Source organism: Impatiens glandulifera, chromosome 1 (genome assembly GCF_907164915.1).
Source record: "Impatiens glandulifera chromosome 1, dImpGla2.1, whole genome shotgun sequence".
NCBI lineage: Eukaryota > Viridiplantae > Streptophyta > Magnoliopsida > Ericales > Balsaminaceae > Impatiens > Impatiens glandulifera.
This window is the reverse complement of record NC_061862.1, coordinates 51,066,422-51,138,510: the sequence shown is the minus strand read 5'-3', so window position 1 is coordinate 51,138,510 and position 72,089 is coordinate 51,066,422. Positions and strand designations below refer to the sequence as shown.

Sequence of the window (72,089 nt, the reverse complement as noted above, 5' to 3'; positions counted from 1 at the left end):
AAAACTTATGGGAGTTGGAGCAAAAAACGGACTCCCTATGGGTCAAATGGGTGCATACAAGATTTATGAAAGAAGAGCAGAGTATCTAGACACGAAACATCAATGAAAGAATGACATGGTCATTGAAGAAAATCCTAAAAACAAGAAAAAATGTCTTTCAAATGGTGAAAACCACAATTGGAAATAGAAGAGGGGTATTATTCTGGCATGATCCTTGGCTGGATAATATTCCCATTATATTCAAAGAAGAAATGCAAGGAAACAGAGTTAGAAGAGAATACATCAAGTACTCATTTAGAGACGTCTATGAAGGTAAATGTGATTCACTTTTGAGGCGTATTCTAGAAGGTGATAGAATCCTAAACCTAATGAGGCAAAAGCAACTCAATGAAAGTAATGATGAAATATGCTAGAAAATAGAAAAAAATGAGAAGTTTATTACAGGAAAGGCATGGGAAATGGTTAGAACAAGAGGACAGGAGGTAGATTGACATAATGTGGTATGGTCTCCAAAGATTATTCCTCGTCACCAATTTATTCTCTGGCTGGTATACAGGAAAATGTTGACAACAAAAGACAGAATTCGAAAATACATAAACATTCCTGATATCAACTGTGTTCTATGTTCGGGAGTTGAGGAAAGCATAAACCATTTATTTGGGGAATGCTCTTTTGTAATACAAATCTGGAGGATGTATGCTGCAAACATGAACATCATCAACTTTCCAGGAATATGGGAAGAAATCCAAGAGTGGATGAAGAATAAATCAAAAGGAATATCATTCTATGTAAGTATGTTAAAATGTTATTTTGGAGCAATAATCTACAATATCTGGAAAGAAAGAAATTCAAGAACTCATAGTGGAAAAAGTAGAACCGCTGAAGATATTTGGAGAGATATAACTTCAGATGAAAATACACTCATTCAATCCTGGAGAGGAATCAAAGGAATGAAGAGAATAGAATGCTCTGCCAAATATGAGATATTTCGTTTGAGAATGTCGCAAGTAGAATAAAAGTAAAAACGTTGTAGGCTCTAATTGATTATTGTTATTGTCTATAATTCAATTATTGTTTTATTGTCAAATCTAGAAATTGTCTAAATCTGATCTTAAACTTTTGTATTTTTTTCCCTCTTTTGAGTTTTTTTTAATGAAATGACACTAAGCTGTCCCCCCCCCAAAAAAAAAATCAATCAATAAAAACAACAACCATAAAACTGAATTCTATAAAGAAAATATAAAAGCAACCAACAAAAATAATATGTGCATATTTACTAAAATCGTTATCTAAAATAGATATGAGAAGAGCACAATAAGTAAACCTAACAAAATTATCACCTTCCGACGTAATCAAGTTACTTATTTATTGTTTGTTTGTTTTTGTGAGGTAGAAAAATATGTGGTCAAACTTTATTTAAATGTATGCTTAGTGCTACACAGATCATGTCGACTTACGTAAGTCGCGTTGACTAAACGATCGAGAAGACGTGCGTCTGCAATTCGACTTAAATTTCCGGGAAACATAATGGCATAGAATTTGACATTTCTTTCACTAAAGGTTTCTTCTTTCCTACACATGCATAGAAGGAAGTCCACGATTTTCATGACTATAACTCTATACGGAGAAACGCGTGAACTAATTACCTATAATACACTTTGTGCACTTTTATAAATTGTAATAAAAAGAAGGCTATGATGGCCTTATAGTTAGGGACGGACCCAGAAATTTGAGTTGGGTAGGCTTGAAAAACATTTGAGGTGGGTTTAAAAAATGACGAAAAATTTATAGATAAAACAAGCAAATAAACGTAAGTTTTTCCTATTTTTTAATAATCCAATAAACAAATATTGAATTAAATTATAAATTAATAAGAATGTTAGATGTTCATATCTCATTTTTTTCGTTAAAAAATATTTTTTTTGATAGAATATATACCCATGAGAATATCATGATTTTTCTGTCACTGGGCTAGAAGAGACAATTCATCAATGTTAGATAAAATCAGACCGGTTCAAATAAACCTAACTTAAATAAACTTTCCATACAGGAACAAGGAACCAAACCGGAACCGGCTAAAGAAAACTAACCGGTCAAGCTAGTAAACCGACCAAGAGTATTCGGAACGTGACCGCACAAAGAAAGGATCGGCCAATGCTTAAAACCGGAATCATCAAACAGCCGATCATCCACAAGGCAGAGAAATAACCGGAAGAAGTCCGGTCACATCACTCATACCAAAAGCCATTCGGTGAAGACAAATGGCCGACCAGAAGAAGAAGACAATTCGGGTATCTGTTGAGAACGATACCAAAGGAACAGACTGAACACTTCCATATTCATGCAAGTCTGAGGAAAGACTGTAGGCTGCAGAAGACAGTACTACCGGATCTTTCCACTTCGGGATAAACCAGAAAGAAGATCTTCCAAGTACAGACAACTGTCCAACAAACAATGCCTACATCAAGTAAAAGACAAACCCGGCAGACTTGTCTTACATACCGGAAGAACAGACCGCCAGGTCTGAAACAGAACATCAGGTCTGAGGTTGACCATCAGGTCTGAGGAAACGACCGCAGGTCTGAATCTCTGAAACACTGAATCACTGCACCTTGCTCAGCAAATCAGATTCAAGGTAGTGAAATATGACCGTTGGCATATTTCACCTATAAAAGGGGGCAGTTGAAGAAGAGTAAATGTGGGACATACATTTGAGAAAACAAGCGACACAGTGGACAAGTGAGAAACTCTAAGAGCATTTATTCTACAAGTGATAAGACCGTGTTGTTCTAAGAAAGCCTAAGTGTTAGAATTAAAGTGTGTTTTACAATTTCGGTGTAAATTGTAAAAGTGTTATCGAGCAGGAAATAAGTCTCGATCGAATTGTACTTGTATTCCTTAGTGAATATCCTTCTCGCGGTTTCGAGAGGAAGGGGTGACGTAGGAGCTTTATCTCCGAACATCCATAAAATCTGTCTTGTTATTTACTTTCTGCCGGCTCCATTGTCTAACCGACTAACTTAACTACACCGCTCTAAACCTACTCTATACTAACCATACCGAATTTCCAGATTACCGAAATCGACCCACCATTCTCAAATCTCCATCATCCAAAACCGGCCTTGTCCATCAAACAAGTGTGCTGCTTCAACCTGAAAGCAAACCTCTTCCGCGCTTGAACCTAGTTCAAGGGTTTGTGACAGGTTGTGTAGTATTGAAACCCCGGTGTTAATCTCTAACCGGATTAACCACCACCTTACGAGTAAGAACCGCTAACCGGTCCAACCCGCGGTCCTCTAGCGGCTACCTAGATCCTAACAATTGGTATCAGAGCAGATAGTTTCAATACTCAAGCAAGCATGTATCAGGATAGGCCGCCAATGCTAGAAGGTGATGACTTTGCCAACTGGAAGGCACGCATGCACCTGCACCTAGTCACTTTGGATGATGAAATGGAGTCCATTCTGACCGAAGGACCGATAATCATTGATAAGGATAGAAAGGAATGGACGGCTGAAGATAGGAGGAGAAACAACCTGGATAATCATGCTAGAAACCGGATCTCCAACAGTGTAGACAGAAACACATACTGCAAGATCAGAGACTGCCAAACCGCAAAGGAGACATGGAACACGGTTATCCAGATCTTTGAGGGAAATGAAAGAACAAAGGAGAACAAGATAATGGTGGCCACACAGAAGTTTGAGAGCATCAAGATGAAACCAGGAGAAACTATGAAGGAATACAGTGACCGGTTCACTGGTGTGTTAGATGAGTTAGCAACTCTGGGCAAGAAGTATGACAACAAAGAGGTCATTATGAAGGTTTTGAGATCTCTTCCAAGTGCTTGGGACATAAAAACAATGGTAATGAGGGAATCAAAGAGCCTACGTAAGATGAAACTATACGATGTATTCGAAGATCTTAAGGCATATGAGTTCGAAATGAGATCTAGAACTGAAGAGGAAGTCTCGGCTTCAACATCAACTAGAGCACTAATCACATCCACAGAACCGGCTGCACCTGCTCTTGCACCTACACCTACACCGGCACCGGCTCTTGCACCCGTACCGATCAGAACCGCCGAACAGTTCACCGAGGATGCCATGGCAATGCTTGCACAGAAGTTTGGGAGATTCATGAAAAGGAGTCAACCGACGAACAACTACTATGGTGACAAATCCAATGTAAGATGCTATAACTGTAACTGTTTGGGACATTTTAAGTGGGAATGCAGGAAACCAAGAAGAGATACCCAGAAACCTGACTATCAAAATGACCGAAACAATTACCAACAAACCGGTGAAGGAAGTGAGGTACCAAAAGCACTGATAGCCGACGATGGAGGAAGTCTATGGGCTCACAGTGATAGTGACGATGAACTCACATGTCTCATGGCAAATGAGGAACAGGTATTTGACTCTCCTTGTGAAGAATTTACTAAAGATGAATTATACAATGCATTGAATGACATGGTAGAAGAATATAAGAACCTACTAACCATGCTACCTAAGCACCTCAACATCAGAACCGATCCCATAGTACCCATTCCGACAGAACCAGAGGTACTCATCATAACTGAACCAGAAGTCATACAACCCGATGATACCCACACCTTAGAAACCGAATTAGACCCTAAGACCGAACAATCTAGTGAACCGACTAGAGAACTAACCGAGGAAGAAAATGCCCGTCTTCAATATAAGATGGCCGCCTATAAGAGATCTAATGACATAGTAAAGAACTTGAATAGACACTACAGGCATCCTCGTTGTAAGCGTGGCCTAGGATACACAAAAGATAGCTCCAAAGATCGAAAACCCATAGAGAAAGCAAGGCTTACAAGAGGAAACCTTCCCTTTATAAAATTTCTTAAAAGCTCTTGGACCGCTGAAGAAGAGGAGACCGCTTATTATAGGGAAGAAAAGCTAAAATACGACTATGTTGGTCCAACCGAATCATGGCTTGACCCTATGAAAAGAAAAGCTGAAATCCTCAGACATAAGAAAGCCTTTCCTGAACCGCGTAGGTCAAACCATAGATCACCGAATCAAAGACCATCACCCTTTAAGACCTTTGTAGGAAAACCTAGTTACACGAGACCGAGTGCCAAAAGGACAGTTAAAACCCTAGCAAAGAAGACTGTCCGGTTTATCAAGGTTTGGATACCTAAGGGACTAATCGCATGTGGACCCAAGTAAATGTGGGTACCAAATAGTTGTAAATATGTACATTTTGCTGAATCCAAAGAAACAACTAGGAAACTCTGAATGGTTCTTGGATAGCGGTTGCTCCAGGCACATGACCGGAAATAGCAGCTTGTTAACCGATATCAGACCAACAACCGGTGCTTTAATCACTTTTGGTGACAACTCAAAAGGTAAAACTGTGGGCAAGGGTAAGATTGTCCATGGTAACCTAACCATTGATAATGTACTTTTAGTTGAAAACCTACGTTTTAATCTGCTTAGCATTAGTCAGATGTGTGATGCTGGATATACTGTAGAATTTCTTAAACATGCATGCTTAGTTAAGAACTCTCAAGGTATCGTACTACTGACCGGAAATAGGATAGGTAATATTTACAAGGTAGATTGGAAAACTAGAGTTGAATATCCTATATGCATGATAGCTAAGACTGATCAAACCTGGTTGTGGCATAAGAGACTGAACCATCTAAACATGAAAACTTTAAACTACATTCGTGGTAAAAAGCTAGTTGAAGGTATTCCTGATATAGTATTTAACCAGGATAATGTTTGCTCAGCATGCCAAATGGGTAAACAGACTAGGTCATCTTTTAAGAGTAAAGGAAACATCCAATCTAGCCGATGTTTAGATCTTCTTCACATGGATCTATTTGGACCAATTCAGGTTGTTAGCCTAGGAGGTATGCTTTACACCATGGTAGTTATTGATGATTACTCTAGATTTACATGGGTAATATTTCTACCATCTAAACGTGAAACCGTATCAAACCTGATCACACTTCTCAAGCGTCTGCAAAATGAAAAATCAACTCGCATTAATAGCATTCGAAGTGATCGAGGTACCGAATTTACCAATAGTACATTAACTGCATATCTTGATGAATCCGGCATTAGACACGAGTTGTCTAGTGCTAGGACTCCTCAACAAAATGGCCTGGCCGAGAGAAGAAACCGGACTCTCAAGGAAGCCGCACGATCCATGATAGCCGATTCTGGCATTGCTCAGAAATTTTGGGCTGAGGCTATCAACACTGCATGTTATACACAAAACCGGTCTTTAATAAACAAATTTCACAACAAAACACCATATGAGGTTTATTTTAACAGAGTTCCCAAACTCAAGTACCTCAGGATTTTCGGTTGTAAGTGATATATACACATAAATGGTAAGACCCAACTCACTGTATTTGATGCAAAAACCGATACCGACATCATGCTAGGATACTCAGCAGTAAGTAAATCATATAAAGTATATAATAATAGAACTGCAACCATGGAGGAAACAATTCATGTTGTTTTCGATGAATCGGTTGAAAGCAATACTGCTTCATGCTTTGATTTACACAACAGATTGGAAAATAACAATATTCATTCTGATAGTGAAGATGAGACTCCAGTCTTCAGGCGGTTTGTCCATCACCAAATGGGTAACATTGAAACTCAGCCGGATCAAGCTGTTCCACAACAGGAAGGTGACACTTCGGTCCAATCCGAGGAAGTCGGTCGGTCTGACAATCCTGTTCAGCCTACCGACATGTCTAGCCTTGATCAAATAAACGGTAATTTGGTAGTTACTCCTGAACTGAACCTCAGAAGAAACAGTAAACATCCTCCTGAGCAAATTATAGGTGACCCTTCAGAACCTGTTCGAACTAGGGGTCAACTTCTGGAAGGATACTTTAATTCCGCCTTCATATCCCAGATTGAACCGAAAAGAATAGATGAAGCATTGTCAGATCCGGATTGGATCTTGGGAATGCAAGAAGAGCTAAACCAGTTCGAGAGTAGTAAAGTCTGGTACCTAGTCCCTAGACCGAAAGATCAATCGGTCATAGGAACAAGATGGGTATTTAGAAACAAACTCAATGAGGACGGTTTGGTCACAAGGAACAAAGCCAGATTAGTGGCACAAGGCTACAAACAGGAAAAGGCATTGATTTTGAAGAATCATTTGCCCCTGTAGCCAGGATTAAAGCCATTAGAATTTTTCTTGCATTTGCTGCTTTCAAAAACTTTAAGGTTTTTCAAATGGATGTTAAAAGTGCATTTCTGAACGGTGACCTACGTGAAGAAGTGTATGTTGAACAACCACCCGGTTTCAAAAACACTACATTTCCAAACCATGTATACCGGCTAAATAAAGCTTTATACGGTCTAAAGCAAGCACCTAGAGCCTGGTATGATACACTAACCGCATTTCTATTACAACATGATTTCACAATCGGTTCCGTGGATAAAACACTGTTTAAATTTGAAAAGAAGGAACATATCCTACTTGTTCAAATCTATGTAGATGATATCATTTTTGGCTCAACCGATCCTAAGCTATGTGATAAGTTTTCAAAAATGATGACTGATAAGTTTGAAATGAGTATGATGGGAGAATTAAGTTTCTTCCTAGGTCTTCAGGTTAAACAGCTCAAAGAAGGAACTTTCATTAGCCAACCTAAATACACCAAGGAGCTACTAAAGAAGTTCGGGATGGACACTTGCTCCTCGGCGGCCACTCCAATGAGCTCATCGATTAAATTAGACAGGGATGATGAGGGTCAATCGGTAGACCAGGTTGCATATCGGGGCATGATCGGCTCTCTACTATACCTGACAGCGAGTAGACCGGACATCCTATTTGTAGTTGGTTTGTGTGGAAGATTCCAAGCAAATCCAAAACAATCCCACTACACAGCCGCAAAGAGGATACTGAAGTATCTAAAGGGCACACCTGACGTCGGTCTGTGGTACCCAAAGGACTCATCCTTTAATCTAACAAGTTACTCAGACGCAGATTATGCAGGGTGTAAGATTGACAGAAAGAGCACCAGCGGAACATGTCAGTTCCTAGGTGACCGACTAGTGTCATGGCATAGCAAGAAGTAGACATCGGTGGCCACGTCCACTGCAGAAGCTGAATATTTGGCGGCCGGAAGCTGCTGCTCTCAACTCCTCTGGATCCAACAACAACTGAAGGACTTCGGTGTCATAGCAGAAGAATCCCCGATCTTCTGTGACAATACAAGTGCCATTGCGATCACCTACAACCCGGTTCTCCACTCCAGAACCAAGCATATCGACATAAGACACCACTTCATCAGGGAACATGTCACGTTGAAGCATATCCGGCTGGAATACGTATCGACCGATCAACAAGTAGCCGATATCTTCACTAAGCCTCTACAGGAAGCTAAGTTCTCTCAATTCAGACTTACTCTCGGCTTAACCGACATTAGCCAGATCCTCCCTAAGGATGCTTAAAGGGAAACCGGTTCGGACAGACAAAACCGGTAATTCCTCCTAAACTGTTGGACTTCAAATTTTCGAGTTACCTATGGAAGAACCGCCCAGTTTATCAGACAGAGTAAACCGACCGGCTACTTGGTGCATGCATCAAATAACCGCATCGGGATGAACAACTGATGACTGACCGGTTCGGAAGCAGGTCATCTTAGATTATTTGAAGTCCAAACAGAAGTGGAATAATTATCAGTGTTTATAGATGTTTGTTCTGAAACATTACCTTTTCAAAGTAAAATGGTCGCGCCTAAAAAGACGTGAAGATCTTTTGATATCTTTCACAGTCCAAGCCTATGACCAACATCCTAAACTGCAAACCTGCCTATTTCATGCAACATCTCTTATCCTGCAGTTAATAGACATCATCTCATTTAATGCCTGGACAATAGGATAATCCCTAAACTAGTATTTAAGTGAAGTAAACATTCACCACAACACTCACAAGACAAAAGAACATCCTCACACTAAGGCAAAAATGTCTCAGTTTCCTAACATCCTTCAAGTTGATTTTCAATCCTGCTCAACCACAGATCAATATGAGTTATATAAAATGATCAAATCTCTAGAGGAAACCGGCCTTCAGTGTTTCCTAGACGACAAACATACCATCTATCCGGAATCCGTTTTGGAATTCTTCTACCACACAAAGGTGTTTAGGGGTACCCCCCACTTTGAAACCCACATTCAATCCAAAGTGGGAGGCATTGTCTTCGATTTCACCGAACGGGACTTTGCGCGGTGTCTTAGTCTGCCAAGGCACGGGATAACAGATCTAGACATTCCGGCAGATGTAAAGGCCGAGGTCTCCGTCGCCTTTTCCCGGTCTGACGAACCGGTTGAAGATCACGGAGCAAAATCGCGTCTGAGAGCTGAATATCAACTTCTAAACGATGTGATCGGTAAGAGCATCTTTGGAAGGGATGTCACAAATACCTATAGTGTCTCGAACTTCAACATGATGGCGGCTATAATCACCGGTACACCGGTAAACTGGTCCAGGGTGCTTTTTGACATCCTTATCTGGATGGTCGGCATCCGATCAGTCGGTTTCATACCCCAACTAAGCTGTCTCCTTGTGGAGCTTGGAGTCCAAACCTGTCCCGGCGAAAGTTTGAACCAAGCTCATGTACTAACTAAAGAAGTAACTGACCCATTTTATAGGCGGTTCGAGAGAGCTTGGAGGAGAAGAAACCGCCACAACGGTGACGTCGACTCCTATGCACCCTGAGACACTCCTTCCTGCACCCGGTCGTTTTGCTTCATGCACCGGGCGCATCCTTATCCAACTCATGTTTGATCGTTCCGGCTTCATCCGTGTTCCCTTCGGTCTCATTTATGTCTCTTTTGATTTCATGTTCCCCCTCATTGTTATTCATGCCATTTCGGCAATGCTCTATGTTATTTTCGGTCTCATCTAATTAATCTCGGTTATGTTTAAATGCATCCCTAATTAATGAGATAACCCCCAACCACCTGAATATTTAATATCCAACTAACCTGGTTACTTCCCAACTAACACCTACCTCGGGCTTCGTAATCTGCCGCTTCCCCATGCACCTTGAAAAGATAAAGATTCTTTTCCTTAATAAAACAAAACTGACAATCAATGCTTAGATTTTCCCTCCAAAACCGATTCTATATAAGGAGCCATCCTCTACTCAAATTACCACATTCGAAAGCACTAAAATACTTCTGAATCCCATCTCTTTCCACACCGAAATCATGCCAAGCCGAACTTTGGGTAACTTCTTAAACATTGACTTCAACTCGTGTATGGGAGAGATGAACGGAAATTCTGAACAGAAATTAATGTTTCACTCTCTCACTGAAACCGGTCTTCAACCTTTTCTTGAAGAAGCCGGTCCAATACTTCTAGAGGATGTCAAGGCCTTCTTTCGAAGCGCCTGCATCAGGGGAAAATACATCGTCTCTACCGTCAGAGACCATACATTCTGGATCGATGAGGTTGAATTTGCCTCCCTATTCGGTCTACCCACTGAAGGATTTTCTGACTTTCCGACTATACAGGACCTTGCGGGATTTGAAACCGCCCAATATCTATCGGCCACCCCTTCTCCGGTGGAACACTATGGGCCGAAAACCCAGCTTGCCAGTCACGGTCAACTACTTCTCGAAATCGTGACTCGTTCAATTCTGTGTCAATCGCCGAATCAACGGTATTCTAGAAATACCTACAATATTATGACCCACATCCTTTGCGAATCGGCCATCAACTGGTCAACGGTCATATGGGAAAACCTCAAGAATATGGTGCTGACTAAGAGAGGTCTCGGGTATGCACCGCATATCAGCAAGCTGATTCTTGGGTACCGGCCAGAGTTCGGACCGGGCACACCGGCCTCTTCCTCAAACATCCTAGACAAGGATTCGGCGATAGACCGAATTTCTAGAATGTCTTTTTCATAGGCTGTACTTTCCATTATCTATGTATGCCTATTTCAATACCGAATTCTCTGTCGGTCTTCTCTTTGCAATATTTCTTGAATTCAATCTCATTTCAGTTTAAATGACCGTGTCTTCTTAATTCCTTTAACATTTATCTAAGTAACCGATTAACATCTTCAAACCGCGCTCTTATTCGGCCACATAAAATTGCTTAAAATAAATTGTAAACACTGATTACTCAAAAGAACCGGTTAGACTTAGAAACCGTACAATTAATCGGTTTCAAGAAAAAGAGTGCGTCATCAATGACATAAGCAAAGGCCTTGGAGGGAAAATTCCCGCCCAAAACTGCCGCCCCCCCTTTTTGTTTACCGCCCATGGTTTGGCGTCCATAGTTTGCCGCTTCCTTCATTTGAAAATTCCCGCCCACGTGTACGCGTTTAAAAACGTTTGCCCCAAAAATGATTTTCTTGACTTTTAAGAAATAAATATAACATATAAAAATCTCTTAAACAAAATTGAAATAAAATCAAATTGGTGAATTGTTTAAAAACCAGTTTGTGACCAAAGAGTCGCCACTTAAATTTTTATAAAACTAGGAAAATAAATTATTTGGCATGTAAAACAATAACGCCTTTGAAAAAGAAATTCTTTAAAGGTTCGGTGCTTGGTTACACGTGAAAAAGGGCTTTTGGCGCTATGTCTCACATGCCTGTTAAAAAACAGTCTCTACTTTAACAATTTTGGCCCTTAAAAAAAAATATTATTATACTTTACATTTTAGACATTTTGGATCCTACCATACTAAATCTTAATACTAAGCATTATAAAATAAAATAAAAAATAACCTTAGATCTAGTTACTTAAAAGAATAAAAAAAAAAAAAAAAAAAAACTATACAAAAGAAGGCAAATTTTACATTTTTTTTATTTTGGTAGTGTTTTTGAAAACTTTTTCTGCTTTTTTATTTATTTATTTACATGTTATTTCTATTCTACTTATTTACATGATTAAGGTACATAAATAAAACTTACACGCCTATCAAAACAATAAATTTAAAGGAAATCATGCATAATATAAAGTACAAAGAAAATAAAAATCAAATGAAAGTAAAATTCAAATTCAAATTTAAATAAACAAAAGAAAGGAAAAAGAGCTTACAAAGGGTTACTCTTTATATCCTTGCAAAAAAATGAAAACCCTAATCAAGAGACTTGTGACTCAACAAATCTAGTTGGTGCTCTTGCTTAGGTTTTTTTAGAAAAGTAGGGTCTAATTCGGCAGCCTAATGTGTAAAGAGAGAGAAGAAGGTGAAGATTGAAGGTCGAAAATTCCCCCTTGCTATGGTGTTAAGAGGGGTATTTATAGGCCAAGCTATGAAACCCTAGGGCCCAAAGTCCCATTTAACAAACTTGACCGTTGGAAAGAAAACTATTTTAAACATTTACAAATGTTTAAAATAATGGAGCAATCTCCACTTGACATGTCACTAAATCAAGTTTTCAATCCAATGGGATTTAATCTTTATTTAATAAATGATGTAATACTTGGTCATTTTAATTTTTAATTAAAAATGACCAAGCCTTCATGCTTCTCCAACGGCTGAATTATTCTTCCTTTGACAACTTTTTCCTTTATTTTAGCAATCTCTTTTTTTCTTCTTTGACCTAGGATGCTTCTCATTATTGTGTAGACACCGTTATCTTTTTATTTTTGCACGTTATCCCTTTACACACCCTTCATCCTACAAAAAAAGATTTTGTTAAAAACAAAAATAAACAATTTTATTTTTAATTATTCCTATTTATAAGGAACAATTCTAATTAAATAAATAAAATGCAAACTAACTTATTCAAGAAATCAAATTTCAAAGTTTAATCTAACTAATCTAACAAACAAAATATAACTAACGAAATTTTATAAAAACGCTAATATATATTTTGCAAAATATATATTTTTTTTTATTTTTAATTTTTTTTTATAAATACCCAAGGTAATTAATTAAATAAAACCTTGAATATTCTAAGTATAATAACTTCTCTAAGTTGTAACATAGACAAATTACTACCTTAACTTTATTAAGAATCCAAAATCAATTATTTTCAAAAAACTCAATTGTTCTAAAAATAATCGTCTTTAATATAAATCGTGCAATGAGTCCGTGAATGAATTCGAGAAAATTTTATAGACTCAGATTTATGAAAAGTATAAACTATAAAATTAGGTGTGAAAAATGAGTGTCTACAGAATGCCCCTCTTGGACAAAATTTGTAGAAAACACTTGGTTTAGAAAAATGCATGTCCAAGCTTTAAAATAGGCACTGCGTTTTGAAAACACCCAATTTATAGTTTATTTTTGGCTTCCTTGAATGAAAAGAGAACAAACCTGACGAATCTCTCAAGAGACCCGTGTAATTTACCCTTCATTCTTCAAAGTCGGTTTATCATCCACTCGTTGACGATTCACATTTGTTTAGAATATGCATCGCTCCTGGTTTATCGATCATGTAGATCGAGCCTGGTGGTTTCGACCATATTTCTACACACCTCGCCTAGTCTTTGGATTGTACATGAGTACACATCTTGACTTAGTTTGCTGATTGTATATATATTTTTTTTTAGCGAAATACTATTTAATCACAATTCTACTTAGTGATTATATAGATTTGAGTGTCGCTGGTCAGTTTAGCGAAATACTTTTTAATCACAATTCTGATTAGTGATTATTTAAGTATCGTTGGTCAGTTTAGCGAAATACTTTTTAATCACAATTCTACTTAGTGATTATTATGAATCTAAGTATCGCTGGTCAATTTAGCGAAATACTATTTAATCACATTTCTGTTTAGTGATTATATAGATTTAAGTATCGCTGGTCAGTTTAGCGAATACTATTTAATCACAATTCTGCTTAGTGATTATATAGATTTAAGTGCCGCTGGTCAGTTTAGCAAAACACTTTTTAATCACAATTCTGCTTAGTGATTATATAGAATCTAAGTATCGTTGGTCAATTTAGCGAAATACTATTTAATCACAATTCTGCTTAGTGATTATATAGATTTAAGTATTGCTGGTCAGTTTAGTGAATACTATTTAATCACAATTCTGCTTAGTGATTATATAGATTTAAGTGCCGCTGGTCAGTTTAGCGAAACACTTTTTAATCACAATTCTGCTTAGTGATTATATGGATTCGAGTATCGCTGGTCAGTTTAGCGAAATACTATTTAATCACAATTCTACTTAGTGATTATATAGATTTGAGTGCCGCTGGTCAGTTTAGCGAAACACTTTTTAATCACAATTCTGCTTAGTGATTATATGGATTTGAGTATCGCTGGTCAGTTTAGCGAAATACTATTTAATCACAATTCTGCTTAGTGATTATATAGATTTAAGTATTGCTGGTCAGTTTAGCGAATACTATTTAATCACAATTCTGCTTAGTGATTATATGGATTTGAGTATCGCTGGTCAGTTTAGCGAAATACTATTTAATCACAATTCTACTTAGTGATTATATAGATTTAAGTGCCGCTGGTCAGTTTAGCGAAACACTTTTTAATCACAATTCTGCTTAGTGATTATATGGATTTGAGTATCGCTGGTCAGTTTAGCGAAATACTATTTAATCACAATTCTGCTTAGTGATTATATAGATTTAAGTATTGCTGGTCAGTTTAGCGAATACTATTTAATCACAATTCTGCTTAGTGATTTAAGTTCGAAGTTAGACTTCCTTAATTTTCAAAACACTAGCGTCTTCTTCAACGGTTTTGAAATACTTTCAAGAATCGGTTCCATACTTTCTTCCTTAGAGTGTGTCGAGAGGAAACCACATGTAATCGATGTTCTTCGAGATTCATGCTGTCACTTTTGGGGACTTGTCTTTCGCCAAGACGTTTTGCCCTGAGTTTTTCGAGGGATTTGTTCGCTCGAATGCTTAATCTTTCAACCACGCGTCATGAGGTTGAGCCTCGCTTCTCAAATTCGGAGGTCAGTGTGCTTAAGATTCTATGGCCTTGGGCTCTTTTATACTCAGGGTATATTTAATAGAATCGATACATTCTTGTTCTTGCATTGGCAATTTAGACAAGAGTCTAGATGAACAACAAATGGTGATTTCAATATCTCAACCTCTACGAGTATTTTTCTATTTTATTCGGCCTCTTTTCTTTATGACCGGGGTGTATCTGATAGATTCAAACACTTTGTTCTTGCTTAGCAATTAGATAGAATCTAAATGAACAATAGTATTGTATTTCATATCTCAACCAACACAGTCTTTGTTTAATTGATTTTACTTTTCTTGAGGTCTTAGATCTTTGGCACTTGACCTCCAATTGAGACGAGACATCGCCTTTGTTGATGACATGGTTCCGAGTTTGGGCATTCATCTTTTTATGAGCTCTCTCTTAAACATCAGTAGTTTAAGCTTTCGTCTAGGCTCGAGGTAGATCCATTTGCGAAGCGCTTTACTCAGATTCCACAAGTTACATTAGTTCGTCAAGAGACATCTATTGGGGATAAACGTATTTTCCCGCATCCCTACTTATTTCTTGCACTCGCTCATCAGTTCGCTTGGCATTAGAAAAAAATCAGGGGTCTATCTTTTCTTTTTTTTTTATCTTCCACAAATGCCCCTAGTTTCGACACAAGAGGTTTGATTGTTTTGGATAAATTTGTGATCCCAATTTCTCGTTGGCTTTAACTCTTTGGGGATCTTTCAATCATTTCATTTTCATAAAATGCCCCTAGTGTCGATACAGGGTTTGATTTTTGAAAATGTTTAGGACCGGGCTCATACAAGCTGCCTACGTATCCCATAGCTAGGGGAATTCAGGTCCAACGTAGTTCCATGCACATGCTTGTGAAAAATGTTTGTGTATGTGTGAATGTTTTGAAAATCTTTTGAGATCATAAGTCGAAGAGAAAAATACTTTAGCTTTGGGCATTATATTTTCTCAAGTGGGACTCTGTGAGGATCTTGTAGTCATTTTTATTTTAATAAAAATTCCCCTAGTATTGACTAAGAGTTTTTGGTTTAGGAGTCAACTTAGAGTGTGATTAACTCTCTTTTTAATGTATATGCAATGAATGTATGCGATGTGTTGTTAAATGAAATGTCTATCAACTTCTTTCGATAATTGACAGTGGTGACCGCACCTTAGATGGGTTGCCTACGTACTCTCGAGAGAGATCAGGTCTCACGTAGTTCACAACTTGTGAAGTTATGAACTTTGATGTATGTAATGAGCAATGAATGTATGTTATGTGAAATGAAATGTCTATCAACTTCTTTCGATAATTGATAGTGGTGACCGCACCCTGGATGGGTTGCCTACGTACTCTCGAGAGAGATCAGGTCTAACGTAGTTCACAACTTGTGAAGTTATGAACTTTGATGTATGGGATTCAACACGCATGCTTTAGATGAAGTATCTTTTGAGCATGTCGACATTGAAGGGTGCTGAGAGTTCTTCTCCATCCAAGGTGGTCAATCTCGTGGCGCCACCTGAAAAGACCTTCTTGACGAGGTAGGGTCCTTCCCATGGTGTTTGGAATTTCCCTCTAGGGTCTAGTATCCGTAAGTTCTTCTTTAGAACTAAATCGCCTTCTTGAATGTTCCTAGGTTTCACCTTCTTGTTGAAAGCTCTGGTCATTCTTCTTTGGTATGCTTGCGTGTGACATAATGCGTCTAACCTCTTATCTTCCATAAGGGCTAGCTGATTGTACCGTGACTTACACCAATCTTCCTCCACTACTTGTGTCTCGAGTAAAACTCTTAAAGTAGGAACTTCGATTTCGATAGGTTGCACTGCATCCATTCCGTAGACCAATGCAAATGGCGTTTCTCCCATTGACGTTCGAATGGTTGTTCTATATCCCCATAAAGCGTATGGAAGCTTCTCGTGCCAATCCTTGTATGTCTGAGTCATCTTCTTGATGATAGTGATGATGTTCTTGTTCGCTGCCTCTACTGTGCCGTTCGTTTGAGGACGATAAGGTGAGGATTTGTGATGTTCAATCATGTATTCATCTAGTACTTTGAGTACTTCTCCCCGGAAGTGTCCACCATTGTCTGAGATCAAAGCATGAGGAACTCCATAACGTGCAATGATGTTGTTTCGTATGAACTTGGCAACATGTGATGACTTGAGAACCTTATATGATTGAGCTTCGACCCACTTGGTGAAATAATCGATAGCCACCAGGATGAATTCGTGTCCGTTTGAAGCGTGAGGATAAATTTTCCCGATGATATCTATTCCCCATGTCGAGAATGGCCATGGTGAAGTCATGTTGTAAAGTAGAGATGCTGGGGTGTGCTTCAAGTTCGCGTAAACTTGACATTTATGACACTTCTTAACATATTCTACACATTCTTGTTCCATATTCTGCCAATAATAGCCAAAGCGAACGATCTTCTTAGCGAGTGCTGATCCGTTCATGTGTGGGCCACATGTTCCTGCATGTACTTCCTCCATGATCTGTGATGCTTGAGGTTGGTCGATGCATAACATGTTCTGACCGTCAAAGGAGCGTCGATATAGCTTTCCTGTGAGTAGCACGTAGTTGGTTGCGTATTGGCGTAGAGCTCTCCTCTCTTTCTTTTGGAAGTGTGAAGGATACTCTCCATGCTCAACGTACTTCTGTAGAGGTTCGAACCAAGGTTTGGGCGTCACTTCGGTGTTGGCAATCGTCCTCTTCTCGAAGTCTCGTTTCTGTTTCTGACGAATCTTCAAAGACTTGATTTTGATTCCTTCTAGAATTTGCGTCATGGCTGCTAACGTGGCCAAAGCGTCTGCGAATCGATTTTGACTTCTCGGAGCATGTGTGAATGTTACATGTTCAAACTTTTCTATTAGAGTCGATAAGTGTTGATGGTAGGGTTTGAGGTTGTCTCCTTTGACTTGCCATTCACCATTAGCTTGTGAAATGACTAAGTTTGAGTCTCCTACTACTTCTAGACGTCTCACTCCTTTTTCATGAGCAATCTTCAAGCCAGAGATGCACGCTTCATACTCTGCCTCATTGTTAGTCACTTGATATTCGAGCTTGACTGAGATTGGGTTGTATGTTCCCATAGGATCGATGAGTAGTATCCCGATGCCATAACCTTGTTTTCCTGAAGCTCCATCGAATAATAGCTTCCATGTTGTAGGGTTAATAGTCATCACTTCGTCGTCTGGGAATGCTAACTCCTCTTCGTCTTCAACTTCGATTGGTTGGTCTGCGAGAAAATCTGCTACAACGCTCCCCTTGATAGATTTCTGAATTGTGTATACGATGTCGTACTCTGATATCATCATCATCCACTTAGCTAACCTCGGAGACAAAAGCGTTTTCTGGAATAAATGACGAATTGGATCGAGTCTTGATACTAACTTGACTGTGTGGGCTTGCATGTAATGCCTTAGCCTCTTAGTGACCCAAGCTAGAGCCCAACACACCTTTTCTACTGGCGAGTAATTAAGTTCGTAGCCCGTCATGTGCTTGCTTATGTAGTAGACTGCGACTTCCATCTTTTCCTCGTTTTCTTGGGCTAGTAGACTACCCATTGCGTTTTCCGTAACTGTTAAGTATAAGATTAGCGGTATGCCTGGTCTTGGCGGCATTAAAATGGGAGGATTCTTGAGGTATCCTTTTATCTTCTTGAATGCGTTCTGACAAGCATCATCCCGAATGAATCTTTCATTTTTCCTTAAAAGTTTAAACAAAGGATCACATGTCATAGTCAACTTGTTTAGGAATCGACTTATATACTGGATCTTTCCTAGAAAGCCTCGCACTTCTTTCTCGCTTCGTGGAGGTGGCATTGCCGTGATCGCTTCTATCTTGCTCGGATCAACCTCAATTCCTCTTTGCGTGATTAAGAAGCCTAACATCTTTCCTGCTGTCACTCCAAATGTTCACTTCTTTGGGTTGAGCCTAAGTTGGAAATTCCTGATGCGTTGTAAGAATTTGTCAAGATTTTGGATGTGCCCTTCTAGATCTTTTGATTTGACAATCATATTGTCGACATAGACTTCTACCTCCTTGTGGATCATATCGTGAAGAATCATCGTGGCAGCTCGTTGATACGTTGCTCCTACGTTCTTCAGCCCAAAAGGCATGACCCGATAACAAAATGTTCCGACTTCTGTGATGAACGTTGTCTTCTCCTTGTCTTCAGGAGCCATCAATACTTGGTTGTAACCTGAGAATCCGTCCATGAATGATAGGAGTTGATGGCCTGCTGCATGATTCACTAGCACGTCGATGTGTGGTAGTGGAAAGCTGTCTTTATGGCTTGCTTTATTGAGATCCCGATAGTCTACACACACTCAGATCTTTCCATCTTTCTTTGCGACTGGGACTACATTGGCGATCCATTCTGGGTAATCTACCACTTCGAGGAATCCTGCGTCGAGCTGTTTCTGAACTTCCTCTTTGATCTTGTCCACGATGTCTGCTTTCATTCTTCAGAGCTTCTGCTTCACCGGTTTCGCGTCTTCATAAAGTGGTATGCGGTGTTGGATGATTTCTGGATCAATGCCTGGCATATCTTTATAGGACCATGCAAAAACATCTTTGTTTGCTTTTAAAAGTTTAGTCAGATTTTCACGTTCTAAATCATTTAAACTTTTTCCGATTAAAACAATCTGAGGATCTTCTTCTGTGTTAAGATTTATTTCCATTGTTTCTTCTGCAGTGGAAAAATTCTCATTTTGTTTATCTAGATATTGTCTCATCTCATAGGTCATTTCTAATTTAAACGTTTCATCGGAAGACATATAATCAAAAGTTTCTTCTTCATTATTAAAAATGTTGTTCAAAGTATCCGCAGACTTAGAGTTATCAAAATAATGTTTTGTATGTGAATGAAATTCAGAAATGATAGATTTTAAGTTCAAATCATTTTTAGCGGATGCATGTTTCGTCAAATACGGATCCTCCTCCTCGTCATCCATGATGTCTTCACTATCGGAATCCGTATGGATCAACTCTTCTGGCCTGAATGGCTTAGAGAGTCTTGTGTATGCGTCGTCTTCAGAGTTGTTCCTTGATCTTGGCTCGCATTCACGGAAGAGTTCGTGCATTCCTTCCAGTACGTCCTGCCAATCATCCGGTTCCCCCCTAATCACGAAAGAAAAAAGGGTTTGAGTAAGAAGGCAATCAGAAAAGATTTCCAATCCTGGAAATCGACGTTTGGAGGTAGGGTGTATGAACGGTTCTGGGAATTGGAAGTAAGGAAGGGTTTCTCCTTGTTTTACGAATTGGCCATTCAAGGTAGGTGGGATTGGAATATAAGTGCCAACTATTTTACCTTTGCTTTCCTCATGCAGCCCGGATGGCTCGTAACCCATACCACGACGATTCACATTTCCTACCATCTGCACTAAACCTGGTATTCCTGAAGCTTGTGGACCTAAACCAAAACCCGGAAAATAATTCATCTTGTTCATCAAATTCAACACTAAAGGAGAGAAATAATCAAACACCGGTATCTTGTACGGATCGTTACCTTTCTCTGATATCATACCCACAGTAAAGTCGTTGAGGTGAACCTCTTCAGACGTAGCATGTGCTGAGCTAGTTCCTACCGTAATATACGACTCACCATTTATCGTGATCAGTTTTCCTTGCGATACAAATCGAACCTTCTGATGCAGGGTTGACGCTACTGCCTTCATCTGATGTAACCACGGTCGACCTAGAATGATATTATATGACGGCTTCATATCGATGATGACAAATTCTACTTCAGATGATACTCCTGCTATTTTCACGATTGTTTTAAAGCTACCCATAATTTCTTTCTTCGCGCTATCAAAACCGCGAACACATAAGTCTGAAGGTACAACACTTTCTCTCTGGACACCAATCTTCTTTAATGTTCTCCACGGACAAATATTCAAGGCTGACCCATTATCAACTAAAGCCATCGGAACAGATTTCCCTTCCATGCTCACAGAAATGTATAACGCTTTAGAATGATCTGCATCGTATGAAGGCAAATCTGAATCATCAAAGGCTATCTTTGGTTTTGTTACTACCCCACATACCATTCCAACAATTTGTTCCGGGGAAGTATTCACTGAGATGCTAGCTTGGGAAAGCTCGTTTAGTACAGCCTGTCGGTGCTCAATAGAATACATCAAAAGTTCCCACATTGACACATTGGCATTTGTTTTCTTTAGTTGGGTGAGGAGAGTGTCGCCAACATTCTGAGCGCGTGGAACATCAGCTTCTTTACCCTTTTCTTTGTTAGTTTCAGTTTGCTTCTCCGAAGGCGTTCTTTTCATGAATGTGGGCTGGTAGTCGGTGCCTGCTCGTGTCGCATGTACCTCAGTTTCATTGGGCTTGACATCTTCATCTATCTTCCAAAAATCATTCGGATTCACAACAACTTCACATTCTTTAGTTTGAGACCACCAATCGTTTGCAGATTCAACATTTGCTTGTAATGGCTTACCTTTCCACCAGTGGTTTAGGATGTTCTCATTAGCTTCGGCCAATTCGTCTTCCCACCAGTTGTCTTGGTTAGATTCTTCGAAATCATCAAAATCAGAAGCGGCAATCATCCAAATATCATCCTCGGCAATCATCCAAATATCATCCTCCATTGGGCAAGGGGAGTCTAACATCCTCTCTATCTTTGCGTCTAACTCTACAAGGTTGACATTGTGCTCCGGCAAAGGGTTGGACTTCACTTGGGGTGCCGGGATAGTTCCATCATCGATAAGATCCTGAATCTTATGTTTGAGGGAGAAATATAAGTCAGTAGAGTGTCCTTTCGCTTGGTGGTATTTACACCACTCATTGGTATGTCTTCCCATTATTTCTCTCCCTGGTTGAGGGGTCAACACTTGAATGATCTTTCTTGGTAACAGCACTTCTAGAGCCTTGGATGTCGACATTCCCAGATCAACGAATGTCCTGCGAGGAGGCTTAGTACTACTAGTTCCCGTTTGAAGTGGTGTGTGAACCTGTCTTGGTGGAAACATTTGTTTTTAGGGAAAGGATTGTTTTGAGGGACGCGCTGCTCCATCATTCTTTTCCTCCCAGATGTTGGCAACATGGCTAATTTCTTCCTTCTTCCGCGGATTATACCTGGGGGGCGCTGAGTATGGCTTTTTCCCTTCTTCGGCTTCCTTTCTAAGAGCATCATCATACCCCTCACCAGCACTAGTTAAGTCTTCCAAGAAGCGGTATTTTGCACCTGACAGTTTCTTTGTATACTGTACGTTCATGTTAACGTAAAGCATGTCGACTTGGGCCTGCTCACTAGGTAGTTCATCTAATTCAGAGGCGACTTCTTTCCATCTATTCGCGTAGCTTTCAAAAGTTTCGTTTGCCCCTTGGAGGATCTGACGTAGCTTTCGCTCAGGTTTGTCAACCTTGACAAACATAGCGAACCGACTAATGAATTCCTTGGCCAATTCCTCTATAGTCTGGTATTTTGCAATATTCTGGCGTGTATGCCACTCTAGAGCTGTATCTGCCAAGTATCTAGGAAATAATTGAGTCATCGTGATTTCTCCTAGATTGTGTGGCATCATATTCAAGACATATTCGTTCATGAAGGTCGCAGGATCCTTCTTTCCTGAGTATTTTGGGAGATTTGGCAATTTCAGTCCGAGAGGTATGGAAGCGTTTTTCGCAGCTTCCATACTATACCTCCAAGATTCCATGGCCCTAGAGGTCCCTCTAGCAGTTGGTTCACTTAACTTCTTCAAGATTTCAGCTTGTATCTTCTTCATGTTGTTCATTTCCTCTACTTGGTCGAGAATAACATCAGATATTGAACCATTTTGTCCATCAATGGACCGAGGTGCCCAATTATCTCTTCTCATTTTTGCACCAGCTCTTGCTCTTTCGTTGACCTCTTTAAACTCAGCGTCACGCTCTTCTATTAGCGCCTTTCCTTTATTGATCTGGGTGATCCATGCTAACTGTCTATCTGCATCTGCCTTAGCTTCTTCATCAGAGTCATACCATTCTTCTGCCTTCACTCCTTCATCATTCTCAGGATTTGGAATGGTTGGTTTAGAGGAATTCAGATTAGAGGGATGGGGTCGTGGATCATTAGGAGGAACCATCGCTTCCACTTGTGCCATTAGAAGTGTTATCTTGTGTTCTAAAGCTTTCAAATCATCTTTGGTTGCCATAGATTCTGCTTGGATGCTAGTAAAGTGACTTGTCCTTCGTCCTGGTGTGGGTTGCTCCTCCGAATCAGACATAGCTCTTGCGTAACGTCCGGTAACTGGGTCACGTACAGAGTAACGACCTGTGATTGGATCACGCGAGGTTGCCATAGATTAAATATCTGTATTCAAAAGGGGGTATAATGAGTTTGGACCCTTTATTAAGATAAGACAAGCGATGCGCTGCTCGTATGCATTTAATCCCTAAAACGCAATAGACGCTCAATTTACCCATTCACATTGTATGACATTCAGAAAAGGATGGGTAAAATAGAATGAGTTATTTTATTAAGATCCTAAGTGTTATGGATAAAATCACAAACTCACAATCGCAAACAAACCACCCCTCGTCCTCACGTTACATACTCAAAAGCAAATCTAATCTAGCAAAATAAAATCTAGTCTAACAATAGGAAAATACATGAAGGAAAACTAAAATAATCCGGTATCCGTCTTCCTTAGTCTTCTTGCCTTGACCTTTTCCTTCTCTCAGATGATTCTTTGATTCTAAGAGAAGCTCTTTCCTCTCTGAAGGGATCTTGCGCTTTGATGCTTTAGTCCACTTCTCAAAGTATGCTTGGTAAAATTTGAAGTCGATGGGTCTGTCGATGGGTGACAACGTTCCTTTAAATGGTTCGGATTTTCTTAGGCCAAATTGTCTGAAAAGAGGAGGCGTGTAATATGACACTGTTTGATTTAATCCGCACAACACAATAATTGGATGCTCCCCCATTGAGTAGATCATCTTACCTATTCCATACCAAGGCATTAAGTCTCTAATATGCATGTTGTCTCTAACCTCCACTGGGATTCTAATCGCCTCGAGTCGCGTCCTTTGAATATCCGGACTGAAAATGATGGGTGTAGGAATTGGAGAGAGCGCTTCAATCTTCTCGAGGATCCAAATGCAAAGTACCATGGGTGCTCCTCGTTCGGACATTCGATTTTGGAATGGTTCATTAAGGCCTAACAATGTTTCCGCGAGGACCAAACCCGAGATATCGTAAGCTTCTATTCTTAATGTGTGAGCAACTTCGAATGTTTTTGAGGATGGTCTTCCGTCGCTTGGAGCCAAAAGATAGTGGGCTATGAGTACTGTCATCACAATTAGATGGACATTGGGTGTGTCCGGAATTTCGTCGTTTCTCATAACCAGCTTGTGCCACTTTTGGAAGTCGATGACGTTGTTCTTTAGTATTAGATCTACATCAGCCTTTTCGTAATCGAATTCCTCCCTCATGACTTTCTTCAAATATACTGACTCTGAAAGGGGTTTCAACACTAGGATAGGATCGGATCTGACCATAAGAATAGCTCGGAATTCTTCAACTGTAGGGCATATCTGTCTTGAGCCTAGGTGAAACGTTCTAGTAACCGGACTCCATCTTCTGCGCATTTCAAGTAGCAAACCAGGATGAGATCGTGTGTTCCATAGGCGAAGGATCTTATTCAAACCATAGACACTACATTGGAGCCTTCCCGTTTCGAATTTCCTAGCCCATTGGTTCACTTGTCTTCCATCTAACATCGACATTGTAACCTATGTATTAAAGACACAAAGACAAGAACTCGTTAGGTTAGATTCCTCTTTTAACTTTTCTAAGTTTCCTCGATTTTACTCTTTTAAAGTTATTAGGTTTATCCTCAAAATTTCGGAATTGTTCATATGTTTCATGGGATTTTTTAAAACTTTGAATGGATAAACTGAGCGCCTAGAAATATCTATATGCATACATGTATTTATCATATATAGTAATCAAGTAAAGGGCTTCGTGACGTGGCTTTGTTGCTCGACAGGACGAGACGAGGCAACGGCTTGGTAGAATTGGCTTTTTGGATTTTTGTTCTAAAGTTGGAAATGGCTTAAGAGAGAGTTGTTCCACCGACAAGGATACTATCCCAAAAGGGATCTCTCGATGTAAGGGGAGCTCTCAATTGGACATCCCCCTCACCTCTATTTCAAAATCCCTCATTTTCAATAGTAGGGGATATTTGAAAAGAAGAGAGGGTTAATCCGGGTTTTTTCCTGTTGTTTTTCTCAACTCTCAAATCACACAAAAGTCTTCAAGGCATAGGGTTGAGGGTGTCATTCACATTGACTACCCTTAGCACATAAAATATAGATGTATAGGCTTCGTCCAATGACGTATACCTTATACTATCTTCACATCGGAGCCCCAGAGCTCATGCACATTAAGAAAACAAATTATTTTTTCCCTGGGAATAACATTAAAGTGTAAAATATATTTTTTAAATTGGCCAAAATTGTTTTTTCAAGTTAAGCATCAAAATGTCCCCAGCAGAGTCGCCAGAAGACTGTACGCGTTTAAAAACGTTTGCCCCAAAAATGATTTTCTTGACTTTTAAGAAATAAATATAACATATAAAAATCTCTTAAACAAAATTGAAATAAAATCAAATTGGTGAATTGTTTAAAAACCAGTTTGTGACCAAAGAGTCGCCACCTAAATTTTTATAAAACTAGGAAAATAAATTATTTGGCATGTAAAACAATAACGCCTTTGAAAAAGAAATTCTTTAAAGGTTCGGTGCTTGGTTACACGTGAAAAAGGGCTTTTGGCGCTATGTCTCACATGCCTGTTAAAAAACAGTCTCTACTTTAACAATTTTGGCCCTTAAAAAAAATATTATTATACTTTACATTTTAGACATTTTGGATCCTACCATACTAAATCTTAATACTAAGGATTATAAAATAAATAAAATAAAATAAAAAATAACCTTAGATCTAGTTACTTAAAAGAATAAAAAAAAAAAAAAAAAAAAAAAAAAAAAACTATACAAAATAAGGCAAATTTTACATTTTTTTATTTTGGTAGTGTTTTTGAAAACTTTTTCTGCTTTTTTATTTATTTATTTACATGTTATTTCTATTCTACTTATTTACATGATTAAGTACATAAATAAAACTTACACGCCTATCAAAACAATAAAGAAAATAAAAATCAAATGAAAGTAAAATTCAAATTCAAATTTAAATAAACAAAAGAAAGGAAAAAAAGCTTACAAAGGGTTACTCTTTATATCCTTGCAAAAAAATGAAAACCCTAATCAAGAGACTTGTGACTCAACAAATCTAGTTGGTGCTCTTGCTTAGGTTTTTTAGAAAAGTAGGGTCTAATTCGGCAGCCTAATGTGTAAAGAGAGAGAAGAAGGTGAAGATTGAAGGTCGAAAATTCCCCCCTTGCTAGGGTGTTAAGAGGGGTATTTATAGGCCAAGCTATGAAACTCTAGGGCCCAAAGGCCCATTTAACAAACTTGAGCGTTGGAAAGAAAACTATTTTAAACATTTACAAATGTTTAAAATAATGGAGCAATCTCCACTCCACTTGACATGTCACTAAATCAAGTTTTCAATCCAATGGGATTTAATCTTTATTTAATAAATGATGTAATACTTGGTCATTTTAATTTTTAATTAAAAATGACCAAGCCTTCATGCTTCTCCAACGGCTGAATTATTCTTCCTTTGACAACTTCTTCCTTTATTTTAGCAATCTCTTTTTTCCTTCTTTGACCTAGGATGCTTCTCATTATTGTGTAGACACCGTTATCTTCTTATTTTTGCACGTTATCCCTTTACACACCCTTCATCCTACAAAAAAAAAGATTTTGTTAAAAACAAAAATAAACAATTTTATTTTTAATTATTCCTATTTATAAGGAACAATTCTAATTAAATAAATAAAATGCAAACTAACTTATTCAAGAAATCAAATTTCAAAGTTTAATCTAACTAATCTAACAAACAAAATATAACTAACGAAATTTTATAAAAACGCTAATATATATTTTGTAAAATATATATATTTTTTTTATTTTTAATTTTTTTTTTATAAATACCCAAGGTAATTAATTAAATAAAACCTTGAATATTCTAAGTATAATAACTTCTCTAAGTGTTGTAACATAGACAAATTACTACCTTAACTTTATTAAGAATCCAAAATCAATTATTTTCAAAAACTCAATTGTTCTAAAAATAATCGTCTTTAATATAAATCGTGCAATGAGTCCGTGAATGAATTCGAGAAAATTTTATAGACTCAGATTTATGAAAAGTATAAACTATAAAATTAGGTGTGAAAAATGAGTGTCTACACCACGGTTTGCCGCTCCCTTATTTTGAAAATTCCCGCCCAATATTGATGGGACGGTTGGGCTTCCAAACCGCATCTATAAAAGGGACTTTCGGTCATTTTATTTCATTCTCACGCGAATCTGCTTTCTCTCTCTAAGCCTTCTAACTCTCTGAAGCGGCTATCTCTCACACTCTCTCAAACTCTCTACCATGGGACGTGATTCGGCTCTGTTCAGACTCCTATCTCAGGTGGATTTCGAGGAAATCCGGCTGAAAGGTACGTCCGAGGCAAAGGAGGTTCTTGACCGGGTAGTCAAAACCGGTCTGGAATATTTCCTTGGCGGTCCTCATGTGATATACAAAGATGCGGTCGAGGAATTCTTCAAAACCGCAACCATCTCCAACGACAAAATCACCACGACTGTTTGCGGTTCTGAAATAGAGCTCACCGAGGCACTGGTGGCAGAAAGCCTGCGTCTTCCGACAACCGGCCAGGATGCAACAGCAGAAATAGAGCAGGACACCTTTGAGGCGGCTTGCCAGATTCTATCGGCAACTAAAGAGCCGATCAAAGCATCCAGCATCAAACAAATGTTGAAGCCGGAGTATATCCCGATATGCGACATCTTCGCGAGGGCGATTCTGGCGAAGGGAGGAAACTTCAGCAACCTCACAAAAGACAAAATCAAGATGCTGATCGGTCTGATGGAGGGAAGAGAGGTCAACTGGGCGAAAGCGGTGTTCAGCAACCTCATGGATATGGTGAAACCGGATTCAAACCGGTCGTGGGGATACGCCGTTCCTCTAGGTAAGATCTTCCTTCACCTAAATCTCGACATCGGTCCCGGCGTCGTTGTCGTAGAACGATGCCTCATCAGATCGAGGCAATTCCTAGAAAGGAAGCAGCCGGCCCCCAGTTCCACAGGAGGCCGAAAGAAGAAAGCCGCCAAGAAAACTGCCCCGGCCAAAGCAAAGGCTGAAAGCAAAGGAAAGGAGAAAGTAACCTCCTCGGAACCACCGCAACAAACAGAAGATGAGGAGTCGGCTTCCTTCTCTAAGAGAACCGACACGGAGAGGACCGAGGATGATAGAACGGTCAATGAAGCCGACAATCCGGCCCAGAGCCCTAATGATGTCGGACCAAACACCAACCCTGAGACCACCGAGGGTGAAGAGGAAGGTAATAAAGAAGCCGGTAATGAGGACAGCGACAAAGAAAAGGAGGAGGCCGAAGAAGCAGAGGCCGATAGGATATCTCGGAAACTCCTTCAGGGCGTCAAAAAGCGAGCCGAGTCAATTGAAGAACTATACCTGGAATGGCACAATCACCGGTACGGCACACCGTATAGAGAAATCCTACCGGGCCACACAGACGAGGAGTGCATCCAAAGATTGGAAGAGGTAGAGGACATGATCATGAACCTTACAAACTCCAACACACTCCAAGAGGTACAATACCGAACCTGCCTCTTAAAACCGAAGGTCCAATTACGGAAGCTAACAACACACATCCGGAAAATTACGGAGGAACTCGAAAAGATAGGACAGGAAGACACCGTAGCGCCGCGGGTGTTAGCAAGGCTTGAAAAAGCCAAAGGGGAACTTATTCAAGAAATCGAACGGCTAGAGGCAATATGTAGCCGCATGAAAATACCGGTCTATACTCCTCCCCAGATCGACACGGCTCTGGAACACTGCCCAACACCTCCAAAGGAGAATGCGGCATTAATGGAATCCGATGAAAGAACCGACCCCAACCTCACCGGGCAATCCCCTCCTCCACAACCGGAAGTCTCCGCTTCAGACTTCACAAAAGAATGGGTTGAGGACCGTATTCAAAAGCTTGAAGCCTCCACATCAGAACTGATTGATAACCGCATTCAAGAGTTCGAAGACTCCGCAGTTCAGCCGTTCAAGGATAGATCCAACAGAATATTTGATTCGGCCCTCAAGTTCACCGACGCCACAAGGTGTCTTCTGGAAAGAAATCAGGAACGGTTCTCAAAAATCGGCGATGATCTGCGGGAAGAGGCGGTCCAGCGCAGTAAATGTGTTCAACGAACTGCAATTCTGGAGGACTTGACCTCAGATTTAAAGAAAGACTTCGACCGGCTTGAAAGAGAGACCGATCAACGGTTGACATCAATGAGTGATGACCTGGTGGGCACTACACTCGATCGAGTCTCCGAACTCGAGAAGACAAATGTGGGTCTCGTGGCCGAACTGAAAGCGCTTTCCGAACAAGTTGCGGAAATGCTAAGGGCAAAGGTAAACGCGGATGCCGCGGCTATAACGGCCGATGCTGAAACAGCTAAAAGGGTCCAGGATGCGCTGGATGCCGAAGCGGGTAAATAGAAGGAGGCACCGCGATCATCTAAACTTACCGAAGAGGAAGAGAAGCCGCGCGAATTAAAAGGGCAGAGGCCATATTCCCAGGATTTGCTGAGAAAGCAGCTACTCAGGCTGCGGAGGATGGTGAGCGGTTGGAAAGGCAAAAACGGAGGCTGGAAGAATTCGCAGCCGAAAATAAGAAGAAAAAGGCGGCCGCCTCCGCTTCAGCGCCGAAAAAGCGAAAGAGGGAGGCCCCTAAGAAAGTTCAGATTGCCGAGCTACTCAATGAAGTCACGGAAGCGGTCATCCCGAGTGCATCGCAGTAGGCCGACCAAGTCGAAGAACAATTGCAGTCCCGGTCTACAAAACGACGATCTTCCAAACCGACCAGTCAACAGCAACCAAAGAAGAAAAAGAAGAGCATATATGACTTTTCGGACTCTGAATAGGGACTATCTTTCCTCTCTTATTGCCTTAGCGTTTTTATATATATTTTTTGTTTGTCCCTTTCGGTTATTTATATATATATAAAGTTACTTTTGAAACCAGCCATCTTTTGCATTTCTACTTAGTTTTGATAATTTTAAATAAAATAATCAAAAATGGAGAAATTGATAAGATAAAAGATAAAGATTCTTCCAAAAAATTTCTCAAAAATTTTCGAAAATTTCTCCTAAGTCATTTTCAAAAATCCGGACAAACAAAACAACCGGCCTACGGTTGCAAACTTACATGATTTTGATAATTTTAAATAAAATAATCAAAAAGGGAGAAATTGTTAGATAAAATCAGACCGGTTCAAATAAACCTAACTTAAATAAACTTTCCATGCAGGAACAAGGAACCAAACCGGAACCACCGGCTAAAGAAAACTAACCGGTCAAGCTAGTAAACCGACCAAGAGTATTCGGAACGTGACCGCACAAAGAAAGGATCGGCCAAAGCTTAAAACCAGAATCATCAAACAGCCGATCATCCACAAGGCAGAGAAATAACTGGAAGAAGTCCGGTCACATCACTCATACCAAAAGCCATTCGGTGAAGACAAATGGCCGACCAGAACAAGAAGACAATTCGGGTATCTGTTGAGAACGATACCAAAGGAACAGACTGAACACTTCCATATTCATGCAAGTCTGAGGAAAGACTGTAGGCTGCAGAAGACAGTACTATCGGATCTTTCCACTTCGGGATAAACCAGAAAGAAGATCTTCCAAGTACAGACAACTGTCCAACAAACAGTGCCTACATCAAGTAAAAGACAAACCCGGCAGACTTATCTTACATACCGGAAGAACAGACCGCCATGTCTGAAACAGAACATCAGGTCTGAGGTTGACCATAAGGTCTGAGGAAACGACCGCAGGTCTGAATCTCTGAAACACTGAATCACTGCACATTGCTCAGCAAATCAGATTCAAGGTAGTGAAATATGACCGTTGGCATATTTCACCTATAAAAGGGGGCAGTTGAAGAAGAGTAAATGTGGGACATACATTTGAGAAAACAAGCGACACAGTGGACAAGTGAGAAACTCTAAGAGCATTTATTCTACAAGTGATAAGACCGTGTTGTTCTAAGAAAGCCTAAGTGTTAGAATTAAAGTGTGTTTTACAATTTCGGTGTAAATTGTAAAAGTGTTATCGAGCAGGAAATAAGTCTCGATCGAATTGTACTTGTATTCCTTAGTGAATATCCTTCTCGCGGTTTCGAGAGGAAGGGGTGACGTAGGAGCTTTATCTCCGAACATCCATAAAATCTGTCTTGTTATTTACTTTCTTCCGGCTCCATTGTCTAACCGACTAACTTAACTACACCGCTCTAAACCTACTCTATACTAACCATACCGAATTTCAGATTACCGAAATCGACTCACCATTCTCAAATCTCCATCATCCAAAACCGGCCTTGTCCATCAAACAAGTGTGCTGCTTCAACCTGAAAGCAAACCTCTTCCGCGCTTGAACCTAGTTCAAGGGTTTGTGACAGGTTGTGTAGTATTGAAACCCCGGTGTTAATCTCTAACCGGATTAACCACCACCTTACGAGTAAGAACCGCTAACCGGTCCAACCCCCGGTCCTCCAACGGCTACCTAGATCCTAACAATCAACATATTTTATTAATAAGGTAAATGGATACAGTAAAAAAATAAGTCATTTTAATATTTTAACTATTAATTATTTAAATAATATGAGTTAAAAAAAAATTGATTGAAATTTGAACATGGTTAGTTGTTTAAAAATAATATCATATAATTTATATGAATTAAGCTCATCTTTGTTATAATATTAATATTTAATAATATATATATATATTATTAATAAAAGTGTCTTGAGAAGAAAACAAGTAGGAGCTTTGTTCTTTTTGAGATTTTTAAAAAAAATTATCTAAAATCAATTTTTCAATCAATCACTTCCTAACAATCACATCACTCATTTCATTAACTAAAATATTAAAATACCTTCTATTTTAAATTATTATTATTTATTTTATTCATATATATCAATATTTTTTAAGTGTTTTTACCAAAATTAATCATCACCTCCTCAAAATCATCACCAATCATTACTTTTTCCCTCTCTAGATTTTTTCAAAAATCCCAATCCGAACAAGACCTAAAAGTTTTGTTTGTGATGAAGACAAATGTAACTCAATGACATGTTTACCAATCTTCCAAGTAACCTGTAGAAAAATAAAATTAGGGGTGGGCCTTGAATACATCCCTGTTTACACATCTTCAGGGATAGTTTCCCAAAGTAAGTTTACTTTCTCTAACTAATTTTGTTCATTCATTCCATAACTAACTTAGTCTATTATTCAAATTTTTTTTTTTTTAACTTAAAATTTATTATATATAAACTAAATTATTTATATTTTTGATATATATTTTAAATTATTATTTATATAAATTAAATTATTTATATTTTAATATATATTTTAAATTATTATTTTTATAAATTTGATTATTTATATTTTGATATATAATTTAAATTATTATTTATATAAATTATATTATTTATATTTTGATATATATTTTAAATTATTATTTTTATAAATTTGATTATTTATATTTTGATATATAATTTAAACTTAATTATTTTTTTTTATAAATTTGATTATTTATATTTTAATATATATATATATATATACATTTCAATTATTATTTATATAGTGTAATAAATATTCCCTTTAGCATTTTAATAAATAATTGATAAATACTAATAAATTTAAAATATTTTAATCATAAGAATATATAATTAAATATTCGTACAAACATTTTTAATTATCAATTATTTATTAAATATAATAACATTTTAATTAAATATAATAAAAAGATTACTATATTTTAATGTAGAATATGTTAATCTTGTTATTATATTTAATAAATAATTGATAAATTTAAAAATGTTTTTATGAATATTTAATTATTATATTGTTATGGTTAAAATATTTTAAATTTATTAGTATTTATCAATTATTTATTAGAATTATTTAATATTTATTACACTATATAAATAATAATTGAAATGTAAATATATATATATATATTAAAATATTAATAATCAAATTTATAAAAAATAATTAAATTTAAATTATATATCAAAATATAAATAATCAAATTTTTAAAAATAATTTAAAATATATATCAAAATATAAATAATTTAGTTTATATAAATAATAATTTAAAATATATATCAAAATATAAATAATTTAGTTTATATATAATGAATTTTAACTGTAAAAAAAAAAAACGAGTTTAAATAGTAAACTAGGTTAGTTTGGGAAGGTGACAAACAAGGTTACTTTGGGAAACCATTCATCTTCCCAAAGCGGTCTACCGCCCCGTCCAAAACCCTAGCGGAAAAGAGAAAATAAACTAAAGAAAAAATAAGTAGGAATGAAATTTTTGAAAACTACTCAATGACAAAATAATATAATTGATATCAAAATGCTTACCATTAGAATCATAATTTAATGACATCATAATTCATATGTACATAATTCATATATAAATAATTTAGTTTATATAAATAATAATTTAAAATATATATCAAAATATAAATAATTTAGTTTATATATAATGAATTTTAAATGTAAAAAAAAAACTGAGTTTGAATAGTAAATTATGTTAGTTTGGAAAAGTGACAATCAAGGTTACTTTGGGAAACCATTCATCTTCCAGAAGCGGTCTGCCGCTCCGTCCAAAACCCTAACAGAAAAGAGAAAATAAACTAAAGAAAAAATAAGTAAAAATGAAATATTTGAAAAATACTCAAATGACAAAATAATATAATTGATATCAAAATGCTTACCATTAGAATCATAATTTAATGACATCATAATTCATATGAACTTAGAGATTATACCCTTGAAATTGGAGGAGGATTTAAGGAAAAAACAATGTCCTGTTATATATGAGAATAGGGTCAGTTAGTTTAAATAAAGTAAATAAGAAGATTAAAAAAATATGAAAAAGTTAAGTAAAAAATAAAACTGAAAATCCTTCTCTCGTCGAGCTCTGTTTTAAGTTTCAAAATAATAGATAGTAAAATAATTATAATCTCAAGTAGGAACACGTAACACCTCACAAACATTACCATATTCAAATCAAACATAAAGGTCGAGGCTTTGGCATCTAACGGAATAAATTACTAAACTAAATGGAGTACATCATATTTAAGAAATTTCAAATACTTTGTAAATTATAATGCATAACTTGTTATGATTATAGTGGTTAATGAATGATTATAGTTATAATGCAAAAAAAATCTCACATGTCGAATCTGTGTAGGAGCACAACATGATTGAATTGATGTTGCATCAATGACTTCATCCTTCTGCTCATAATTGAATTCTCTAATAAGCTAACCTTTGGAAGGCACAAAACATTCAGTTAGTTATTTGACGATGATGACGCTGCATAAACAATTCACAGATAAATCAATGTAACCGTAACATTGAATTTAAAGAAGAAACTGAAACCGTAGTCCACTTATTTTAACACCCATTAAAACGAGCAATGTAAAACTTATGCTTAAGATGTTATTGGTTATAAGAGAAAATTGTTTCATCTTCCTATATGTATACAGTTAACCTAATTGCAATAACTCAGATCGGGTCTCCCCATCTTGACAATCGCCATCACCATTCGAACTGCTGAATCCTGCGAATTCTTTAAAGATACGCGTCAATCCCTCTCCTATGATCCAAATCCTATTCTCGTCCAGCTCTGTTTTAGGCTTCAAAATAATAGATAGCAAAATAATTATGATTTTAAGTAGGAACGCATATTACCTTACAAACATTACCATCTTCAAATCAAACATATGATCTAAGATACTCAATTAAATAGAAAGAATGTCAATTTAATTTTATGTACTAAGTTGAATGAAAATGCAAATTTGTTATCTAAGTTGAAAAATTCTATTTATATATACCAACTCGACAAAATTGGTTAAATTTGTTAAGTTAACAGAATAAAATTAGATGGAGTTAATTTTTCGGGAGATTGATTACTAAGATTTTATATTATTATTTTTTATATAAATTAAAGAAAAAAATTATGATTGGTGAATTTTCTCTCTCATGAGAGCCGCATTATCTTTCCGAACATGATTTATATATGCTTTTATGATCCAAGTTATGTTTTCATCTCTGGATTCCAATAAACCTAGTTCATCCCCTTCAAAAATAAGACTTTTTAATTTCAAAATCGCAAGCAAGATCAAACAAAAACCCCTAAACTCAATAATTCTTACGATTTCTATTGATCTAAGGCCACAACAGGGTTTTCATGGAAGCTTTTGCAGCGAAACTCCTTGCTACCATATCGTCGGTTAAGATCATCTCCAACCCACCTGCAAACTCATCTCCATAATAGGTTTTAGCCCTTCAACCCATTTTGAGTTTTTCTGCAAATTCTCTCTCCTCCAAACCCAAATTTGCAGGAACAATGTTCACATACTCAAAAGTTTTCAAAACTTTCATTTCAGTCCTTTTAGTTTGTTTTTAATTAATTTACATAACTTATTTATATTTTAATTTGTTTACATATTTTATTTATTTATATTTTATTTTATTTATATGTTTAATTCATGATAATTCTAATTTGTTTATATGATTAAATTATATTTAAATTTGTTTATATTTTATATTTTTTAAGTATTATAAATTTATAATAATAAAAAATATTGATAAAAAAAATAAAAAATAATAAAAATAATTTTAATAAAATAAAACACGTAGAAAAACCGAAAAAAATACAATAATCAATTACATAACTAAGAAAATAAAAAAGACATTTAAAAAGACATTTCGAGAATTGATAAATCGTCTATTTTATGGGTGAAAAGTATGTTTTAATAAAGTTTGTTTTGTTGTATTTTTGTTTGTTTGTGAAATGTAATTTGTGTTTATTTAATAATGTTTAATTTGTTTTATGCAGTTGTATAAATAATTGATTTATAATTAAAATTTAAAAGTAATTAATAAGTTGTTGTAAAGTTGGGTTCAATTTGTAATTTTAGATAAATATATAGATAATATTGAAAAAATTAAAATTTATTATAAAAAGGAATATTTTAAGAATATTCTTTTGAGTTTGAGTTTGAGTTTTTGGGTTGAAAATGAATTACTGTTTGATATGTTTGATGGGATGTTTACTGCATTTTGAGCATTTTGAGTTTGAGAATAAGTATTTGAATTAGAGATGGCCTAAATTTGTTTCCGCTGAACTTCATGGGAGATGTATGAACTCACTATGAAGAAATAAATTACTGTAACTGTCTCCTGTATTCTTGATGGGATAAAATTACCCAATTCAAATCCAAGTGATTTCGTTATAGTTTTGTAATATGCAGTGAGATCTGTTAGGAGTTTTGTCAAACAGATTGGTGCGCGAAATGTAGTCGGCAAATTTGTGACGGATCTATAGATTCGACGATGATGATTGGATTGTTGCTATAGATCGTCGACTGACAATAATTCTCCTTGTTCGAATCAAGTAAGGAGATGAACTCGTTTTCTTCTTGGCTGTGGTGATTTACTGGACGATCGTTGACCCGACAATTTCACTGCAGTTAGAGTTCTGAATTTTAAAAAAGTAGACTAATATAAGACCATCTCCAACCCACAAAATCATTCTTAAATCCAAAATGTAGTAAACGTCACATCAAACAGTAATTCATCTCCAATCCAAAAACTCATTTTCAAACCCAAAATAATATTCTTAAAATATTCTTTTTTTACACTAATTTTTTAACCTTATTAATATTGTCTATATATTTATCAATTTTACATATTTAACCCAAATCCTTTTCCTTTATTTAATAATATTAAAATAAAATTAAGTATATATATCAATAATTCATAAACAAACCTATTATATTAAAACAAACATATTAAGTATTAAGTATTTTCTATGTTTATTTATATAATTTATAATTAGAAATTTATAATTTATAAAATTTAAGTTATCAAATATAAAATAAATTAGATAAAATTTCAAATATAATAAATTTAATAATTTAATTATACATTTAAAAAATATTATAATTTTCCATCTTAAAAATAAAAAATATAAGTTTAAGAATTAATTTATATGAATAGAAATTAAAAGTTATTAAAAAAATAAAAAAATAAGTCTAAGGAACATTTTTTTAAAATGACCAAAAATGGTGTAAATGAATAATGATATTGCATATATGAGTTTTTTTTTTTTGAAAGAGAGTGTGAATTCCCCTTATGAGATTGCGTTTGGCGTCCTGTTGAAACAGAATTTGCGTTTGCGTTTGCGTTTGGCGTCTGGTTGGAAATGGCCTAAATATTAACTCATAATTTTTTATTTAATTTATATATATATATATATAGGCTGACTTGAATTTAAAAATAATATAAAATCTAGTCATCAATTACAAATGTCAAAACTAACTCTTTTAATTTTTTAACAATTTTGTACGCATATAAATAGAATTTTATAACTTAGATAACAAATTTGACACCTCCCTCCGTACATAAAATTGACATTCTTCCCTCAATTAAATTGTTAAACTAAATTAAGTATATCATATTTCAGATGCATAATTGGTTATAATCGTAGTTGTTAATAAAGTTAAAACTCTCACAAATATAGTGAAAAATAGAAATTATCTATAAATTAATAGAAATACCACAAGATAATATCGGAGCTAGCGTTTAAATCACCATCAACATCCATGGTTATTTCTTACACTAATAAAGTCTGAAAATTAATAATAGAGTATAAAATAATAATAAACTACTAACTATTTTCTTATTTTATCATTAATTGATTATTTGTGAGTCTAACTATTAAAAATAAAAATAAAGTGCAAATATAAATAATCATTTTGAAGATATGGAATGAAAAATTTTTGTGGTGATATTTTGTATTATAAATATTATTTGTATTATTTAATTTTTGTAGGTTTAATTTTAATTTTATATATTATATTTATAAAATTAAGTAAAATAAAATATTTGTATAAATTTTATTTTATTTTATTATATAATATTAATTTAATTAATTTTATCTTATTTTATTCTAATTATTTAATTAAGAGTAATATGTGTAATGAAAGTTGAGTAGACTGTAAACAGATACAACGCTGCTGCCGCTCTGTCCTTCAACAGTAATGGCGTTAGACCAGTATCAGCCTAGCAAACTCCGATGGGGAGAGCTTGAAGAAGACGACGGAGAAGATCTTGATTTCCTCCTTCCACCGAAACAAGTGATAGGACCTGACGAAAACGGGATCAAAAAAGTGATCGAGTACAGGTTTGACGAAGACGGTAACAAGGTCAAGATTACCACCACCAAACGCATCCGCAAGATTGCTAAGGCTCGACTTAGCAAAAGCGCTATCGAGCGCCGTTCTTGGCCCAAATTTGGAGATGCTATTCATGAAGACGTTGGTGCTCGTCTCACTATGGTCTCAACTGAGGAAATCATCCTCGAGCGTCCCCGAGCTCCTGGTTTGTCTTTCTTTGTTTTTTTCTTCTCAATTTCTTCCTCTATCTATATAAGTTTCTTCAGATCTCCTATTAAAGATCCAATCTTGAGTTCTATACTGTTCTTTGTTTGATAAAATGCTTAACGACTGCAAATACAATAGGGTATCTCTTTCTTTCTTAAGATATTAGTTTGTGACTTTCTTTTTGCATAAACCCTAAATAATCTAACTGGACCGTCTCTTTCCAGGTTCAATTGTAAGGATGGCAATGTAAATAAATTTCATTGTTTTAACTCAGTCATGAGATTTCTTCACAAATTGAATAGCTTAATATTTCTTTTTTGATTTCTATACTGTTCTTTGTTTGATAACTATTGCAAAACCTAAAGGGTATCTCTTTCTTCCTGACATAGCTTAAGATATTAGTTTGAGACTTCATATTCGCACTAACCTAAGTAATCTGACTGGGCCATCTCTTTCTAGGTTCATTTGTAAGGATGTCTATGTAAACTTATTTCTTTGTTTTACCTGGTTATGTCAATTCAATGCAATGTCAGTCATGAGCTTTCTTCACAAATTGAATCAAACCCTTAATTTGCGATGTTTGATTATGATGTATACCACTGTTGGATCTGTTTTCTATCCATGACCATATATAATTTTATCATATTTGGGGCTAAGAACAGGTTCCAAGGCAGAAGAAGGCAAGGGTGGTGATTCCCTAGCTCAACTTGGAAAAGGAGGAGCAGTTCTGATGGTGTGCAGGACATGTGGAAAGAAAGGTGATCACTGGACATCAAGATGCCCATACAAGGATTTGGCAATGCCAACTGATGGCTTCGTTGATAAATCAACTGCTGCTGCTGGTCAAGACACAATTGCTGCTTCTGGAACCGCCACCAAGGGAGCTTATGTTCCACCAAGCATGAGGGCAGGTGCTGAAAGGCCTGCAGCTGGATCTGATATGAGGAGAAGGAACGATGAGAACTCTGTCCGTGTGACTAATTTATCAGAAGACACTCGCGAACCTGATCTTCATGAACTCTTCAGGACCTTCGGATCTGTTACCCGTGTTTATGTTGCCATTGATCAAAAGACTGGCATGAGCAGAGGTTTTGGTTTCGTTAATTTTGCCAACAGGGAAGATGGTGAGAGGGCAATTGCTAAGCTCAATGGGTATGGCTACGACAATCTCATCCTTCGTGTGGAATGGTCTGCCCCGAGAACAACCTAAGGATGGTACACAAATTTCCTTTGAATTTCTGTTTTTGTTAAGGTGATGGGACTATTTTCATGGTTATTTAAGACTTAAAACAACTTGTTATTCTTATCTTTGAAATGCTTCCTTTAAACTATATTTAGTGGAATTTTTATAAAAAGCATCTTACATAGATTTACCTTATCATAATTCAAATATAATGTTTGGTTTTTGTTGGAAGACTAGGTTTATTTATTTTCTTATAATAATTGTTGCTATTAAAAGTGTAGTGTTAGATGACAGTCAATACATTGGTTGGTCTCTATGGTTTTGGCCATTATATCAATCAATCATTCCTAATCAATGGGTGGTGGTATTTGTGTGTATTTCCAAGTATGTCAATCAAAACCCATAAAACATTATAACCCAGTCTCTCTATAAGAAAACAGATGATCTTTAATTATTATAGCTCCTGCAGTGCACCTAAAATCCATGAATAAACGGATCCCATATCTCGATTTTCTCTCTATTCCAGCCAAGTTCTCTTCTTTATTTAAAATGAGACTGTTAAGAGTTGAACTTAATGATATGAAACTCACCATCTTGTTTGCTGACATCTCATCATAGAAGATTAAATGTAGGGCCTGTAGAAGTTTAGTTCTTTAGTGAGAAACACAGTAAAGTTCTTATCCACAATTATGAAATATTCCCTTCACATGGAATTTGAATTTGTTCAATTGGTCTGAGTTTCCAACTGTTTAGGGGTAAAACAGAAAATTGTTTTGAAGGTTTTCCCATGTGCTCTACAACATTACAGAGAAATCGCAAAATGTTACCCAACTTATCCAAAATTACAGAGAGCAAACCTCACCAACTGAAAACAAAGTAGTATATGAGATATGTGAAAACAAAGTTCAAACAGGATTTTATTATGAATTTTATCCATGTTCATTCCTATAGCAACAATTGATGATACATATATACGAGAAAGACGGAGAACTTTTGTGTCAGGATTATCTACAAACTGGAGAAGAACACCATAGGAATATTGGCCATATGTTGTGGCAAGTCTATGTAATTGTTTGTTAAATATGTCTATTGATTGTTGCTAATCGGCGACTTGGCTGGAATCGGGAGAGAGAGATAGAGTCAGTGACTTGGTTGGAATCGAGCGACTTGGCTGGAATGGAGAAAGAGAATATCCGACTTGGTTAATGCTGGGATCCGTCTATCATCGTTAATTTAAACGAGGTCATTTTTTTTTCAAATGGTACATAAAGGGGCAAAAAAAGGGAAACAACTAATCCCTACCAAAGGCGGTATAGCTAAAAGACTAGTCGCTCCTTTCTTGTCGAAGCTTAACAAAGGCCAAGGAAGGGACTAGTCCCTTCTTTCTTGCTGAAGCTTAACAAAGTTTGACCACTACATAGAGAGTACAAGCCTCTACTTGGGAAAGGGGTAAGCCAAAACCTACTCCTAACTAAAAAAATGCTTGTTTATTTTATGGAATGGACTATTTTTAAGGCTAGGACTTCCTCCTCATGGGACAGGATTCATTCTTTAGTGTACATCCAATAAATTACTTAGGACTGCCCCGGAACACTAAGCATTCACCCATAGTGTTCCTTTCCTTGTTTTCCTCTATAATGGCCATGTTTAGGATTATGATCACAGAATGACTACCTATTGGAGCTTCGACCAACCACTGCTGACAAATTCTGCTTTCTACTTTGGGACTAACCATTATTACTGGGGTGGGGCTTGAGACAAAGAAACCAAGATGATAAACTGACCGTCCGAAGAATACTAGGTACAACCTCCAAGACAAGTACACATACTATACACAAGTTTTTCCTAAGATCGAGTTTCACTTAGAAAAAGAGACAGCCAAAGAGGAGGAAAAATTATAAACCGTCTGAAGCCATGTTGAACCAGCTAAAATAAACTAATGTAAATTTGTCCATATAGGGTTGTTGATCTTGTCCTTGGAATCTGCAAGCTCTCTACTCGAAAATTTTCATAAATTTAATATGCCCAACAAGCACCGCCCCATATATAAAACTTTGAAAAAATAAATCATTTGTAACCCACAATAATAAATAATAATAAAAATCTTAAATATCAAAATTCTCAAATTTAATTTCTATATATATATATATAAAAGAGGTCCTCGAGTTATCTCCACTCAAACAAACACTAATTAAATTGAAGGCTCTATAGTCTAGTCTAATATAGGTACCAAACTATAATTTTAAAAAAAATGTTGGTTTGATAGCTTGCTAGTAGTCCAAAATGTCAATCTATCTAAGAGGACGTGGATGCCACTGAATGTGACATTAATTAACGTTCTTTCATTTAAATTTAAATATAAATATATATATATATATATATATATATATATATATATATATATATATATTTGCTAGATTTTCATTTTTAGTGTTTATTATGGCCTTGTTCTCTATGGGTTATTTAAAAAATCCAAACTAAATCCATTTTTCAATCAATCACTTTTCAACAATTACATAACTCATTTCATTAACCAAAATACTAAAATACCCTCTAATTTAAATTATTATTTTATATTTTATTTATATATATCAATACCCTTTAAGTCTTTTTACCAAAAATAATCATTACCTCCTCAAAATCATCACCAATCAATTAATTTTTCTCTCTCTTGGTTTTTTTTAAAAACCCATAACCGAACAAGGCCTATATTTTTTTGGGTAAGAGTTTCATTTTTAATAAAGTCACATATTTTAATATATCATTTTTGTTCGATGTAATCATAATAATTTATTAATAAAATAAATTATATTAAAAACTAGTTTAAACCAAAATATATATATTTTAAGGATTAAACATTGTAGGACACATGCATTTTATAATATTAAAAATATTGAGATTAAAACATCGTCTAATTTTATTTTTTTCTTAATATTTTTATCAAAAATTTAACAATTTTATTCGTACTTATTTTTAACAATTAAATAATTCATTTCATTAACTAAATTATTAATTATAATAATTCAATAAATTAAAAAACTCAAATAACTTATCTTTTAATCAATCAATTTTTTTTAATTGTTGAAAGTTATATTGACACATCACATCAGTATCCTTATTTAAATTTAAAAGAATTTGAAATAAAAATTTACTCGTAAACTTTAATTTCTTAAGAATGAGTCTTGTCACTTAAAAATTTAATTCAAATAAAATTTTAATAAAATCTTATTAAAAACCCTAAAATAAAAAACATCAACAAGTTATTATAAGTATAAATCATATAGCAAAAGAGGTTGAAACCAGTTCAAATAATTGGTCACACTTTCACTTTTTCTTAATCAAAACCAATTAGTCATGTTTTAGTGCATATAAACAATTTCCATCATTCATTTTTATCTTTTCAGCATAAAGTACTAGAGTTAAATTATTCACATTAATATGTCTTTTCAACCAAATGAAGGTTTTATTTATTTATTCTTTTAAAATAAGAGTTTATTATATTAAATAAATTATCATTATCACTTATAGTTATTGTATTCAGTTCAATTTAAAGTATTTTTTTTAGTGAAAATTAAAATATAAAATTTTTAATTTTTTAAGTACAATTTTTTTCACTTGAACTAGTCTATTAGGTTAAGGGTTAAAGTTTAGGGTTTATAATTATAATGAAGGATTTATTTTAATAATTCTAATATTTTTAATTCACTTTTATTATTATTATTATTATTATTTTTATTTTTATGGTGCTAATTAACTTGCCTTGCATTTGAGTGTGTGGAATAATATGGGAAATGGTCTGACTAGACCTACTTTTAGGTTTTTCTTCATGCCTAACTTTAATTTTTACCCTTGTCATACGCCATATCAGGGCTTGTTAATTCATTTTTATATATTTATTATTATTTTTTTATGGTGCTAAATTACATAATCAATTATAAAAGACAAAATTCATTCAAAAATTAAAATAGATTATTTAAAAATTATTATTTTGACACTATTCATTACTTTAATTTTTTTAAAGGAAAATTTACAAATGATTTTGTTTTTATTTGATAAAATATATGATTGAAATAGATAAACTTTTTGAGATGAGAGTTTTTTTTGATAAATTTTTAGATCAAGATATTGAATTATTTTTATTAAACTTTATTTTAACAAATACTAATTCCTAATAAGGAGTCGGGCATCCTATAGGGCTCCTGTCAAGTAGATTATTCGTGACAAATAAATTATTGTCTTATTTATTAGATATTGAGACACATTAATCATATTTTGAGCATTCGATATAAAACTCTGAATTAAATTTAAAATTTTGAACGATTTAAAACGGAAATTATTCGGAGTTAAGGGGTATTGGAAGATAGCATAAGCATGCATTGTTTGGTTAAGGTGATTAGAGGATATTAAAACTCTTAAGATCATAGTATTTTAGAGTTGGATTTACATGAAATTTTCAACTTGAGTAATTGTTATTGTTTAGCTTTATTGCTGTGTAAAAATTAAGAAACAATGTTTGAGCATCTTCATTCTTCTATCAATTAAAGAGTTTTTTTTTTTTTTTAATGACTCTCATTTACCTAATTTGTGCATGATAAAAGTAAAGAGAATTAAAAGAGTTTGTATTGACTTAAGTTGAAACAACAAGAGTCGTCTTAAGTTGTAAATCGTGTCAACTTTTTAAACTAAAAAAAATTAATAACATTAAACTTTTCTTCCTATTTCATACCAACATAACAAGTTAAATTTGACTAGCTAAATTGATTCGGGTAGTGCTTATAAATGATCCAAAAGAGGATGTAACATTGTTTTTAACCCTTGTGACATTTATCTAATTTTTGTTCTTTTTTTTTTATAAATAAAAAGAGATTTTTTTTTAAAAATTAATTATAACTTGAAGAAAATCAAACAATTACAAACTAATAATATTTGTAACAAATTAAGAAAAATCATCAACCTTTAATCTACAATAGCCCTTGCTGGCCATCTTTTATTTAGATTTCATTTTCTTAATAATTTCGATTAAATATATTTTAAGGTTTAAAACTTAAGGGTGAAGTAATAATATGCTGTAAAGCTCTCTCTCTTATATATAATAATAATAATATTAGGGCAACCTCAAATCACATTATTGATTGAATATTGCAAATACAATTGGCACCCCACATCTATCGACCAATTTGGACCACACAACCTGTTTTTGTATAATATTATTATTCCTTTTACAGATAGACCCCCATTCATTTAGCTAGATAAGAAGACAAAAGCTGACGAGGATATTAGATACAATTTCTAGAGTCATGGTCTCTTCTTCTCTTGGTCGTTTGATTTACCAATAAACTATTCTCAATAATCTGAAGTAAAATATGTTTTTAAAGATTGATAAATAAGTTAGGTGATTAAATCATATATATGATTGTTGATCAAATAAAATACAATCCTAATTTGTCCGATATATCATATTGAGTTAGTTTAATCATTATTTAAAAATTTGACAAAATATTTAACATGTTTTAAACTAATTTTAAGATAACTAATTAAATAAATGGACAAAATATTGTGTTTTCGTTGAATCAAGATGTGATGAGATACGGGATATGTTTATAAGTTTAATAGGAGATATTGTTAAACTCAAAGCGCTTCTAGATAGAATCGAATCCGTAACATTTTGATCTCTTAAGTCAACTCTTATCACTAGACTACCTTGATGGAGTATTTTTTTGGAACATTAATTATTGGTATCTATTGGGTTATGTCGGGAACCATTCGTGCGTGTTGGAATATATGAATTGAGTCGGCTAGATTTGTGGGTCTAAAACAATGAAGTTATATTAATATTATTTTGTTTTGGATAATTTTGTTGAAAAAGAATCGTAAAACATACAATAATCTCAAACTCCCATTGCGAATCATTCACAATGATATCATCTTGACATTATATGAGATTCGATTTGAAAAACTAATATATTCAGTAAGAGATTTCATTGCTTTTTTGAAGGATCTTTTGTACACATTAATTTTTGTTTATTTATTTGATTGAATTCTATCATATATATATATATATTGGGTTTTGCAACAACAAAACTATGGATCTTCTTAGAAATCAAACCTGTAACAAATCAGTTTCCAAATCGTCTATGATGAACAAAAGATTTACCAAGAACTGAAATAGTACAAAGCAATAAACGACAACACAATATACGTGGTTCGGTCAAAACCGACTTACGTCCACGGGTGGGATAAGTTTCACTAAATCAAATAAATGTCACTAGTAGAAACTTACATGCTCTGCTCTCAAATGAAAGAAGTGATTACACTAGGAATGATTGAAATTCTCCACAATCAAAAGCTCCCCCAACCTCTCACTCTGGATCAGCCAAAGAATAAGAAGAAGTAGAAAAATCCTAGATCTGTTCACTCTCTCTCAACCTTACTGTGTTATGAGAAAAATACTCAAAAAAGTATTTATACTCTAATCCGTTTTCATAATAGAAAACCCTGACCTGTTTACTTGGAATTTAAAACCCACTCGCAATGGCAAGAAACACCTCAATAATTCTCCCCCTTCCGAGCCATGTGAGAATGTTGCTATAAACATTCATCATCGTGACACTCCTGCCAGAACCATTCCGGCTTTGGCACAACATATCTCATGCTTGCCTCTTGGCAAGCCCTTTGTCATCATATCTGACCCGTTCTCATCTATATGCACTTTCTCCAAGTATAACTCATTCTTCTCGAGCACTTCACGGATTCAATGGTACCTTCTTTGAATGTGTTTTGAATGTGAATGGAAACTTGGATTCTTGCTCACATGTATAGAATTTTGTGAGTCACTAAACTCCATAAACCTGTCTTGTGTAATGCCTATTTCTTTCAACAATTCTTTCATCCATCTCATTTCCTTACAATATTCAGTAATGGCAATATATTCAGCTTCTGTAGTAGACAAAGTAATACATTTCTATAGACGAGACTGCCATGATACAACTCCTCCTCCAAAAGTAAACAAATATTCTGAAGTTGATCTCATTGTTTCAATATCACCACTCATATCTGAATCAGAAAACCCTTCAACATGTGACTTTCCAATTCTATAACACAAAGCGTATTTGGAGGTCCCTCAAAGGTATCTCATTAGCCACTTAACCGCTTCCCAGTGTGTCTTACCGGGATTTGAAAGGAAACGACTAAGTACTCCAACCGCATGAGCTATATCTGGTCTTGTACAGACCATTGCATACATCCTTGGGAGACATTATCTTATTTATTTTCAAGTGTGTAGCCAATGGACAAGCAACTGGCTTTGCCTTGTCCATATAGAATCGATTTAGAATCTTCTCAATATATCTCTCTTGAGACAACCATAGCCTTTTTTTCACCCGATCACGAATGACCTGCATTCTAAGAATTTGTCTTGCTTGACCCGAATCTTTCATCTCAACCCGAATCTTTTATCTCAAAAGACTTAGCCAAATCCTTTTTCAACTTGGCAATCTTGAGCTTGTCTCTCCCAACAATCAACATGTCATCAACATATAGGAGAAGTATAATAAAATCATTAGAAGCAAACTTTTGCTCAAAGACACAATTATCTGTAGACGTCTTCATGTACCCATGGATGGTCATGAATGACTCAAACTTAAGATACCACTGCCTTGGTGCTTGCTTCAAACCGTACAGACTTTTGACAAGTTTGCACACCTTATTTTCCTCACCTTTCTTATTATAACCTTCAGGTTGCTCCATATAAACATTTTCATCCAAATCAACATGGAGAAATGCAGTCTTGACATCAAGCTGTTCAACCTCAAGATCCATACAAGTAGCTAGACTTAACACCACCCGGATAGAAGTCATCTTCACTACTGGTGAGAAAATATCATCATAATCGATTCCATGCCTCTGGCCAAATCCTTTGACAATCAGCCTAGCCTTGTATATTGTCTTGCTATCATCACCTTCTTTCTTGATCTTGTACACCCATTTATTTAGTAATACTTTTATGTTCTCTGGTCTTTCAACTAGATCATATGTGCCATTTTTCAGCAATGACTTCATCTCTTCCTCCATGGCAGCTAACCATTCTTTCTTATTAGCCTCCTTAAGAGCCTCCTTATAGCATATAACCTCCCCACAATCAGTTAGAAGGACATACTTTGTATCAGGGTACTTAGAACTTGATCTTTTCTCCCTAGTAGACCTCATAAGTACCTCTGTTTGTTGATTATGTTGATTTCCATCTTCTTGTTGAACTTCAAAATCAACCTCAACATTATCACCAAGATCAGTTTTAGTATTAGTATCATTTCCATGGCCTACAGCTTGACCTTGAGGAACATCATCATCACTATCTGAGTCTGAAGCTACATGTGGCCTTGTCTCCTTAACATCATGAGACAACTCAAGACCAGAAAGGTCACGTATATATGCATCAAATTTTTCACCATCTTCAAAATTCTCAATAGTCTGATCTTCAAGGAATACCACATCTCGGCTTCTCAAAACCTTCTTGTCAACTAGGTCAGAACACATGTATCCCCACTTTTCATCACCATAACCCAAAAATATGCATTGCCTGGTTTTTGCATCTAACTTAGACCTCTCATCTTTTGGAACATGCACAAAAGCTCTGCAACCAAAAACACATAAATAGTTATAATTAACATCTTTACTTGACCAGACGCTTTCTGCACACTTATTATTCAATGACTTGGAGGGATAACGATTGATCATATACACTGCAGTGCCCATGGCTTCAGCCCAGAAATGCTTAACCAACTTGGCATGGGAGAGCATACTCCTCATCCGTTCCAACATTATTCTGTTCATCCTCTCTGCCACACCATTTTCTTGTGGAGTCTTGGGAACAGTCTATTCATGTCGAATACCATGCTATTTGCAATAATCATCAAATCAGCCTATGTACTCTCCCCCGTTATCTGACTGCATCCTCATTAGTTTTATTCTTGTCTCTCTTTCAACCAGCTTGTGAAAGACCTCAAACTTTGCTGCAACCTCATCCTTGAAATTTATAGCATAGGCCCAAACTTTCCTAGATGCATCATCTATGGATTTAATCTTCATAGGACCACAAACATCTGTATGGACTAGGTCAAGGACATTCTTTTTCAGTTCCACTTTCGACTTACTAAAGGAGACTCTGTTCTACTTACCCTTCAAGCAATGCTCATAATTTTCAAGATGAGCATCCTTGAGATTCAACAACTCATTCCTTTTGATCAAAACATTCTGCCCCTTTTCATTAATGTGACCTAGTCTCTTGTGCCACAACTCAGAGGATGACTCCATCAAAACAGAATATGCTGCATCATAGAGAATTTTTAAATTTGTCTTGTATAAGGAACAACATTTCTTACCTCGTGCAACAACCAATGAACCCTTGCTTAGCTTCCATGCTCCACCACTGAAAACATTATGGTAGCCTCCATCATCGAGCTTACATGCTGAAATCAAATTCATTCTCAAATTAGGAACATGTCTTACATCTCTCAATGTTAGGAAACAACCCATGTTTGTCTCAATTCTAACATCACCAAGACCAACTATCTTGGACACACCACTGTTACCCATGTGAACCTCACCATAATCACCAGCTTTGTAGGACTGGAAATAACCTTTGTGTGGAGTAATATGGAATGAGGCACCTATGTCAACAATCCATGCTGTTTCATTTGAAGATGTGCTAAGACATGAGTCTTGATAATTAGAAGCATATGTTAGTTCACCATCTGAACTATAAGCAGATGTATCTACACTCTGTTCTTTCTTTTCTCCGGGCTTCACCGTATCATTCGCTTTAACATTTTTAAATTTCCAGCACTCGTTTTTTCAGTGACCAATTTTGCCACAATAATGGCAAGCACCATCCTTCTTTGGAGCTCTAGACTTGCCCCTGCTCGAACCACTTCTATTATCCTTTGATCTTCCTCTATCAGTCACCAACATATAAGACTTAGAGGGTTTATCCCCCTTTCGATTCTCCTCATCAAGTAAGGAACTTGTGACAAATGCCATGTTGACTTTACCATTTCGTACTGAGTTACTGAGAGTGATAATAAGTGTCTCCTAACTTGTAGGCAAAAATCTAAGGACTAAAAGTGCCTGCACCTCATCATCAAAGTTTATCTTCATACTACTCAGTTGATTCAAAATATTTTGAAATTCATTCAAGTGCTCAAAAATTGATTTATTATCAATATACTTCAAATTCACTAGCCTTCGTACCAGTGCTGCTTTATTCCATGCTGACCTCCCAGCATAAAGAGCTTCAAATTTGCTCCACACACCATACGCCGTAGTCTCGTTCTCAACATGGTGCACAACATTTACACCAACCCAGGAACGAATAAAGTTGCATGCCTTTCTATCTGTCTTTTTCCAATTAGTCTCTTTTGTAGTTTCAGGTCTAACACCCTCATTTTCAATTGCTTCATTCAAATCATCTGAAACTAACAGATCACTAATCATCAGTTTCCATTGCCTGTAGTTTATACCATTTAGACTCACCATATCAGGTCTAGATTTCACCATTATTACTGCCTTAAGAACTGACAAAAACCCCAGCAAAGAAACCAGTTGATCTCCTCTTTGAATTTTGTCAAGTAACCAGTAGAGCACTCTGCTCCAATGTTAAAACAAATAACTAATCAATACTGCTCTAATACCACTGTTGGGTTTTGCAACAGCAAAACTATGGATCTTCTTAGAAATCAAACCTGTAACAAATCAGTTTCTAAATCGTCAATGACGAACAACAGATTTACCAAGAACTGAAATAACACAAAGCAATAAATGACAACACAATATACGTGGTTCGGTCAAAATCAACCTACGTCCACGGGAGGGATAAGTTTCACTAAATCAAACAAATGTCAATAGTAGAAACTTACATGTCCTGCTCTCAAATGAAAAAAATGATTACACTAGAAATGATTAGAATCCTCCACAATCAAAAGCTCCTCAAACCTCTCACTCTGGATCACCCAAAGAACAAGAAGAAGTAGAAAACACTAGATCTGTTCACTCTCTCTCAACTTTACTGTGTTATGAGAAAAATATCTAAAAAAAAAGTATTTATACTTTAACCCGTTTTCATAATAGAAAACCCTGACCCGTTTACCCGAAATTTAAAATCCGCCCGCAATGGTAAGGAACCCCTCAACAATATATATATTTTTTTTTGTCAACTATCCATTTTATAATATCATGTATGGATTATTTTCAAAAAAAAGGTAAAAAATAATATTATAATAAAATTTTCAAAAAAATTTTTGTATTAAATAAAATCGTACAAATTAAGTTGATATATCTAAAAATATTATTAGTTAATCATAACATTAATTAATATTTTAGTAGTTCAATTATTTCAATAAACTCTATATTTGGCCGGTTATATTGAAGGCGCAAATGATGTTTTTCGGTTTGGATTGGATGAGAGATACAAACAAGATTAATAGAGTCATAATCAAATAAGCTGAATCAAATCAAACTAAACCAAACCAATCCACATCTCTTCTTATATTCTCCTCTTCTCATGATCACATCATTTCCCTCCAGTTGAGTTATACTTTCTTCCTTCCTCCTTTTTCTTCTTCTTCTTTTTCTTCCATTTGGCTTCAATTTATGATCCAAGATCCAAATAAAAAAACTCTTTGTTTCTTTCCAAGAATTCCCCTCTGAAAATGAGTTTGAGTACTGTGGAACAAGTCTCTCTTGATTGTGTGTTGGATGAGCTTCCGGATCGGATCCAGCGACAAGAACAACCTGCGGCGCCCACGTTGGAGTGTCCGAGATGTAGATCCATTAACACAAAGTTCTGTTACTACAATAACTACAACAAGTCTCAGCCTCGCCATTTCTGTAAAGCTTGTAAGAGACACTGGACTAAAGGTGGAACACTCAGGAATCTCCCCGTCGGAGGTGGCCGAAAAAATAAACGGCACAAGAAAACTTCAAAGATGATCATAAGACCGACTTACAGTAGTAATTCTCAAATGGGTACCGAAAGACAGAGTCTTCTTGATCCTCTAGAGAAGAAGAAGAAGAATCCATCATCTGCATCTTCGACCTTAGATCCCATGAACAACAATAATATAGAAAACTTCAGTTTTGATAGCTGCTTAATGGGATTTTCGGAATTAACATCAAGTTTAAGCTCTTTTGAGAAAAACAATCCATCTTCATCAGATATTAGTTATAACCTTTATGCAGAAGATTCACAAATGGGTTTGATCATGCCAACAAGTAATTTAATGGACATGCAAAAGTATTGCTGGAATTTGGAAGATATTGATACATTGGTATCTTCTCATGAACTTAATATCCCTTGATAGAAAAACAAATGTTTTAAACTTTTAGGAGGCATAAATATCTTCTTTTTTTTCATCCACATGTGTTGAGATGAGTTTCTATGTACCATATTTGATTGATCTTCTTCAACTTGTAATTTCTTTTTTTGAAAATAAGGGTTTATTGATTGATCTTTCACTTTATTCATAACTTTCTTAATAGAAAATTTTAATTATCATTTTAATTATACTTTTTGTTACTCTTTACAAACTATCTTATACAATGAATGCTAATTATTATGTTTCCACAAGGACCACAACATCATGAGTCCAATAGGTTTTACTCATAATACTAATTTAACTCTAAGTTTAATGACAAGCATTCTTGAATTTCTGTTTTTTTTTTCACTTTGTTTGGAAAAAGTTGATTCTCATAACAATACATTGATTTTTTATTTATTAAACTTTACTTTAATTTATCAAATGATGTTGTTTATATCAAAACATTCATCCACATCTTAACTTTTTTTAAAAGAAACTAGCACATATTAAAAAAACTCAAAAAGCAAGGTTTATTTCACCAAACAAAAATAACAAAAAATGGAATGATTGTGAAAATTACAACCTTAAAACATTCATTCTCATGGGTTTTTTTCATTTTCATTTGTTAATTTGTTTAATTTACAAAAGATGTTAATTAAATACAATATTTCATCACAATTATTACATTTTAATAAAAATGTTGAGTGGATTTGATATCATTCAATATAAACAATGATTAAAAAATGTAATTTTTCTAGGTTAATATATATATATAAATATATATATAACAAACTATTATCAATATAAACATGTTCATAATTGAGAATTATTATAAACATACAAAAAAAAAAAAACTTGATTAAGTGAAACACCAATATAAATTAGGGGATCACATCCCCACTATTTATCTAACTCAAAATCTTCATATGTAGCAAAGTCATCACCGATTTGGATCGGCATGGTATCTTCATGATTAATATAAGTCTTATTTTGCATTCTTACGTGTCATCATCCATATTTCAGTCTAAGTTCAACATTCTCGGTCATACCATTCTTATTTTCTTTCAATTGGGATTCAACCTTGTACCTCTACTACGTCTCCATCACTACGTTAAATAGGTATTGAGGATCTCGTCGTAAGTTAAAAATATATAATCAACATAAAAAATTGGAATGTTCACTGAAATATTTCAAACAAACTTGCATCCAACCAGCACTTAGTCTAGGGTCTAGGGCATTAATGAAATTGATGAGGGAATATATGTGAAGTGGTTAGGATTGTAGATTGTGACATGTACACCTGGAATAGAATAGAATTGAAATAAATAAATGAATAGAAATTGAGAGATGGATTGGGGTTCCTAATGGTTTGAGGCCTACTAGATATTATGAAGATTCTTGTGGGTATATAATATATGCTGTGTTCTTGACTCTTCATATTTAATAATTGAAGTTCACATGAGGGATGAAGGAATAATTCTATCTAATATCCTCCACCATGCTGAGTTGTATCATTACCATCATCACCCCACCTTTCTAATTCTTTTTTTTTTGGTTATGAATTAAACATTGATTTTGAAGACTTAGGTTTGATTATTATGATGATTTGTTTTGAATCTTTTGATAACTGCCACGAGAACTAGTTGAGGTGCGTGTAATTGGGCCAACAATGATAATATAAACAACAATGATAAATCCTAAGCTAGTTTCTACTTTTATATTTGAGTAATTTTGATTTTTTAAAAAGTTAACACGACACTTTAAATCATTTTAAGTAAAAAATCAAACGGTAAAATTTGATCTTTTTAGATTAATTCTTATTATTTGACGCTAAAAAAATTGATAATTAAAATGGTGTGAACTTAATAAACTAGATAAAAATTATTGATGAATGAGAAAAGTGAGGGTTGATTTGACATACTAAAGTATGAATTGTGATTGAGATGATAATTGACCAATCAATTTTTATTTTATCTAATATATTTAATACAAAGTTATATATATATATATATATATATATATATATGTTTTATTATAATTTAATTTTATAAAATAAGTTTAAATAAATGAAGAGTGATAGAGAGAAAATAGAGAATAAAATCATATCACTAACTACTAACTGGAAAAATATAAAGTGAGAATTTTTATTTTTTTTTAAATCAGATTATAGATTATGCAAATTATTTGCCTTAATCATTCCTTTGAATAAATGTAATGATTGGATTGGGAGACCCAAAAATTAATATCAGAGGCAATTCCTTTCAGTTTGGGCCTGCATTACTGGCCTAATTATAGAGGGCCATCGCAGTGTCCAGAACTCATAAAAGTTCAAACCCAATTTTTATAAAAGAACCATTGATTGAACTTTTAAAAAAGAAACCATAGTTTTTGTTTTATTCGATCAAGGGTAAACAATTAAGAACATTAAGAGTTCATTTTAACAAATGAAAAATCAATTTAAAATTTGTTTAAATATCTGATCCCGGGTAAATGACACATGCAATGCAATCACGGGCTCATTTGAGAAAGTGAATTTTTGGGTTTCTTTTGAGTCTCCTTATAAAATCATTGTTTGATTAAAATACACTTTATCTTTATATTTTTATTTAATAATTAATTTATATTAAAAAAATATATAGAATAATTTTAGTATTTTAATAAATAAATAAATTAAATAGATAAGTGATATAATTGTTGAATTTTGAAATAAAAGTTTTTGTTTTATCTCAATAACCAAAATTGAAACAAGCTCAGGAGTAATTTCAGTAAAAATAACAAGAAGCGTTTAAACGAATCTTATATATATATATATATATATAACAACCTATTTAAATATTTTTTTTTATTTTTTTTATTTATCATATTTTTATATTAGTATTATTTAATTCTCTCTATTAGATACATTATTATTTTAACACTTTTTTTTTTGTTTAATTTAATTTTATATTTTTTTCAAAGTATAATTTTTTTAATATATATATTTTTGAAATAAAAGAGAACTAACATTACACTCACATTGATATAAACTTAAAGTGCTTATAATTGTTTTAATATATAGTTATATATATATAATTCTATTTGTATTAAATATTTTATAATATATATAATTACATTATATATATACATATATAATTCTATTTGTATTAATTATTTTATAATATAATATAATTATATATATATATATATATATATATATATAAAACAATTTATTTAAAATTTAATTTGTGATATATTTAAATAAAATAAAATAAATTATTACTTTTTATTATTTGTCTACATTTTATACTGAGAAATAATTATAGTTTATTAATAAAACACGAAATGTTATTTTTGAATTTTTTTGAGTCAAATTATTTTGACTAGGTGTTGAAATAATTTAACCATTGAGATTTTGATGATTAAATGACTTATGAGTTTTAATGCAGGTGTATTGAAACAATATTTCATAAGACTTGACTCTAATAAGGGTCAATAAACTGATTTTGGCATTAGATGCATAAAATTAGACGTACAGTCTAACTCATCGGAGTTAGACGTGTAGTCTAATGAATGCATAGAATTAGACGTACAGTCTAACTCATCAGAGTTAGACGTGTAGTCTAATGAATGTACAGAATTAGACGTAAGTAATATACACGGAATTAGATGTAAGTCTAATGTGTTTGAAATTAGACGTATAGTCTAACTCATCGGAGTTAGACGTGTAGTCTAATAGACTTGTAATTAGACGGATGGTCTAATAGATATTCGGAGTTAGACGTGTAGTCTAACATATTTACAATTAGACGGACAATCTAATTTATGCGGAATTAGACGTACAGTCTAACTCATCGGAGTTAGACGTGTAGTCTAATAGACAGTGAAAGTTAGACGTGCGTCTAACTCATTTAGACAAGTCTGAGGTAGAACCGGAATTAGACGTGTAGTCTAACTCAGAGGAGTTAGACGTACAATGTAATGGTTATTGGATATTTAGATGTGAAGTCTAATTAGTGAAAGTTAGACGTGCGTCTAACTCCTTCAGACAAGTCTGAGATAGAACCGGAATTAGACGTGTAGTCTAACTCAGTGGAGTTAGACGTGCAGTCTAATTGTTATTGGATAATTAGACGTGAAGTCTAATTAATGAAAGTTAAACGTGCGTCTAACTCCTTCAGATAAGCCTGAGATAGAACCGGAATTAGACGTGCAGTCTAACTTAGTGGAGTTAGACGTGCAGTGTAATGGTTATTGTAATTAGACGTAAGTCTAGTTCTATTAGACCAGGCAGTCTAATAGACGTTTTAATTAGAAGGAGATGTTTGATTTCATTAGACTGATTTTAAAATCCGTCTAATGCTCAGCTTAAGTAGTATGCTTGAAGCTAGCATTTCACCTAACCACGTGCTATAGCTGTATCCTACTCCTGCCCCACTTTCTAGTGAAGATTAGTACAATAGCTATATGCAACCAACCAAGGAATGCCACGTAAGAGAATTTTCCTAACATTACTTATTTTGCAGGTACATCCCTGATAGAATATTCGGCGCACTATCAGTGATGTACGACCACGATCCTTGTGCTCAGAACCTGCTGTGTACAATGGAGGATTTCCAATGAAAGAGTGCCACGTATCATTCTAAAAGATTCGACCGTTAGCTCCTGCTCAGTATTTAACAAATCTAAAGGACAACGGACAATCTGCCTTAACAAGCACAACTACTAACCTTACGAACTTGCCAATCTTGAGAGAATTCAAGCCTTTGAATATTCATACTTTGAAGCTGCTTTCTGATTGTACTGTGTGTGAATCAAGAGAGAACTAGAATCAAAACACCTTTAGCTGAGTGATATTCTTAATCTTGTAATTGAAAAGAAAGTGTTATGTTCAATAGTGAGCTAAGTGTGTGTAAACTGTATTTGATTCGAATCATATTATAGTGAATCCTTCCGGTGGTTGGAAGAAGGGGTGACGTAGGAGAGTTTCTCCGAACATCTATAAACAAACTGTTGTGTTCTTTTATTTCTGTCATCTTTTCATATTTCATCTTGTGCTTCAAATGCAAGTAAACAATTCCGCCTTGAATCTGTTTCAAGTGTTTACAAGTGTTTGCGTAGAATAGAAAGCGAATTAAATCCCTAACATGATTTTTTTCAAACCGTTTTTCATAAGCTTCATCCTTAGCCATACCCCCGTCTCTATCGATAAAACCGATCCTATCAATTGGTATTAGAGCCTTGTTTCTATTCTCAAGCATCAAGAACCTGAAGCATGTCTATCATCAATGAAATTCCTCTTATGTCAAGAGACAACTACGAATATTGGATGATAAGAATGCAAGCTCACTTGTCTACTCTTGACTATGATATGTGGAGCGTTATTACTGATGGCCCCATAAAGATTTCGAAGCCAAGAAGTGAGTGGACTACTGAAGACAAGATGACCAACAACCTAGATAATGTTGCTGAGAATATTCTGTACCAGTCGCTCAATATGAATATGTTCTGTGAGATCAAGTCCTGTTCCACTGCTAAAGAGATATGGAATAAGCTTAATCAGATCTACGGTGCAAGCACTCAAGCAAAGAAGAACCAGAAAGCGTTCATATGCAGTAAAAACAAATCCAGTTGGGCTGATAATGATTCATATGAGTCTCCTGCTGAAAAAGAGAATGAAGTTGTCACATGTCTGATGATAGATGATCAATCCAAGGTAAATAATATCTCTGCACCAGAATTTACAAACGAGGAGTTAACTAATGCACTCAATGAAATGACTATTGAGTACAAAAAGTTATCTGACTCTTTCTATGAAATGAAAGTCAAATATGAATCAACTGTTCTTTCCTCCAACAAAAAATCTGAATCAAACATTGTTGATGAAAAATTAACAGAGATCTCGTCTGAAAATGAGATGCTCAAAGAATAGATTCAAACTCTTTCATCTGAAAACTAAACTATGTAGTCAGTGCATGGACAAGATCCGGAGATGCTGTCAAATATCAGATCAGTAAGTTAAAACCTGCTGGATATAGATCCGGATTGGGATATAACAGGAATGACCCTAATCTGTCCTGCAAAAAGTCAAATCCTCCAACTGACAAGTTTAAGCCTATAAACTTTGTCAAAAGAAGTATGACTAACAGTGAATCTGATCCTATTCATGAAGAAGTTGCTTTCAAAAATGAAATAGTTTACGTTCCGTCGACTGGTAGCTGGCTTAAGAATAAGCTAGAAGTAGCTAACAAGTCTGGTAATTTAAAACCTGACTCTAAGTCAAGGAGTTTTAAAAGAAAGTCTTCTTCAAAAGCTAAAGGATTAGTGGCTTGCAGAAAGTCGTCTGCTAAGTCAAAAACATACGCATTAATCACAACTAAAAATGGGAAATCCATCAGAATAACTCAAATATGGATTCCTAAGGGACTGATTGACCGATGACCTAACTGAAAGTGGGTACCAAAAGATTGTAATATTTATTTATGTAGGTACAAATAAACGAAGGACTGGAGGAATCTGTATGGTATCTTGATAGCGGATGTTTCAGGCATATGACAGGAAACAGACAGCTTCTCACTGATATATCAGATTGCTCTGGACCTAAGATCACATTTGGTGACAACAAGAAAGGTAAGACCATGGTAAGGGTAAAATTATCCATGGTAACCTAACTATTAATGACGTGCTGCTTGTTGACAATCTGTGCTATAATTTAATCAGCATTAGTCAATTATGTGATAATGGTTTGTCAATAGACTTTTAAACTCATGCATGTTTAGTTAAAGACCAAGATGGAAACATTTTATTGACTGGAAATAGAGTAGGAAACTCATACAAGATGAATTGGCAAAAAGAGTCTTCTAATCCTATGTGTATGATTGCCAAGAATGACCAGAAATAGTTATGGCATAAACGTTTGAACCATTTGAATTTTAAAACCATCAACAACATCTGTTCAAACAATTTAGTTATTGGTTTGCCCAAACTTCAGTTTTCAAAGGACAAGATATGCACTGCTTGCCAGTTAGGCAAACATGGCAGATCATCGTTCAAAAGTAAAGGGAAATCACAATCCAGCCGTATCCTAGAACTTTTACATATGGATCTGTTTGGTCCAATTCTTGTAAAGAGTATTGGAGGAATGAGATTTGCCCTAATTGTTATTGATGATTTCTCACGCTTTACATGGGTTGCATTTTTACCATCAAAAGATAAAACTGCTGAAAACTTGATTTATATATTTAAAGGAATTCAGAATCAGAAATCTTTAAATATTACATGCATCAGAAGTGATCAGGGAACTGAGTTCACTAACAGATACCTATCATCTTATCTCGAGGAGACTAGAATTAGGCATGAGTTGTCTAGTACCAGAACTCTACAGCAAAACGGCATTGCTGAGAGAAGAGTGAGAACTCTGAAGAAAACAGCGAGATCTATGCTTGCTGAATCAGATGTACCTCAGAGGTTCTGGGTGAAACCATTAGTACTGCTTGTTATACACAAAACCGGTCAATAATCAACAAACGTTTTGATAAAACTCCCTATGAACTGTACTATGGGAGAATTCCCACAATTTCTTATTTTAAAATATTCGGGTGTAAATGTTTTATCCATAACAATGGAAAGGTTTATTTGACCGCTTTTGATGCTAAAGCAGATGAGAGATTCATGTTGGGATACTCATCAGTAAGCAATGCTTATAGAGTTTAAAACAAAAGAACACAGACTGTTGAAGAATCCCTCCATGTAGTTTTTGATGAACCCGTTGAGAGCAAATCTAATGAACCCATTGATCTTGCTGACAAACTAAAAGCGACTAGTCTTGAGTCTGTAAGTGAAGAAGAAGAAACCTTAGACAAGCGGATGGCTCTGTCTGATCCATTGACTGATCCGGTTGAAGTTCAACCAGACGTGCAAACTCTTGTTCAATAAGAAGTTGAGAGTTTGGATGTCGTGGTGTCACCAGTTCAGATGACCAATCCCCTTGGATCCAACTTCAGATGGAACATAAATCATCCACCAAAACTGATAATTGGAAATCATCTTTCTCCTCGAAGGACAAGACGTCAACTGATGGATGAAATGGCCAACTCTGCATTTATTTCTCAAATTGAACCCAAGAAAATTGGTGAAGCTATAGTTGACCCAGATTGGATCAATGCTATATAGGAGGAGTTAAACCAATTCGCGAGAAATAAAGTGTGGTATCTTACTCCTAGACCAACTAACAAGTCAGTCATAGGAACAAGATGGGTCTTTAGGAACAAGCTTAGTGAAGATGGTTTAGTCATTAGAAATAAAGCTCGTTTAGTTGCTCAAGGATACAGACAAGAGGAAGGTATTGATTTTGATGAGTCTTTTGCACCGGTTGCAAGACTAGAGGCAATCAAAATCTTCCTAGCATATGCATCATTTAAGAATTTTAAGGTCTTTCAAATGGATGTGAAAAGTGCATTTTTAAATGGGAAATTAAGTGAAGAAGTATATGTAGAGCAACCCCCTGGTTTTGTAGATCATGTCTTACCAAATCATGTTTATAGGCTTGACAAAGCATTGTATGGTCTGAAACAAGCTCCTAGAGCTTGGTACGACACTTTAACCAATTTCTTATTTGATCATGACTTCGTTGTTGGAACAGTGGATAGAACCCTATTTAGATTTACTAAAGATTCTCACATTCTACTTGTTCAGATATATGTTGATGACATTATTTTTGGCTCTACTAACCCCAAATTGTGTGAGAAATTTGCTAAGCTTATGCAGGACAGGTTTGAAATGAGCATGATGGGAGAACTCACTTTCTTCCTTGGACTTCAAGTCCGTCAGCTAGATAACGAAACTCTTATCAACCAGGCCAAATACACCAAAGAACTGCTAAAGAAGTTTGGATTGGAGAATTGTTCTGCAGAAGCTACTCTAATGAGTTCTTCAATTAAATTGGATAAAGATGAAGGTCGCCAAAGTGTCGATGTAACAGCATATAGAGGACTCATCGGTTCCTTGCTGTATGTAATTGCCAGCAGACCAGACATTCAATTTGCTGTTGGTGTTTGTGGAAGATTTCAGGCTGATCCTAAACTCTCTCATTTTACTGCTGCTAAACGTATTCTTAAATACCTAAAGGGAACTCAAAATGTGGGACTGTGGTATCCGAAGGATTCCAGTTTCAATTTAATTAGTTTCTCAGATGCAGATTATGCATGATGCAAAATTGATAGAAAAAGCACAAGTGGAACTTTCCAGTTCCTTGGAGATCGTCTAATCATCTGGTTCAACAAGAAGCAGACGTTGGTCGCTACGTCTACAGCTGAAGCAGAGTATCTTGCAGCTGGAAGTTGCTGTTCTCAAGTTCTGTGGATTCAACAACAGCTCAGAGACTATGGGATTGAGGTTGATGAATCTCCAATTTTCTGCGACAACACAAGTGCTATCGCAATCACCTACAATCCAGTTCTGCATTCTCGGACAAAGCATATTGAAATCAGGCATCACTTCATCCGAGAACACGTCAATCAGAAGCAGATTCGTCTTGAACATGTCTCTACAGATCAACAAATTGCAGACATCTTCATGAAACCTCTACCGGAAGCTAAGTTTTCTCACTTTAGAAACATGTTCGGTCTTGTTGATCTTGATTGATGTGATTACGTGCATAAATTAATGGGGAACATATTGTTCAAAACGTAACTGAACAGACATGAAATACAGAGGTCTTAATTTGTCCTAAGGATTCAGAGTTTGAGAAACACCGCTACTTAGACAAACGTCTACCTTAGTAGTTTCATCTTTATCTGAAATTATCGTCTTGGTTATTCTAACTTGCATGGTTAGACGGATACGTCTAATAGACGTTAGATGTTTTTACGTCATGAGCAAGAGGATTCTCACGTCTAACCAGACACGCGTGTTTCACGTGATGTTATTGCATAATTAGATGGATACGTCTAATAGACTGATTTTCAAAAAGGAGGTGAAAATATGAAAAGAAGAATAAACGTATAACTACTGGTGTAATTAGACTCTTCATCTTCCGGCTATTTGGACAACTGTCCTTTAATTATTTCTGCTCAAGTTTATTTTCCCGCCAAAGATTAAATCAGTCATTCCTCAAAAGAATTGAAGACACGTGTCTCTCAATATGCAAAGAATGTCTAATATTTCTGACAACTTTTGCTTGTACACTTAGTATTAAACGTTCGGTTTCATGTTTACATTAAATGCTGCGTTTATTGGGAACAGACCTTTGAAGTTCTTGACGGTAGGAGTAATCATTAGTTATTTTCTGCATGTTTAAACCTTAATATTTATATGGTTATTCACTCTAAAAGATAGAAGATCTTCGAAATCAATCTCTCTCTCTTTAGAACTCGAATCATTCAAACCCCTGCTCATCAAATCGAAATGTCATCTTTCCGTCCAAAATCGATTCAAGTGGACTTTCAATCCATATCCACTTTCCAATCTCCGGGAATGCATAGGATGTTTGAGTCTCTTAAAGCCTCCGGGCTTAGGAAGTTCCTTTCTCCTCATGAACTCTATCACGGACAGCTAGTCAACGAATTTTTCGAAACTGCTGGCTTCTATCAGGATAAAGTTATTGATGGGGTCGTAATGGGCCAGATGATCTGCATCACCAAAGAGTCCTTCGGTCGGTTTTCCAACTTCCAAAGGTAGGCATTGATGATTTCTCAACCACTCCTCTTGATCTAATAATTACGATGATGAAAGTCTTTTCCGATTCCCTTCAAGTAGACATTCATGGAAAGAAAAATCTCCTGAAGGTTGAATATGCTCTTTTAAGCGATATCATATCGAAACCCCTTCTTTCTACGGAGTCTTCTTATAAGTATTGTACGAAGGTTTTTCAGATAATGGTGGCCATCACCAGGGGTGTTCCTATCAACTGGACAAGCTTCCTCTTTGGAAATCTTGTCAGAATGGTTGTTGCTCGGAAGAAGATTTTTGGCTTTGATGGTCCTCTTAGCTCTTTTCTTTGTTTCCTTCTAAATGAACCTGGTAAGAGTTTTCCCCTTCCTTCTAAAATTTTGAATTTCCAAAAGGTTGTCGATTATGTTTAAAGGGTGGAGACGCTTAAATCCAAAAAAAGGAAAAGAGAAGACTCCAACTCCCCTCTAACCGCAGTCTTAGAGATCTCTTAGATTGAAGACTATCCTTTCCTGAGTCAAGACTAGGAAGAAGAAGAAGAAGATTATAATAGAAATTATCTTCATTTAAGATGAAAGTTTTTGAAACATGTGTTTTTAATGTGTTGATGTTAACTTATTTTGGTTATTTTTGAGAACAAGTTTCTGTGTGTTTCTTCTAAAAACACTCATGTTTGGTTGTTTATTAACATGATATTTTTATGTTAAATCTGCATGTGAAAGTTTTGTGTATTTATATGATGAATGCATATGTTGGTATATGTATGCAAGTTTCCAATTTCTTCATCAAAAAGTGTGAAATTGTTGGGTCAAATTATTTTGACGAAGTGTTGAAATAATTTAACCACTGAGATTTTGATGATGAAATGACTTATGAGTTTTAATGCAGGTGTATTGAAATAATATTTTATAAGACTTGGCTATAATAAGGGTCATTAGACCGATTTTGGCATTAGATGCATAAAATTAGACGTACAGTTTAACTCATCAGAGTTAGACGTGTAGTCTAATGAATGCATAGAATTAGACGTACAGTCTAACTCATCGGAGTTAGACGTGTAGTCTAATGAATGCATAGAATTAGATGTACAGTCTAACTCTTCGGAGTTAGACGTGTAGTCTAATGAATGTATAGAATTAGACGTAAGTCTAATATACACGGAATTAGACGTAAGTCTAATGTTTTCGAAATTAGACGTACAGTCTAACTCATCGGAGTTAAACGTGTAGTCTAATAGACTTGTAATTAGACGGATGGTCTAATAGATATTCGGAGTTAGACGTGTAGTCTAACATATTTGCAATTAGACAGACAATCTAATTTATGCGGAATTAGACGTACAAACTAACTCATCGGAGTTAGACGTGTAGTCTAATAGACAATGAAAGTTAAACGTGCGTCTAACTCCTTCAGACAAGTCTGAGGTAGAACCGGAATTAGACGTGTAGTCTAACTCATAGGAGTTAGACGTACAGTCTAATGGTTATTGGATAATTAGACGTGAAGTTTAATTAGTGAAAGTTAGACGGGCGTCTAACTCCTTCAGACAAATCTGAGGTAGAACCGGAATTAGACGTGCAGTCTAACTTAGTGGAGTTAGACGTGCAGTCTAATGGTTATTGGATAATTAGACGTGAAGTCTAATTAGTGAAAGTTAGACGTGCGTCTAACTCCTTCAGACAAGTCTGAGGTAGAACTGGAATTAGACGTGTAGTCTAACTCAATGGAGTTAGACGTGCAGTCTAATGGTTATTGGATAATTAGACGTGCAGTCTAACTCAATGAAGTTAGACATGCAGTCTAATGGTTATTGTACTTAGACGTAAGTGTAATTCTATTAGACCAGGCGGTCTAATAGACGTTTTTATTAGAAGGAGATGTTTGATTTCATTAGACTGATTTTACAATCCGTCTAACTTAAATACGTCTAATGCTCAACTTAAGTAGTATGCTTGAAGCTAGCATTTCACCTAACCACGTGCTATAGCTGTACCCTACTCCTGCCCCACTTTCTAGTGAAGATTAGTACAACAGCTATATGCAACCAACCAAGGAATGCCACGTAAGAGTATTTTCCTCACATTACTTGTTTTGCAGGTACATCCCTGATGGAATATTCGGCGCACTACCAATGATGTACGGCCACGATTCTTGTGCTTAGAACCTGCTGTGTAAAATGGAGGCTTTCCAATGGAAGAGTGCCATGTATCATTCTAAAAGATTCGACCGTTAGCTCCTGCTCAGTATTTAACAAATCTAAAGGACAACGGACAATCTGCCTTAACAAGCACTACTGCTAACCTTACGAACTTGTCAATCTTAAGAGAATTCAAGCCTTTGAATATTCATACTTTGAAGCTGCTTTCTGATTGTACTGTGTGTGAATCAAGAGAGAGCTAGAATCAAAATACCTTTAGTTGAGTGATATTCTTCATATTGTAATTGAACAGAAAGTGTTCTGTTCAATAGTGAGCTAAGTGTGTGTAAACTGTATTTGATTCGAATCATATTATAGTGAATCCTTCCGGTGGTTGGAAGAAGGGGTGACGTAGGAGAGTTTCTCCAAACATCCATGAACAAACTGCTGTGTTCTTTCATTTCTGTCATCTTTTCATATCTCATCTTGTGCTTCAAACCCAAGTAAACAATTCTGCCTTGAATCTGTTTCAAGTGTTTATAAGTGTTTGCGTAGAATAGAAATCGAATTAAATCCCTAACAAGATTTTTTTCAAACCGTTTTTCATAAGCCTTCATCCTTAGCTAGACCCCCGTCTCTATCGATAAAGCCGATCCTATCAAATTTGATGAAAACAATTTAAAAGTTTGAAATTTTATTATTTCATAAATATACATAATGCATACATAAAATAATAAATTAAACTCATCAATCACAAGTGGTCTAATATTTAATGTGATTATCTTCCACACTTGAGACTAAAGTTCGAATTCTAAATGCAAATTTAAGTGAATTATATGTGTGGATAAGAGGCCAATTGCGATTGATTTACCGAAAGATAAGTAACTAGCTTGTAACAAAATATTTTACTAAGTGAAATTAAGGATAACAATGACCAAAGAAGAGATATTTCTTCAATCAATCGCATTGTACACAACTTAATGTAGGGTTTATAAAGATAAAAACATGGGAATTTGGAAAATTTACTAATTGAAGTTTGTCGAAGATGAGGGATTGAATCTCTTCAAGGATGCATATGGTTAAGACTTTCACCATTTTGGATAAAATAGAGTGAGAGTGGACCGTCTGGGATCGTAGGAGCCTAGAGGAGGTTAAGCCGAAGCAGTAACGATATGATATTCAACAAGTAAGAATTTGCTCAGTAGAATAGAAGAAAAGACAGACAACGATGCAAAGGGATCAACGACGATGTTGAATGCAAAGATCAACTTCGGAAAGGGATTGACAGCGGGGAACGAGTTTTGGAAAGGGGAAAGATTCTCAGTCCCAGATTTGGATTTCTCGGTCGTGGACCTTGGGAGTCTCGGTTCCAGGTTAGACATCTCGGTCTTATGTCTGAATTTTATCAGTCCTAGGTCGAATTTCTCAGTCCTAGCTCAAGAATATCGGTCCTAGGTCTCGGTCTTAACTCAAGAACATCGGTCCTAGGTCTCGATTTTCTCGGTCTTTGGTCTCGGTCCTAGACTCACAAGTCTCGGTCCTCAAGAACACATAAATTCATTTTTTAGCTTTAATTCCTTGATCCAAGAGCTTGGGTAGCTTCACAAAGCTCCTAGAAACATGTTGATTATCATCTCAAGGTATAGATCGACCTAGATTATTATCAATTTGTTCAAAGTAGTTTGTGATAAAAAATCAAGTTTTTGATTTTAAAGTTGTTTTGAAGTGAAAGGAGCTATCCAATAGTTTTCTTATATCACATATACTTGATTGTTACCAAAACAAGAACATTGGCTGTTTATTTTGACCAATTCAAGAACTCAAAATTTTCATTTTATTTTGAAAATTTTGATTTTGATCAAACATGATCAGGATGGATCAAACGTGATCAAAATAGTTTCCCAACATCATTACAATCATGTTGGGAATCTTTTTGGGCCGTGATTCAACCGAATTAACCCAAAAACAGCAAACCCATTTTTTTTTAAATTCAAATTTGGGTTTTTGTTATTTAGATCGATTGATAGTTTTTTTTATCATATCTAGATAGTTTATAAATTATCTAATGATGAATTCTCAACCATAAAACACCATAAATAACAAGCATAAAAGCTTTTACAATTTGAAATATAAAAATTTCAAATCCAAACTGTAAATGTGAATTAGAGGTTGATTGGAACCTTACCAAGGATTGGAGAACACTTTTTGATTCACAGGGAAGCTTTCTGGATACTCAGATCCAAATATGAATGCCTTAAACATAAATTCAAAAAAATCTGAAGCTTTGAAGCTTTAATGGCGAATTTTGATTTTCTTTGATTTAAGGGTTGTGTGTTGGTTCCTTCACTTTAGAATGACTTGACAGGGGTATTTAAAGTCATCCTAAGTTGGTTAGATAAGCCAAGTGGGCTAAATCAGTCAAAAGTCATTAATGACTTTTGACTGTTCTTGGCTTGTAGTCGTCGGAGTAGGCCGTGATGAGGCCTACGGTTGTAGGGAGAATGATCACCATCGTAGGGTGATCATTTTGGACTTTCAATCGGTCAAAACGATCAACCAATGGCTGAGTTTCAAAAGATCAAAATCATTCTAAAGTGATTATATAGACAGTGTTGCGATAAAGAAGGTGATCAGAACCTAAAACGACATCGTTTTGATGGTGCCCTTTGAAGAAAATATGTCCTTTAATTTAATGTGCAATGACTAAACCTGGATAGGACAATTAACGGTAATAATTTAATCCGATTATGTTAGAAGTCGGAGTAGTTTGTTAGAAGCCAACTACGATTAATGGGGTTAAACCCACATCTATTATAATTGGGTCCTATGAGGTCACACACTTAGAATTGGAAGAATATATTAATGAGAATGAAATCCAATTATTAATAATATATTAGATATTATTAATAATTAGAAATAGTATTTTATTTATGAAATAAAATAATTACCATGGTAAATTGATTATGGAAACATGATAGAAATAATATTTTATTTATGAAATAAAATAATTAACCATGGTAAATTGATTATGGAAACATTATATATCAAATTAATTATGAATATAATGATTTGAAATAGATTTTATTTAGGAAATAAAACGTTTATCATGAATATTAATTGAAAAACAGAGGAATGCCAAAAAAGATGGTATTTTGGTTTTCTTTTGCCCTGACTCTCTAACTTAACAGCTTAAAATAGGGATTTGGGACATGGTGAATACATGATTGAAAAACTCATTTTTTTCTTATAAGCAATTAGATTTCTTATGTTATTCTTTCGTTCTAGCAGTCGAAGTCAACTGATTTTTGACGAGCTCGTGTGGACCAACTAAAGGAGCAACACGTGGGGATCTCATCCTTTATACTACAAGATATACCGAATTCACGCATCAAATGTATCATCTTTTCAATAATGCTTTTAATCGCTAAATGCATGAACATCATGAATAAATGTTAAGATAAGATCTTGTTTTCCGCAATATACATCTAAAGAAAGTTTTGGATCTTGAGGCATGAAGATGATTCTAACATTGGATGTGTATTATCAACCAAGAATTATAAAAGAATGTTTATAATTAGTAAATTATTACTTACCTTAAACACACAAGTCCTAAGGCAGTGCAAAAGTACGTTGGGCTTGTATGTGATGGGATTTTGGAATCATTTTATTCATAAGGAACAATTATAACTTGAATAAAATGCGCAATCGTATATATTAAATTGTTTAATCATAGATATTTATAATTTTTTTTTACTAATTTGCATATCTATCACATAATGTAGATTATGGCAAACGATAATTTTAAGTTCTCTCTACACTCAATTGTTGAGAAAAACAAGCTCAATTGAACGAACTTCCTTGATTGGGAAAGGAATCTGAGAATCATTCTCAGGTCTGAGGGACGTGAGGACGCCCTTGCAACCCCTATCCCAATGGTGACAAAAACTTCATCTGATGAGGAGAAGGCAAACACAATTTGGTTTAAAAATGAAGCATTTCCTGTCACTTGCTTAATGCTTGCCGCAATGGAACTTGAATTGCAAAAGAGGTTTTTGAATTCTGATGCCTATACCATCATAAGTGAACTGAAAACATTGTTTCAAGATGAGGCAAGGATAGAACGATATGAGACTCACAAGACTATACTTGATAACTAGCTTGTGAAGGGAAAATCTGTGAGTCCTCATGTAATTAGTCTTACTGGACTATTCAAGAGGATGAAAAATTTGGGGACCCCATATGACTAAGAGTTAGCCACTGATATTGTTTTTAGATCCTTACATGATGGTTTTGCACCATTTAGAATGCAATACCATATGAATGGTCTAAAGCATGATTTGAATGAGATCCATAACTTGCTTAAAAATGCTGAAGACAATATGATTGATGACAAAAGGAAGAAAGTTCTGAATGTCAACAATGAGAGGGGTTTTAAGAAGGTGGCCAAGAAAAGGAATAATAACCAAGGGAAAGACAGACAAGTTGTTATACCCAATGGTGGTGGGAAGCTAAGAGTAGTCTCTGATCATGATTGTTTTTTCTGCAAAGCCAATGGACACTAGAAAAGAAACTGTCCCAAGTACTTGGAAGAAAAGAAGAATGGGACTGTGAGTTCCGCTTCAGGTATTTATGTTATTGAAATTATGACAACCAATGTTCTCACATTAAATGATGGTCCCACTTGGGTATTTGATACTGCATGTGGTGTTCACATTATTTTAAATGTGCATGGACTAAGAAATAGAAGACATGTGAAGAAAGGGGAGATAGACCTGCGTGTTGGAAATGGAGCAAATGTTGTTGCGCTTGCCGTATGAGTTTATAGTTTATCTTTACCTTCTGGTTTAGTATTTGAACTGAATAATTATTATTATGTTTCTTGCATTACTAAGAACCTTATTTCGGTTCCTGTATTACATTCTGATGGTTTTGAATTTAGCATTAAAAATGATAGTTTTTCTGTTTTTAAGAATGATATTTTCTATGCGACTGCTCAAATTAGTAATGAGATCTTCATTTGGATCTCAAATCAGAATTATATAACATAAATAACAAGAGACAAAAGTTAAATAATTTGAGTGAAGCCTACCTATGACATTGTCGATTGGGTCACATCGGTGTTAATCACATGAAGAAGCTCCATAAAGATGGACTTTTTAAAGACATGAATTATGAATCCATTATTGCATGTGAATCGTGTCTAATGGGCAAAAATGACAAGGTCACCTTTCAAAGGAAAGTTTAAAAGGGCTACTGAACTACTAGGCATAATACATATTGATGTATGTGGACCGATGAGCACAAAAGTTAGAGGTGGGTACAGATACTTCATCACATTTATTGACGACATGAGTAGATATGGATATGTTTACCTCATGTCACATAAATCTGAGTCCTTTGAAAAATTCAAAGAATTTCAAAATGAAGTAGAGACTCAATGTGACAAGAAAATAAAAACACTTCGATCTGATCGGGTGGTGAGTATTTGAGCCACGAATTTGATCATCATTTGAAAAACTGTGGCATTGTAACACAATTGCCATCCCCAGGAACACCACAACTTAATGGTGTGTCTAAAAGAAGAAACATGACTTTGTTAGACATGATTCGATCAATGATGAGTTTTGTTAATCTTCTGGTATCCTTCTGGGGATATGCACTCACTACCGCTGTACTAACACTAAATAGGACTCCATCAAAAATTGTCGAAAAAACTCCATATGAGATATGGACTGGAAAAATTCCAAAGCTATCTTTTTTGAAAATATAGGGATGCGAAGCTTATGTAAAACGTTTACAAACAGATAAACTTGCCCCAAAATCTAAATGTTTCTTTATAGGATATCCAAAAGGGAGTTTTGGATATTACTTCTACAATCAAAATGAGTAAAAGGTTTTTGTTGCAAGGGATAGTGTCTTTTTGGAAAGAGAGTTTCTTTCAAACAATTCAAGTGGGAGAAATATTCATCTTGAAACAGTTCAAGATGATGAACAACAACAAACTCAAAAACAAGATGATTCTGGTAATATCGATGATGATATGATTACTTTTGATGGCCTAGGGCCTCAGATTATCTAAGAACTAGAACAAGAGGATCTGCAAATTGTTGTGGATCACATTCCGGATTCAGTTGTTGAACAAGTTGAACCCAATCATAGATCGGAAAGGCCAAAGGTTATGCCAAGACGTTACAATGATTTTATCTTAAATGTAAGTCTTGATGTTCTTATGTTAGAACATAAAGAGCCTTCTACCTATAATCAAGCATTGATGGGTCCAGACTCCAATAAATGGCTTGAAGCCATGAGGTCCGAAATAGATTCGATGTTTGATAATCAAGTATGGGACTTGATAGATTTGCCAAATGGGGTTAAACCCATAGGAAGCAAATGGATTTTCAAACTTAAAAATGACAAAAATGGAAATGTATCTTTTTACAAGGAAAGATTAGTTGCCAAAGGTTTTAAACAAATTCATGGTATTGACTACGATGAGACATTTTCACCAGTTGTTATGATTAAATCCATTAGGATAATCCTAGATATTGCTGCATATTATGACTATGAGATATGGCAAATGGATGTCAAAACATCTTTTCTAAATGGTTTTTTAGAAGAGGATGTGTACATGACACAACCTGAAGGTTTTGAAGATCCAAAACATGCTGGGAAAATATGCAAGCTTAAGAAGTCTATTTATGGACTTAAACAAGCATCCAGGAGTTGGAACTTTCGATTTGATGAAAAGATCAAAGAATTTGAATTCATTAGATGCAAAGAAGATCCTTGTATTTACAAGAAGTTTAGTGGGAGTAAAGTAGCATTCTTAGTTCTGTATGTGGATGACATACTACTTATTAGGAATGACATTACGATACTAGAGTCCGTAAAAGAATGAATGAAGAAATGTTTCTCAATGAAAGACTTAGGAAATGCCGAGTACATACTTGGAATCAAGATCTATAGAGATAGATCTAAAAGGCTACTTGGATTAAGTCAAGGAACTTATATTGATAAGATTCTTGAAAGATTCAAGATGCAAGATTCTAACAAGGGGTTCTTACCCATTCAACATGGTGTATATCTTAGCAAGACACAATGTCCTAATACACCTGCTGAGCTTGAGAAAATGACCAAGATTTCATATGCTTCTACTATAGGATCTATCATGTATGTCATGATATGTACATGTCCAAATGTTGCATATGCTTTGAGCATGTGTAGCAGATACCAATCAAATCCTAGAG

At 35.2% G+C, this 72,089-nt stretch overlaps 3 protein-coding genes across 3 annotated transcripts; all 3 read left to right on the top strand.

Annotated features, from left to right (window-relative positions):
* Positions 1-27,413: 27,413 nt before the first annotated feature.
* Positions 27,414-29,558, top strand: LOC124927577 (titin homolog). The gene is made up of 3 exons (XM_047468022.1): positions 27,414-27,480; positions 28,099-28,652; positions 28,878-29,558. Exons 1-3 carry the CDS (start codon positions 27,414-27,416, stop codon positions 29,556-29,558), a joined length of 1,302 nt encoding a protein of 433 aa, XP_047323978.1.
* An 8,590-nt stretch (positions 29,559-38,148) lies between these two features.
* LOC124927550 (eukaryotic translation initiation factor 3 subunit G-like) lies at positions 38,149-39,904 on the top strand. Its single transcript, XM_047467992.1, has 2 exons — positions 38,149-38,526; positions 39,191-39,904. Exons 1-2 carry the CDS (start codon positions 38,187-38,189, stop codon positions 39,736-39,738), a joined length of 888 nt encoding a protein of 295 aa, XP_047323948.1. The 5' UTR covers positions 38,149-38,186; the 3' UTR covers positions 39,739-39,904.
* Positions 39,905-51,237: 11,333 nt separating this feature from the next.
* LOC124921889 (dof zinc finger protein DOF3.1-like) lies at positions 51,238-52,067 on the top strand. Its single transcript, XM_047462589.1, has one exon. It carries the CDS (start codon positions 51,414-51,416, stop codon positions 52,059-52,061), a length of 648 nt encoding a protein of 215 aa, XP_047318545.1. The 5' UTR covers positions 51,238-51,413; the 3' UTR covers positions 52,062-52,067.
* Positions 52,068-72,089: the final 20,022 nt, after the last annotated feature.

Excerpts from the sequence above, each read along its gene's own strand:
- LOC124927550 (XM_047467992.1), top strand. The coding sequence starts at position 38,187 with ATGGCGTTAGACCAGTATCAGCCTAGCAAACTCCGATGGGGAGAGCTT. Across the intron at positions 38,527-39,190 it reads CGAGCGTCCCCGAGCTCCTG|GTTCCAAGGCAGAAGAAGGC; the intron begins GTTTGTCTTTCT and ends GGCTAAGAACAG.
- LOC124921889 (XM_047462589.1), top strand. The coding sequence starts at position 51,414 with ATGAGTTTGAGTACTGTGGAACAAGTCTCTCTTGATTGTGTGTTGGAT.
- LOC124927577 (XM_047468022.1), top strand. The coding sequence starts at position 27,414 with ATGGGACGTGATTCGGCTCTGTTCAGACTCCTATCTCAGGTGGATTTC. Across the intron at positions 27,481-28,098 it reads CGAGGAAATCCGGCTGAAAG|AAAGGAAGCAGCCGGCCCCC; the intron begins GTACGTCCGAGG and ends GGCAATTCCTAG. Across the intron at positions 28,653-28,877 it reads ACTCCAACACACTCCAAGAG|ATCGACACGGCTCTGGAACA; the intron begins GTACAATACCGA and ends ACTCCTCCCCAG.